We start from the raw sequence: 60948 nt of genomic DNA, 5'->3' as shown, positions 1-60948 counted from the left end.
AGGTTAAAGACAGACCTGGAAGTAAACTTATGAAGACGATGAGAGACTGGACTAATAGAGAAGACTGACTTGTGATAATTTCTTGGTAGAGAAGATTGGTAATACATATAGAGAGATTATATGATTTTATATCTATTGATTAGGCAATTTCCAGATCTCTCCCTGCCCTTTCGCTATTGGTTTCTGTTTTTAGTAAGAGTATTCTATAAATGTTGTTAATTCATCCTCATCCACAAGGATTTTATTTTTATTTTTTTGGGAAATGAAAGAAGTTTGTTTAATTGTTGTTTGGCTTTGGAATTATCAAGATTGTGTTTTTGTAATTCGCATTGAGTTTTTTTTTTTTTTTTTTAAACAATTCGTATTGAGGTGTCAAATTTAATTTAATTATTCTAGTTTAATATTTAAAATTAAAAATTAGTTCAGATCTAGACTCTAGTTACGCTAAGCCAAGGAAAAGAATAATAGGAAAAATGAGTGTACACATTTTTATTTGTTTGGTTGTGAAAAAAAATACAGAAAAAGAAAAGTGAGATTTTAGTTACGCTAAGCTAAAGAAAAGAATAATAGGAAAAATGAGTGTACACATTTTTATTTGTTTGGTTGTGAAAAAAAAAAAAAAAAGAAAAGTGAGATTTTATATTTGTTTTTCTAAAAATACGAAGTAATTTGACAAATAATTGAAGGGTTAAAATGATATTCCCAGCACTACTTTTCTTAGGGGGTGTTTCAGGAAGGAAGCTTCACCCCTCCTTTCTTCCTCTCTTCTTTTTCTTGCCACGGAAGGATGGAGGATTTTTCCATTCTCATCTTCCATCTCTTCTATATATTATTTTTCAACCAAATATGACATTAATGCTACTTTTTAACTAGAAAAAGAATAAATCAGCTAAAGAGTACAACAAGAAATAACCAACATCCGTAACGCACTAAAACACGACACTTTTAGTGTCACGACATATGCCCTGCTTACTAAAATATATATACTAAATCTATATATTTTTATATGTATATATGAATAAATTTTTATAATGTCTCCTCTAAAATTTTTATTTTCTAAAATTATCTCTTAAAATTTTTATTTCTCTCTTTGTTACTCTTTAAATTCGTTAAATTTCCCTATAAAAAATTCAAAATTCCCTTTTTAAATCAAAGTCCAATTTTTATTTTTATTTTTATTTTTCCTTTCAAAGTTCACTCCTTGATTGATATATTATTTTGAGTAATTTTCTTTCTTCCTCTTGATTTGAATAATCTATATTTATTGTCATATTTATTGATTTTTTAAATTTATTTTATACTATGCCCTAAGTCACAGAGCAAGAGCGAGGGCGTTCCATTAATGATATATGTAAGAAATAAGTTAACTTTTTTCACTAATAGATACATGATTTATTTGTAATATTCTCAGAAGTTTTTTAGTACTATATTTTCAAACATATAAAATTTAAGTAATTAATGTATATATTGAGTAATAGTATAAGTAATAAATGCATATATGGTAACATAGGTGTTCCATATCATTGAGACTCTAACAAATTTAACTATATAACATATGAAAATCGCGAATTAAGAAAACAAATTCACGAATTGCAAAAATTGAATTTGCGAATTTTGTGAAGTGCAATTTGCGTGCGAAATTTGAAAGTGAGACCTCTTTAGACGAATTGTGTGACTTAGATTGTGCCCCCTTGAATTTAATTTTTGACTCCGCCCCTCAATCGGGCTATTGGGAATTTGGGATATAATACCAAAACAATGCTAATTTGTTAAAATTTGGCCGAAAGTATTACATAACGGTAATTTTGGAGTATTAAATATTTTTTTTTTACATTTTTAGAGGGATTTAAATAATGAAGGGTTGCTGATCGGGTTCATGCCTACGCATTATTTATCTGATCAAATGACTTTTGGAATCCAAGTTCATCTGTTCCTACTTTTCCCCATAAAGTAAAGAGTGGAAACTTCGTTTGGATTGTACTTTATTTTTATTTTTACCGTACTTTCACACTTACTAAAGATGGTTCTTTGTTTCCTACCTTTATCCTATAAACAAAATGACTATTTTGGTGATACAAGCAGGACCAAAAAAAAAAAAAAAAAAATGTTGATACAAACCAAAACCAATTTGTAGCTTAGGGGGCTTAAATCCTTGATCTTGTACGGTAAAAGGCAAAGAAATGTGTAGGACTAAACAACAATCTTGGTATTAAATGTTTAGTTGGCATGAGAGAATTGAAGTGAAAATTATTATTTTCTTGATACAAAAGAAGGCACGTTTGTATATAGTTTTACTGGTCATATTGACTCATATTTCTGCATCCCTGGTAAGGTAATAATTTGATATACCCTTAAAGGGTACTCTTGGATTTCACAGTAAAAAAAACCTTTGACATAGAGATATAGAAAGAGAGAGCTACTGCTATAAGGAAAATTTGGATGTCAAATTGAGATTATATAAGTTGCAATAGATTTCAACAGACGCGAAGTCTCAAACACCAACCAATCAACGGTTTTTTTTTTAAAAATAAAAATAAAAATAAAAATTTATTTAGAGTTCACATTTGCAATTGCAAGATATTTTTGTTAAATTGGTTCTTTTAGAATTGGTTAAAAAGAAGAAACTAAAATACAACTTATTGGATTTTTGAAAACGTTTCATGATCCATGTATCATTCTTGGTATTCCCTTTAATAACTTGTGCAATCAAGATGGTTCTTTCACGAATTGGAGGGTTATCCGATTAGGGTTTTTAGGCCATTTTGGAGATTTGGTAATATGATAAAATACTATCCATCAGCTTGCATTTACATATTGTTGTTAGTGAGAGAAACTTAAAAAAAAAAAAAAAAAAAAAAAAAAAAAAACTATCAACTCCTAAAAGGTAGAATCAAAATTACCAGCAATATGGGACATCTTGAATTCGAGTGAGATCGAACGCATTGTTACCTTCTTCATGCTCGTTTCCTCTCTTAATTGAAACTAAGTTCTCCTTGTAGATAGCACTCTTAAGACCGTAGTATCCACGAATTTGATCGAAAACCTTAATTTCTTGGGTATTATAATTGTATAAAACCAAATCCGAGGTTTTATTTTGTAGGAAGATCACCTCTCCATTTTTCCATAAACCGAGGGGTCTATCCCAAACATCAAGAAGAGGTCCAATCGTTAATTCTTTGGACCAAAATCCCTTCTCTTTCATCACCCATATGTCAAAGAATTTCTCACCAGCATCCCAATGCTCCAAATGAATCAAACTGACAGAATTATTGTGCAAGAATATATCTCCACAATAATAAATGGTAATTGGAGGCCCTGCTATATCTCCAAAAACCTCTTTATCCATGTCAAACGTAAAGATCGTTATACGGTCACTGAAATAGGTCATCCAATGATAAAATCCATCCATACATGTGTTGGATAAACCATAACGCTCCTCGCTAGTTATGGGCAAATCAACCTCAAAAGTTCTCCAAGAATCAGCATATAGGTTATATACTGCAACAAGCCAATTAAGGTCAAGCTCATCGTTATGCTCCCCATATGCCCAAACCCGCACAACCTTGTAGTTGTTGGTGGTGGGATCCAATCCAAATCCTGAAAAACTTCTTTGGAGGTCAGTGAAAAATGGAATGTCGGGTTCTGGTATAGGAACGAACCTAATTTCTCTAATAGCAGGGTTCCACAGAACTATGTGATTCCAAACGCAAAGACCAATTATGCCATTTAAGATACCAAGGAAACCTGGGTCGGTGGGCATTTGAAGGTCACCAAGATTGTAATAATCGTCCCTTGAGTTGGCAAGCGTTCCATTCGGGAACAAGGCAAAAGTATATTTTTCGGTGCTTTGATCGTAATGTTGAACAAAGAGCTGACCAGTGTTGCTATGATGGTGGAAGTGCCTGGAAATGAAACTTGAGTTTCTAATCAGAGTGGACCAATATTTGCAAACACACTTCAATCGCATAAGTGATTTCCCGGACAGCCTCGAGAGAATCTCAATTATCACATCTCCTGTTATATAACCATTGTTGTTTTTACTCGCCATTGCTTAAAAATCCTTTTTCGCTCATCATTTTGACAAATGATAATTGATGAAAGAGGAGATACAAAGACTTACCATACGATCTGGAATGAATATAGACACATCCCCGAGAACAAGAGGCTTGAAATAAAATAGAAAAGTAAAGTAAAAAAAGATATATCAAGAATTGTTGAGCTTTACTTAGGCCTAAAAAAAAGGATTGTCCTTGTATTCGTTTTGAAGGCAACGTGAGGGATTTATGGTCTCGATAAATCAGTGGTTTGTAGCTTCGTTCAGAATTATGTGCATATGACTTTACACGCAAACAATAATTTTTGCCAAAATTGAGAAATTGTTGACTATGTTTCGAATTTGTGACCATATTTCTTTCATCAGTTCTACACGCCGAAAGATATGGTTCAACTAAAAAATATATATATAGTTGAACAAGCCCAAGCATGACTTTTAGTGGCAAGGTCACTTGACCTTGATGCCTCATGAAGTATAAGTTATGTGGTTCAATTTTCATTGGGTGTAAACAATTTTCTTCGAGCTACGTCTCCGCGGTTATATTCTGCGACTTACTCGACCCGGAGTGAGGAGATACTCTTCCTAAAAATAAAAATAAAAAAATATTATTATAATTAAAAATTTCAAATTGCTAAGAAGAATGTAATAATAGGATCCACGATGTAAAATCTGTTACAATTTTCCAATTTATACTAGTAGTGGAATATTAAAGATGATCCAATTTGGCATTATATCTAAAAACCACAAAAAAACAATTCAATCACTCATAAAAACTAAATAGTCGTAGATTTATCTCACATTCCTACATAGACCTCCTTTCAAGTGATGGGCCGTTAAATGGATTTACATACCTATCTAATTTACTGAAATGTCCTAAAGTTGTCATGATAAATGACTTAACTACCCATATGCTTTTATATATATATATAGTTTGATACTGCTGCTCCAGGTGTGACCAAAACCATAGAACCAAAATGGTGCTCCAACTAATGCAACCAAAACCAGCTGGAGCTCCTAGCAAACAAGAACCAACCAAACTTCATCCTCAATGAACTTCGGTGAAAGCTTGTCGATCACATGAAAACCAGATAGGAAGCTTCATCATCGTTCTCCATCACAAAGACCAACCAGCAATGACTGAATGCAAGGTTTGATTTTCAGCAAACTGTTGACGAGATACAGCAAACAGACCGGCGAAGAACTCCAGCGAGTTACAGAGGCCCAATAACTCCGCTGAGAATTGTTTCTGCAGGCTACGTGGATAGGTCTATCGAGCTATATTCAAACTCAACTGTCCCGGAGTTCTTTGGTCCACTGAGCCTCAGTTCAACCCAATGATATGGAATTTTTTGTTAGAATATATTGTAGAATATATTATTACCATGTTTAGATTTACCATAAAGGGTTTAGGATTACTTAATCTCCACACATATCTTCTCTTATATAACCCCTATATATTCTTATATTTTACACATCAATATAATATTATTCTCTTTATTTCTAATATGGTATCAGAGTTATCAATTCCTTATTTATTATTATTTTAATTTGTCGGTGGTGTTTCAATAAATTGTCAAGAACACACAATCTACCTAGCATCTGAAACAGGTCCTCTACAAGTCCTATCGCCATTCTGATCATATGAGACCGCTATTCTGATCATATGAGACGATAGTGCAGAGTTTCACCGTCCTGACACCACCAAAAAAGGACGAAAACAAGTCTGCACGCACTGGCACGTGCTTTATTTTTAATATTTTAAGATTCATAGTTGCCCCGGGGGTATGTTTTAGTTCCGGTGGCACGGTCGGTGCAACTCTGTTATAGTTTAGGAGATATTTATCCTATTTTATATCATAAGGGTCTTAATCATTTCATTGTTCAATTATTATTTAATAAAAGATTTATTCTTATTTGCACAAATTAAAAAATATAGAAGATTAAGATAAAGTAATTGCAAATTTTTGTAAATGACGGGGATTTTATGCACTTCCTATAACTAGGAGAACGAGAAAAATATGATAAAAATACTATCCGTCATTTTGCACTGACAATTTCTTCTCTTTCTTTACTACTCATTGTTGCTAGAAACAGGGAACACTAATTTCTGTTTTTTTTAAAAAAAGGAACACAGAGGAATCGTTTACCAACAACAGTACTCACTTCCTCCTTTATGGTATCAACTCCTCAAAAACTAGAATCAAAATTACCAAAAATATGGGACCTCTTGAATTTGAGTCAGATCGAACACATTGTTCTGTTCTTCATGTTCGTTTGCTCTCTTAATTGAAACTAAGTTCTCCTTGTAGATAGAAATCATAGGAAAACCGTAGCAGTATCCACGAAGTTGAAAGACCTTAATTTCTTGGGTATTACAATTGTATAAAACCAAATCTGAGGTTTTAGTTCGTAGGAATATCTCACCATTCTTCCAAAAACCAAGGGCTCTATCAAAATCTAGAAAAGGTCCAATAGTTAATTCTTTCGTCCAAAACCCCTCATCTTTCATCACCCATATATCAAAGAATGTCTCATCCCCAAAATCCGAATGAATCAAAGTGAGAGAATTATTGTGCAAGAATATATCCCCACAATAATAGATGGGAACCGGAGGGCCTGGTATATCTCCAAAAATCTCTTTATCCATGTCAAACGTAAAGATCGTTATAACGTCATTGTAATAGGTCATCCAATAATAAAATCCATTCATACATGTGTTGGTTAAAGAATAACGCTCCTCACTAGTTATGGGCAAATCAACCTCGAAAAATCTCCAAGAATCAGCACGTAGGTTATATACTGCAGCAAGCCAATCAATTTGCAGCTCATCCATATGCTCCCCATATGCCCAAATCCGTACAACCTTGTAGTTGTTGGTGATGGGATCAAATCCAAATCCTGAAAAATTTCTTTGGTGGTAAGTGAAAATTGGAAGATCGGGCTCTGGAATAGGAACGAACCTAAATTCTCTAATTGCGGGGTTCCACAGAATGATGTGATTCCAAACGCAAAGACCGATTATGCCATTTAAGATACCAAGGAAACCCGGGTTGGTGGGCATTTGAAGATCACCAAGATTGTAATATTCATTCCATGAGTTAGCAAGCGTTTTATCTGTAAACAAGGCAAAAGCATGTTTTTCGGTGCTATGATCGTAATGTTCAACAAAGAGCTGACCAATGTTGCTATGATGGTGGAAGTGCCAGGAAACGAAACTAGAGCTTTTAATCAGGGTGGACCAATATTTACAAACACACTTCAATCGCATAAGTGATTTTCCCGGCAGCCTCAAGAGAATCTCAATTATCAAATCTTCTTTCATATAATCATTACTGTTTTTACTCGCCATTGCTTAGAAATCCTTTTTTTGCTAATCATTTTGACAAATGATAGATGATGAAAGAGGAGAGAGAAAGGCTCACCATACGATCTGGAATGTATACAACACATCCCTAAGAACAAGAGGTTTCAAGTAAAATACAATACTAAAAAAAGATGAAGGAAGAATTGTAGGTCTTTACTTAAACCTAAAAAAAAGGATTGTCCTCGTATTCGTTTTGAAGGCAACATGAGGGATTTATGGTGTTGATAAACCAGTGGTTTGTAGCTTCGTTCAGGATTATGTGCATATGACTTTACAAGCAAACAATATTTTTAGCAAAAAATGAGAAATTGCTAGACTATGTTTCGAATTTGTGACCAAAAGATATGGTTCAACTAAAAAAATATATTTCCTGGCCCATAAAAAGTTTTAAGTTTGGAATATGACACTTTTTATGAGACAGAGGGAGTATATATTTATGGTCGAACATGCCCAAGCAGGGTTCTATAGCCCATGCATGCATTCAGGACCCAAATGCTTTAGATGAAATGGAAGCTAAATTGACAACTATATTATAATAATTGGAAATTTCAAATTGTTGAGAAGAATGAAATATGATCGATGATCTAAAATCTTTTACAATTTACCTATTTATACTAGTAATCGAATCTTAAAAGGGGTACAATTTGGCATTTTATATAGTAACCACGAATATATATATATATATATATATATATATATATATATATATATTATATATAATGCATTTAACTAAAACAAAGTAACTATAAAAATAAAAAAATAAAAAATCTAAGCCCCATCCAAGCACTAATAAAAATCTTGAAAGATTTGATATTCTCTTCGGCATTAAAAAAAACAAAAAAACAAAAAAACAAAATGGATACAAATATGGAACATTGCAATGGAACTGTAGTACTTGGAAAGATCACCCATAGTAACTCAGAATATTCTTGATAGAAGGGTAAATAATACGGACATTACCTATAATTTGTCATAATTACAAAAACTTCTCTTATGGTTTAAGAAATTACACGAACCTTCCCTAATAGTGAAACATTCCTATATACAACTTCTCTCCTAGTGACGGACAATTAAATAGATTAACTAACTTGTCTAATTTACTGAAATGCCCTCAAGTTGCTATGGTAAATGATTGAACTATCCATACGTTTTTTAGAGAGATGTATATATGTATATATATATAAATAGTTTGATATTGCTCCAGTTGTGACCAAAATGATAGAATCAAAATGGTGCTTCAACTACTGCGACCAAAACCAGTTGAAGCTCCGAGTAAACAAGAACCAACCAAACTTAATCCTCCATGAACTCCGATGAAAGCTTGTCATTCACATGAAGACCAAACATGAAGCTTCATTATCGTTTTTCATCACAAAAACCTACCAGCGATGACTGAAACCAAGGTTTGACTATTATCAAACTATTGATGAGCTACATTAAACAACCACCAAAGAACTCCAGCTTTTATAGGGCCAACAGCTATAGCGAGAAAAGTTCCGGCAAGCTACGTAAACAGGTGTCGCAAGCTACATTCAAACCCAACTGTTTCGTAGTCCTGCAGGCAAGGGTGTCATTGTATTTTACCTTTTTTTATTTTTAGTAATATATTCTTATAATTTGTTCATTTTCAGTAATATACTGAGGAAATATTACCTTTGCTCCCTTGAAATTACTAAAAAAAATGCATTATTACTCCCATACCTTACATCCCGGCTCCATCCCTGAATGGATGCCATAGTCGTCCGAATCCTTGGTGCCCCATAGTCGCCAATGAGGATGACAGTGGATAAGTGGATGTTTTGTTTTTGATTTTATAGCATGGGTAATGGGTTAATGGTGGTGGAGGTGTGGTGGTGAGCCGCGGCAAATTGGTTGCTCTCAGTGCAACTGTTCATTTCAGTTAAGTGGCTATGTACGATAGAGAAGGTGGAGGGGTAGGATTTTGAAATTACTTATATAGCCATATTTTTAATGATGTGGTAGGTTCTGGCGTAGATATTTTTTATCTAGAAAATATGGGGAGAAAGGCTAACATCCCCATGTAGGTGGGGATCAGATGTCAGCTTTTATACCTCATAAGGTTCCGGTGTATATATTTTACTTAGGTAATATTTGCACTTCACTTTACTATGTTTGCACTCCAATCTTAAAAAAATGGCAATTCTAACCATAACTTTAAAAGTAAATGATGATTATTTTTTAAATGACACAATTGCCCCTTTAAATTTTCTCTCTTTGTTTCTAATCTTTAATATTTTAGGTCTCTTTTGACAAGAAAAAAAAAAAAAAAAATACCTGAATACTTTTTTTTACAGGACCAAAAGAAAAAGAAGTATTCAAAATAATATTTATTTCTATTAAATAAATTGCCTCTTTTGAAAAGATAAAAAAATGATTATTTGTGTTGAATAAATTATCTCTTTTGACGGAACCATAAATAATGACAAAAAAAAATGTTACCTATTTTAACGGAAAAAAAATACCTCAAAAAAATTAACTTTGTTGAATAAATTATCTATTTTGATTGGAGAAAAATAAGTCACTATTGAATAAATTATTTTTTTGACCGCCAAATTAAGATTATCTCTAATGAATAAATTATCTTCTTTGAGAGAACGTTGAAAAAAAAGAAAAGAAAAAAGTATAGCACAGGGAAAAAAATAGTAACAAAGGTAAAAAGAAAATGAAAAGTTTTTTAAAGGGTAATTTTGACATTATAAAATAAGGGATGATGTATTAATGGGTGTAATTAGAACCTTCATGTCATTTCCTTGAGTAATGATACTCATACCAAACACTTGCAGTGAATTGTCTAACCGAATAATTTTTAATTAACTATTTATACCAAATACAATTAAGTGGAGGGCTCCACTTCTTTATTTACTGCATAATTGATCAATTAAAAGAGTAGGTCTAGCAATTTACTGCAACTATTCGGTGCAAGAATCATTTTCCTTAATAGAAATAGACAAGTGGAGTGCAATCGAGAAATCGTGGAGTGTGAATATGGACAGCCAATGGTCCTTTAGTGATTTTGTTATTCAATTTTCACTAAACAAAAATTTTGTCCTTATTTGCACAAATTTAAAAATGTAAGTTGTATGAACAACAAGGGCAACAAGGGGTAATTACACATTTTGTATACAACAGAGTTTGTTTTTATAGAGAGTTTGTTTTTGCACTTCTCTGTAGGAGAAGGATAAAATATGATAAAATACTAACCATGCATTTATAATTTACTGCTCTTCTTTACTACTCATTGTTGCTAGCATGGAAACCCATGCAGTGGATGAAATAGTGATAGAAAGAGGGAACAATAATTTCTATAAAAAATAAAGAACACAGAGCAACCTTTTACTAACAACAGTACTCACTTCCTCCTTTATGCTATCAACTCCTCTTTGAAAAGTAGAACCAAAATTACCAAAAATATGGGACATCTTGAATTTGAGTCAGATCGAACACATTGTCCCCTTCTTCATTTTCGTTTCCTCTCTTAATTGAAACTAAGCTCTCCTTGTAGATAGAAGTCATAGGACAACCGTAGTGGTATCCACGAATTTGAAAACCTTAATTTCTTGGGTATTACAATTGTATAAAACCAAATCTGAGGTTTTAGTTCCTAGGAATATCTCACCATTCTTCCAAAAACCAAGGGGTCTATCAACATCTAGAAGAGGTCCAATAGTTAATTGTTTCGTCCAAAACCCCTCCTCTTTCATCACCCATATGTCAAAGAATCTCTCATCCCCATAATCCCAATGGATCAAAGTGATAGAATTATTGTACAAGAATATATCCCCACAATAATAGACGGGAACTGGAGGACCCGGTATATCTCCAAAAATCTCTTTATGCATGTCAAACGTAAAGATCGTAATATCGTTACCGTAATACGTCATCCAATAATAAAATCCATTCATATATGTGTTAGATAAATAACTCTCCTCACTCGTTATGGGAAAATCAACCGCAAAAGCTCTCCAAGAATCAGCATAAAGGTTATATACTCCAACAAGCCAATTAAGTTGCCGCTCATCGTTATGGTCCCCATGTTCCCAAATCCGTACAACCTTGTAGTTGTTGGTGATGGGATCCAATCCAAATCCTGCAAAATTTCTTTGGACGGAAGTAAAAATTGGAATGTCGGGTTCTGGTATAGGAACGAACCTAAATTCCCTAATAGCAGGGTTCCACAGAACTATGTGATTCCAAACGCAAAGACCGATTATGCCATGTAAGATACCAAGAAACCCTGGGTCAGTGGGCATTTGAAGATCACCAAGATTGTAATATTCAACCCATGATTTAGCAAGCGTTTTATCTGGAAACAAGGCAAAAGCATATTTTTCGGTGCTATGATCGTAATGTTGAACAAAGAGCTGACCAATGTTGCTATGATGGTGGACGTGCCAGGAAATGAAACTAGAGCTTCTAATCAGGGTGGACCAATATTTGGAAACACACTTCAATCGCATAAGTGATTTCCCCGGCAGCCTTAAGAGAATCTCAATTATCACATCTTCTGTTATATAATCATTGTTGTTGTTGCTCGCCATTGCTTAAAAATAACTTTTTCTCATCATTTTGACAAATGATAACTGATAGAAAGAGGAGATAGAAAGGCTTACCATACCATCTGGAATGTATACAGACACATCCCTAAGAACAAGAGGCTTCAAATTAAATAGAAAAGTACAAAAAAGATGAATTGAGAATTGCAGGGTTTTACTCAGATCTAGATTAAAAGATTGTCCTCGTATTCGTTTTGAAGGCAACGTGAGGCATTTATGGTGTCAACAAACCAGTGGTTTGTAGCTTCATTCAGAATTACGCGCATATGAGTTTACAGGCAAACAATATTTTTAGCCAAAAATGAGAAATTGTGAGACTATATTTCTAATTTGTGACCGTATTTCATTGAACAGTTCTGCTGACCGAAACATATGGTTCAGCATGCCCACGCTGGCCTTTATGGCCCATGCATATTCACGCTGCACCCAAATGCGTTTGATTAAATGGAATCCTCAAATGAGAACTGTATTAGTGTAATGGCAAATTACAAATTGCTGAGAATAATGGAATAGGAGTTCTTCTTCATTTTTTTTTTTTTTTTTTTCAATAAAATGGAATATGTAAAATTCTTATACTAGTAATGGAATCTTAAAAGAGGGTCCGCAAAAGCAACCAGGCCTGGATTCCGATGAAGGTCCAATGAAGATTTTGGTCGACGAATCCAGATTCTGGCGAAGAATTGATGATGTTACCAATGAGACTCGTGAGATTTCCGACATCAAATCCAAATTTTGGTGAGGTACCAATGAGGCTTCGGTGAAGGTAGAAACCTTCTACCCCTGATTCGGGTGACAATTTCTACCAACTTTTAGGTAACAAAACTATGAAATTCTTAAAATTCCATGTTGGTAAAGTTTCCAACATATGCATTCGATATATACATATATATTGATATAATTGTTTAGACTATAATTTCTTAAATTATATTTTATTGGACGAATAATTAGACAGAGATGAATACATGTGTTCATCGAGTCTGCCACTCTCTGAACATACAAATTGTTGAATCTGACTTAGTTGAATCTTGAAAATCGTGCTACCATTTTGATATTTCGATTGCACTTAGAAAATGCTTCAACTATATTCAAAAAGCGATTATGTAACTTTAAACCTAAATTTAAAATTATGTTCTGTAATGATCTTGATTTTTCTTATTTTTCAATTTCTGGGATTTTTCAATTTTTTTTGGATTATTTTAATCCTCATCTCGTTTTACGTGCCGGGCACCATGGGGTGTGCCAGATGGGATCCAAGTGTTAGTTTGGGCATTTTCTCGAGTTCAAAACTCTTGAAAATGTAATAGTTGTCATTTTAATTTTTTTTCGTTTTTCAGGCTGGGAGATTCCAGGTGGGACTCGCTACTGAAGTTGTTGAGCACATGGATTATTTTTTGGGACCATTGTATTTCATGCATTATTATTTGATGCATAATTTATATAGTTATGTGTTTAATTATGTGGTTGTTAATTGTTTAATGTATATGTATATAAAGATAATGACAAAGAGATATTTTCTTGTCCTTGGGACCCACATTTGTTTTAATCATTATAATGACTTTATAGTCATTTCGCTAGTCTTTTTTCTTTACCATTTTCTTGCGTCATTTTCTATTATTCTCTATGGCTTTTTCTTTTTCTCCACCACTTCTAAGCTTGATTCACACCATTTTACTTGGACTTCAACTTTGCAACTGAAGGCAAAGTTGACGAGCTCGGCGAGGGTTTCGTTTTGATCGGAGCTAATCTCCCCTTGGCCACTCTTAGATTTTCGAGTTTTGGTTATACTTTGGGACTTCATTTCTTGAGGCAGGGGTGTTCTAATCCATATATTCTTTGATTTTAGTGAATTTTCCTTTTTAATGTGATTATAAGCATGCTTAATTTGATTATTTTGCCTATATCTTTGAGGGTTTTGTGTTTAATTGGGCTCTATGTGACTATGTGGCTGAAAATATATATTTATTGGAATAATGTGATGAAGCATGCTAAACTGGAAATTATTGTTGCATTGTATTAGTATAAATTACTGAAATTTCAATTTTTTTTTTAAAAAAAGAAATATATTTACTATGTTGGATGTGTTGGATTTGTTATATGAAAGTATGATGTAATTTATTTCTAGAAATTCTATAAAGGAAAATTATATTGTTGCAATTGATCTCAAATTATGAAAATTGTATAATGTCATGATTGCATATGGCATGAGGCATTCATGCATTTCATTGGGAAGGAAAAAGGAGAAAAGTTATTTTTAAAAGCCATGAAAATTATTTTGGAAAATTTTTTTGAAAAGTGGTTTGCGAAAACCCGGGCGCTCAGGAACTGCCTAGTAATCCGTAGTGTTAATGTGATCTATAGAGAATTAGGGAGAGACCCTAGCGTGGTTTAACTACCTAGGCCCGAAACGATGCTTTGGAGATGCCATGTGGTCGGGGATAGCTAGGCAATCCTTCTCTCATGGCGCCATAGAGCTGCTATGGGTCGAATTGCATTAATGGTTTGGAATGGTGAAATGAAAATGTTTCAGAAATGGGGAACGCGCGACATTGACATGTCATTGCATTATATTGGTATGCATTGTATTCATATAGTTGGATGACCTGCATTGTTGTTGTCATTATTGTGGTTATCGTGTTTTTTCCTATGATATGATCCCGTATATCTTTATTCTATACTTTGTGTGGATTCACGGGGTCATTAAGAGGTGTGTCTTAGACACCTCCTACTGAGCGGTTGTGTTCACCCTATTATATTATTATATTTTTCAGGTCTTGGAAAGAAAGTAGCGAATGATGTTCCACCACAGTCTTAGATGGATTTTAGATGATCATCTTGTTACCTTTTTGTACTTAAGTTTCATTTTTGTATAACCTTAGCAGAGCATGTACAACTTTGTATATTTTGTGGCCTATAATTGTAATTATAAACCTTGACAGTATTTTAATGTAATATATTCTGAGAATGGTCAATCATATAAGTAGTAACGATGTTGATACCTTTGGATTAGTTGGGATAATGATGGATTATCTTGAGGAGTTTATTGATGATGTTGATTATGGAAAGTTGTATGTTGTTTGCCTTGAATTCGGTACAGGTTATGCATTGACCTAGGAAAGGACGGTAATGCCCTTAGATGATCTCGGGTTTGGGTAAAGAACTAGTTAGCGATTCGGACCCTCGGGTTCGAGTCGCTACATGTTTAATTAATTAATTTATTATTTTTGAAAATTATAATTTAACACATATTTGTATTTATTTTATAATCTCTATAGAACAATACTTATATCCTTATTAGTGATGATTTATACCATACTAACCGCTGATGTAGACCAATAATAAATGAACATATTCTATTTTAATTACCAAATCATAGATGGTAATAAAATCACCATCTCTGATTTGGTAAGTGTGTATCTAGCCTACCATATTGAATTTGATAATTAAAGATGACATGTTCATTTATTATTGGTTCATATTAATAGTGAGGATGGTGTAGATCCTCATTAGTGAGGACCTATGTATTGTTTAATTGGATATATTGTTATTTTCGTGATCCGGTTCCAATATCCACAACGAATAAATCTAGTACAAAAGCGAAAAGGAACAATCACATTTCCTCAACCAATGAGTACAAACACAATTCAAGAGAATGATAAAATATGATAGAATGCTATCTATTAGTTTGCATTTACATTTTAGAGTTTTTGTACAATTTTTTGTTTTCACTTTTTAAACATAAAAAACTGTACTCAAAGTTACAAACCAAATAAACCCTTAATTTCTAAAAAAAAAAACCAAACAACACCACAAAGTGCCTCCTCAAACCATTTTGTGTTACCACAACACTCTCCAATTAAAGAATTCTGAATTGTTGTTTTCAAATCACCTCTTCATGACCTTCAAAGAATTCAGAATGAATAAATCGAGGAATACATAAAAGGTCATTTTTTGTTTTTTTACTCTACAACAAATAAATCTAGTTCAAAATTGAAAAGGAACAGTCACATTTCCTCAACAGATGAGAGCATAAACACAATTTAAGAGAATGATAAATTATGATAGAATACTAGCTATCAGTTTGCATTTACATTTTACTTCTTTTCTATAGTGCTCATTGTTGGTAGTAGTATGGAAACCCAAGAAGAGGATAAAATAGTGATAGAAATAGTTCTCAGAAATTCAGAAAATAGAGAACAGTTTTAAGAGAACTATAAAAGTCTGTTATTTGAAAATATGCATTTTTAGAACTTCAAAAAACAATTTTTAGAAAATTGAACCAAGCATAATTTTTTGGACAGTTTTCTATTTTTAGTTTTTCGAGAATAGAAAATTGTTTTCATAGTTACAAACCAAGCAAGACTTAATTTCTAAAAAAAAAACAAAACACAAAGGGCCCGTTTACTAACTGTCATTTCCTCCTTTATACTATCAACTCCTAAAACGTAGAATCAAAATTACCAATCAGATGAACAAAAATCTTGAATTTGAGCCAAGTCGAACGCATTGTTCCCTTCTTTATGTTCGTTTTCTTTCTTAATTGAAACTAAGCTCTCCTTGTAGATAGCAGTCCTAAACCCACCGTCGTTTCCACGAATTTGAAAAAACTTCTTCATTTCTTGGGTATCACTATCATATAAAACCAGCTCTGAGGTGTCAGTAGTTTCTAGGAATACATCACCATTCTTCCAAAACCTAGAAGAGGTCCAATGGTTAATTCTTTGGTCCAAAATCCCTTCTCTTTCATCACCCATATGCCATAGAATCTCTCATTTGCATCTTCGATATCCCAATGAATCAAAGTGATAGAATTATTGTGCAAGACTATATCCCCATAATAATAGTTGTTGGGAAGTGGAGGTCCTGGTATATCCCCCAAAATCTCTTTATCCATGTCAAACGTAATGATCAATACAAGGTCATCATTAGTGGTGGTCATCCAATAATAAATTCCATTCATATATGTGTTAGTTAAAGAATTATGCTCCTCACAAGTCACCGGAAAATCAACCTCAAAAATTCTCCAAGAATTAGCATATAGGTTATATACTTCAACAAGCCAATGAAGTTGTAATTCACAGTTATGCTCCCCATATCCCAAAATCCGTACAACCTTGTAGTTGTTGGTGATGGGATCATATCCAAATCCTGAAAGACGTCGTTGGATGGAAGAAAAAGGTGGAATGTTGGGATTTGGTATAGGAACCACCCTAAATTCTCTAATAGCAGGGTTCCACAGAACTATGCGATACCAATCCCAAAGACCAATAATGCCATGTAAGATGCCAAGAAAACCTGGTTCAGTGGGCATTTGAAGATCACCAAGATTGTGATATTCAACCCATGGGTTCGCCAGCGTTACATCTGGGAACAAGGCAAAAGTATATTTTTTGGTGCTATAATCGTAATGTTGAACAAAGAGATGACCATTGTTGCTATGGTGGTGGAAATGCCTGGAAATGAAACTAGAGTTTCTAATCAGAGTGGACCAATATTTGCAAACACACCTCAATCGCATAAGTGATTTCCCTGGCAGCCTCGAGAGAATCTCAATTATCACATCTTCTATCATATGATCATTGTTATTTTTATCCGCCATTGCTTTAATTTTTTTTTTTTTTGATAAAATTGCTTTAAAGAACCCTACTCAAATCACGTAATTTAGTCCAAAAATTTCAAATTTTTTTTCTTCTATAAAGATACCAAATCAAGAAAAATTAGCTGATTATTTTGCTCATCATTTTGACAAATAAGCTCCACTGATGAAAGAGGATATAGAAAGGCTTACCATACAGTCTGGAATGTATTTAGACACATCCCTCAGAACAATATGCATCGCATCAAATAAAATAGAAACGAAAAAAAAAAAAAAATAAAATAAAAAAGATGAATCAAGAATTGTGGGGCTCTACTTAGACCTAAAAAAAAGGATTGTCCTCGTATTAGTTTTGAAGGCAACAAGAGGGATTTATGGTGTTGATTAACGAGCAAACAATATTTTTAGCCAAAAATGAGAAATTGTAGACTATGTTTCCAATTTGTGACCGTATTTCTTTGAACAGTTCTATACACCAGAAGATATAGTTGAGCAAGCCCACGCACCCATTCATATTTGCGCGGGACCCAAATGCATTTGATTAAATATGGAAGCTAAATTGAGAATTATATTATTTTAATTGAAAATTACAAATTGCTGAGAAAAATGGAATAGGGTCGATGATGTAAAATCTTTTACAATTTACCTATTTATGCTAGTAATGGAACCTTAAACAAAGGTCCCATTTGGCATTATATATAAAACCAAAAGAAAAATAAAATTAAGAACCTAATAATTATAACAATATAAATATAATTTTTTTTAAAAATCTAGGCCCATTCAACCACTAATAAAGATATTGAAAAACTTGATCTTCTCTTTTATATGACATTAAAAACAACAAAAATATTAATGACACAAATAAGTTGTTAGGATTGTGCGCACAGAGTTGGCAAATAGAAAACATAAAACCACACACACAAACAACACGAGTTTTACGTGGTTTGGTAAATCACCTACGTCCATACGGGCGAAAAAATGACTATTTTACTTCAATACTCTGGTTACACAATGTTTTTCTCCTTACGAACTCAACTCATTTTTTCTCCCTATAATTATTTGTTTCTATCTATCTAACCTAATCTCTCATGCCCATATCTTTTTATAGAGTCTTCAAACCAATCCTCGTTGGACAAGAATTCCACCAATTTCCTACAAGGAGTTACCATATCAATGTTGCTCCAAAACTTTCCAAAGCCCAGCAACAATTAGTCTTCCCATGTTCATGCTTCTTCTTTCTTTATCCGTAGGTCCCTGTACACATTAATGAACCAAGAAGCCTGTTGCTTCCCGTCTTTCTTATTCTAGGCAAACTCTCACCTATTCCGCTTCCTTCAAATCAATCCCTCGTTGGACAAAAATTTCACCAACTGCCTACAAGGCGTTACCATATCAATGTTGTTCCAAAACTTCCAAATTGGAATAGAAAACTCATTTACATACATATATCAGATGTGATGGACCGGTCCATAATTGTTGGACAGGTACAAATAAGGCAGCTCCTAGCACATCAACTTTAGTTTCTCAATTCTGCAATTTTCAGTCGTCCAAATAAGCTGGACCGGTCTAACTTTTCTACTAGCCTTCAACAATTCTCATGTTTAGTTTCCCAAGGGTGTTAGATCCAAATACTCTAGAATGATCATTCCATGTAAATTTGAGTCACATATCCAACAATCGCAACCTTGGCTTGAATTCAGTCTTCACACGCTACCCCAAAGCTCTACCTTGATCAAAAATTCCTCCACGCACCTTGAATCTAGCATCTTTTTCGTTGTTATTGTTCTTTGCCGTTCCACCACACTCATCTATTCATAGAAAATTCCAGACAACTAATTTGGCTTTATTCTTTCTATTAATTAAATCAGGCTTCCTCTTTCCTTTTAGAATCCACTTCTAACCTAGTGATTTATTAATAGGAGAAAGATCCACCAATTCTCATGTGTGATTTTGTAGGATGGATTCAATCTCACTATTAATGTTCTCCTTCAAGAGTGGAGCTTCTAGAGTTGACATAGCTTGCTTAAAACTTTGAGACTTGTCTTCCAATAAGTGAGTTAGAAAATCAATACCATATGGCTTAGATGATTTTGGTCTCTTACTACATCTAGGTTCATCCTCATTTTCTTTTCTATAGAATCTTGTTTTATAATCTTTTGAACATTACTTGTATAAATATCATAATCTCTTTTAAGAGAGTTATTCTCGTGTATTTTACTTTAATTCCGTTATTCCATCTAAGTTTGCTAGTATATCTTATTGTACATAAAGTTGGTAAAGATGCTTGAGAAATTTGGCAATTTACGCATGAAAACATTTACAAGAAGTGTAAAATTTAGATGCTTGTCACTAGGCCAGGTTTGAGAAGTTCTAATGGAACATTTTCTCACCTTTATTTTAAACTTCTTCAGATATTTTGAGTCTTCCTCACCTAGGAAAGAAAGTCAGTGATAGGACAATCTGTAAGAAAATTTTGAAATCTTTACTAGAAAGAATTAATATAGAAGAAAATAGGGGTGTGGAAATAATAAAGGTTGAAGAGCTTGTAGGTTCAATATATATTTTTTGAACTGAAATATTATGATAATCCCCATAAATCAATGAATTTGACCTTAAAATCTATGAAGTTTGAATTTGATCATGATTGTGAATTTGATGAAGAGTTAGCTCTTCTAACAAGAGAGTTAAGAAAATTGCTAAAAAATCAAAAGGCAAATAGTTTCAAGAAAGGAAATGAATCTAAATCTTGAAACATGGAAAAGGGTATCATCTAGAGGAAAGGATATGAAAGATAAAACAAAACGACGTGGAAGAGTTTAAGGAAACTGAGATTACATGCTGGACATGTGGTGGTAAAGTCCATGCATCTACTCGGTGTCGGAATCCTAAAAATAGCTTTGTTGCTAAAAAGTATTTGAAAAATAAAAATAAGACTAAAACAATGAATACTACAACTCTAATGATGATGACCCTCATTCCAATAATAATTCATCTAGAGTTAGTTTGGTTAGCGTCAACTAGGTAGAAAGGAAAAGAAACGGAAATTTTTTAAATTATTTGGTAGTTTGGTTAGCGTGAAAAGGAAAATTTTCAAGAAAGTAATATTCTCGCAACTGGTTGATTTTCCTTAAAATGTTTCTTCTATAAAACACGCGAAAATTTCATTTTCACGTGAAAGTTGTATCATTATGTGTTAGTTTCCAATTATACCCTCTGTAGTTATTTCTCTTCCTTCTTTTTAGATTCATAAAAGGAGTGACTCTTTTTGATAAATTAGGACTCCTACTTATATTACAACTTTCTAACTTTTTAAAATTAGGACTCCTAATTAAGTTACAATTTTCTGACTTTTTAAATTAGGATTCTATATATATATATGCACGCACATATATTTTTATACATAAAACAATTATTTATATTTTTTATTATCCATGTTGTATGATGTATTTTACTTAGTATTGAATTCATGAGGGTAATTTTGGTATATAAATCATTTTCTTTTCACTTTCTTTCTAACTAAACTAATGAAATAATATTTTCCCACAAATTTTTTACAAAAAAATCATGCTAACCAAATGCATAATAGAAACATAATTTTCTTTTCTTTTACTTCACTTTCTTTTCCTTCCACTTTCCATTATCAATTTTCGGTTAACCAAACGAACCCCTAGTGGTAATGATGATTTACTTGATTTTGCTACTATTTTGAATGACGATAATGCTAAGAATTCTTCTCTGTCTCATGCAAAGGATTTTGAAAAAACAAGAAAGCAATTTATCAAAAAGCTTTAATAGTGACGTTGGATATGAAACTTCTGAGTCAGCTATATTTTTTAACATGATCTCAGTCAGCTATGACTAAGTAAAAACATGCTGTTACTAAATTTAGATAATATTAATCTAATGGAGTATTGTTTCATGCCGAAAATATAATTGCCTATAACCTATAACTGGTTTTGCGCATGTTCGTGAATGAAACAAAATGTCTTCCTCTGTAAGGCAACTCTTTTTCTTGTGTTTGCTTTTTCTTTTTAATAAAAAGAAATAGATAATAGAAAATTTGATTCTAGGTTTTCGTTTACAAATTATTTTTCTTAATGTGTCAGAAAAGAAAGATGGATCTGGACTAGAATGAAGAGAGAGGCAATGACCGGCAACAATGGTGATAATGGTATGTGGAATGATGTGATGACAGAGATCCTTTCGAGGTTGCCTGTGAAATCACTTTTAAGATTCAGGTGTGTTTGCAATTATTGGTATACTCTCATAAAAACGTCTAGCTTTATCACCAAACAGCACCACAAAAACAACACCCGTCTACTTGTTCATCATTACGATTCCAAAATTTCCAGACATGCATTTGGCATATTCCCTGATGAAAATCTTGGTAGTACGCCCCCTGTATATTACAATCTTGATGAACACAGGATAGAAATTGATCCGGATTCTGTTATCGGTCCCATTAATGGTATATATTGTTTGTATGATAGAAATGAGCATAGCATGTGTTTGTGGAATCCTGCTATAAGAGAATTCAGGACCATCTCTTTACCTCGTCCAAACCTTCCATCCTATATTTCTGACCCTACCAATAATTTTGGATTTGGGTTGGATCCGATGACTAACAATTACAAGATTATTTGGATACGACAATATTGGGATGATAACTTAGACGGCCCATATGATGTCCAAACTGTTTCAGTTTATAACTTATTTACGAATTCATGGCGACTCTTTGAAATTCCAATGGATCAATCGCGTTCCGTAAAAAATTCTTTAGGTAATAGCACCTACCTGAATGGAGTTTATTATTGGCTTGTAGAAGATTACTACAATCATTATTGCATCCTTTCATTTGACCTGACTAATGAAAATTTTCACGAATTACCAACTCCGTCACAGATTCCCAAATCGAAATGTGGGGAACTTAACTTATACTGTAACTGTATTGCTATCATCCTTTTTCATCCAAATGATATTGAGAATAATATTGAAATATGGGTGATGAAGGAGGAGGGATTTTGGACCAAACAATTGACAATGGGACCCATTCTAGATGTCCTAGTGCCGATGGGTTTTTGGGATGATGACGGCCAGCTTCTTATAACAACCATGAGTGGACACATGGTTTTGTACAATATTCACACCCTAGAAAGTAGGGACCTTGGACATTATGGACTAAAAAGTGCCATTCAAGTTTATAGGTTCAAAGAAAGTCTATTTTCACTCAAAGAAGGGGATAATTCTTTCAGCATGGTTCAAGCTTAAAACCTGTATATACTTGCATTATTCACTCACCTCTCATTTGGAGTGGGAAAGGAGTATCACAATTTCTATCCATCAGCCATGTGTTTTCAGGAGCACGAATGAGTCAAGAAGAAGAATAGGAAGCAAATGCTTAGCTAGTGGATACTGAATAATTTTCTCTTGTTATGTTGTTGTCTTCCTTTGTTGTACTATAATATATTATATTTTTGTTGTATAAACCTTGTACTCTTCGGTTAAGGTAGGGCTTGACACAATGATAAAGTTGTTCTATTGTAATTTGGTCGCGAGTTTGAAATAAAAAACAGCCTCGTCATTAGTGATGGACCCAGAAATTTTGTGAGGGGGGCCGCTTTTTAATTTGTGGGTACAAAATTATATGATGGGTTCATTTTTGTAATTTTAATAGGGTTGTTTTCATAAATTTTAAAAATTTTAAAGTATAAAATGAAAAAAAAAAAAAAAATCAGTGGGGAAAATTATAATTCTAGTGGGGGTATCTTCATAAATTATCAAAATTTGATGTATAAAATGCTAAAAAAAAAAGAATCTAGTGGGGGCGAATTGTAATTTTAGGGGGGGCATTTTCATAAAATTTTAAAAAATTAGGGTATAAAATGAAAATATTAAAAATCCCTGCCCCCCTGGTCACCTGCTGGGTCAGTGCCTGCTCGTCATAAAAAATGAAAAAAGAGTTTTACACTCTGATACGTTTTATTTTATTTTATTTTGACAAATTACACTGACACCCTCTCAATTATAGCCCAAATTATTTTTTGGGCTCAATTTTTCTGACGATTCACGTAGAAAACTCGATTTTGAGGGGGGTTTCTTCTTTGTGTTTTTCCAGAAAATGTCATCTAGGCCCTCAAATTCCATTTTTTCCGGTTCCTGAATTTAGCAAGCTCAAGCACTTGACATTGCAACTTGTAGCAGATTATTTTTCAAAACTTCTCGTTTGGACTACCTTGATAAATGCATCACCAATTTTTCACTTGATTCACGTAGAAAACTCGATTTTGAGGGGGGTTTCTTCTTTGTGTTTTTCCAGAAAATGTCATCTAGGCCCTCAAATTTCCATTTTTTCCGGCACCAGTACCTTTACCCGCTTCATAGATTCCACGGATTCAAGAACAGACATATCCGGCTTTACCAGCATCGCCATAGCCTCAGGGACAGACATCGCAGCAGTCGCATTATGGCAGGATGTTGAACCCAGGTCTATTTTTAAAAACATTTCCCGATTAGTTTGATCGATCGAACTGAGATTTTAGACCTTCTTCCATACTCGGTTTATGTTAAATTGGGCCTAGGTGAATTAAAACCGACGTCGATAGTTTTGCAACTTGCTGACCGATCTATCAAGAAGCCTAGGGGCTGCTGGGTCATGCCATATGGTGGCTTTTCCAATACAACTTTCTTTGGCCCGTAGGGCTATTCTCTTCAAAATTTTCACTTAAAGACCTCCTGTTTATAGAGAAACTCAAAAAGTGCCCCGAAAGGGCTCACCAAAGAAGAAGCTTTGCCCGGAAACGACCATGCACACAAACGTAACTTACCTAATAAGATGTGCTACAATGGTCCATGGCTCAAAAATATGGCTGATATAAAATATAACCCCCCAACGGCTACGAATTGACTCATTTATTCTTATTTTTTTAAGTACAATTTAATACAAAATTGTGAAAATAGAGTTACGCGGGGTGCGGGAATTATTAGTCGATTTCAATTGTGATTTACTCCTTTAATGACCTAGATTTGATTATTAGGTCAACTTACTCAATTTATGATTGATTAAATTGTATGATCAATTAAACATTCACAATCATAAATATAAATACTTAAAAGTAAAACAAATTAAGTTTAGAGAGATTGCACCAGGATTTTTAGTAAGGAAACCCCAATTGATAAAATAAGTCAACTGTTTGTATGGGAAAAACTTCGTGGACTATTTAGTTCAAAGTAAACCGATACACTATGTTTAAAACAAAGTACATCGAACTTTGATTCTAGCTCACACCCTATCGTTCTACCAAACACCAATTGTTGACAATTCTCTGGCTTTGCGACTCCTCGTCCAACAGCAACTTGAACTCAGGCTTAAGCTTGATATTTGTAGAAGAGTAGCAGGTACATCAGACAACACTCTTCGAATGCTCCAACCCTTTCAAAGTGTGATCGCTTTTACTTCTGTTCTTTAAGATCTGAACTCGATGTAGAAGAATTAAATTCTGTTCTTTATATGGAATATCTGAATCTTCAATATAGCTCCAATTCCGATGAGATAGAGAACAACATTACTAAATCACTCATAAATATATGTATATGCTTTCATAAATAAATTTAGAATAATCAGATTTGATTTTCTGAATTTTCTCTCTCTAAACGGTTTTCTCAAAATATAGAATTGATTTTGCCGTGAATAAACCAATGTATATGACATTGTTTATTTAGAGTATAGAATGACCTAATCCCTCTGAAAATAAGGAAAAATTCGTACATAGGATTTGGTATAATTCTAGACCAACTAGGAAATAATTCAGGATAAGGAAACTGAAAGTTGTATAGTGAACAGAACACCCTGAACTGGTTCAGAGGGGCTGAACCGGTTCAAGATTGACAGAAACTTTTTGAAGCTAATCTTGACATCTTGAACCAGTTCAAAGGGGTTGAACTGGTTCAAGTTTGGAAGACTTAAATTCCTTGGTCCATTTAGCCTAAAAACATTTTATGAAAACTTCTGAAAAATATGGAAAGTATAGAATGTGTCCTAACCTGTTTAGAATCCTTCCTAATGTGTTGTTCTTACCTTTTGCTTCAAATGATCTTCAATCATGGTAAGTTTGAACAATTTCCCAGTTCTATAGTTGTTGTCGAACTTGATAACTTGCAGAACAAGTAATTTGAATTACAACTCGACTTGGACTTGTTTTGTCTATGATAATTGCCAAAAATAAAATAATATCCCACAAAATATTTATAAATTAAAATAACATAAATGCCCCTATTTAGTTTTACAAAACCCACCAAATCACTCTCTCTTTTTCTCTCCATCTATTTACACAAATATATATATATCACTTGTGACATCATCTTTGACCACTAATCCTCTATACCCCCAAGAAGCACCTTGTAATTCAAGTTAATTACTTAGCACATTTTTTAATATATATATATATATATATATATATATATATATATATATATATATTTGATAAGTCTTAGCACATTTTTTAATATTGAAAAGAAAAATCGATCATTTCATGTGAGCATAACACTTTTATTATTTTTTTGTTAATTATGATTATAAACTATGTATATAATATATAATTATTAAATGTATAGTACACTTGCATATAAAATTCAAAAAGATTTTCATCAAGTGCTTGTATAAACTTTTAGTCTACTTTGGTGTAGTCAGCCTTTACTCGATCCGACTCCTTATTGATTCAAGTAGTATACTCTGCCTCTGTCCCACAACACCATTGATACATATTTAAGTCATCTTAGAACTCAAGCTGAGATGTCTAAGCATTAGGGGTGCACAAAAAAACCGTGGAACCAAACCAAATCGGGGCTTCAGTTTCGATTCTCAAGGTTCCGGTTCCAAAATTCTGGAACCGTTAGTGTACGATTCGGTTTCGGTTCCAAGCCCGTGGGAATTGAACCGACTCGTATATATATATAGTTGAATATATATTTAATTGTATACATACTGTCATACACCACTCCAGTAGTCACCAAACTCACCAGTCACCCCTTATTAGTAATTTACTAATTTAGTAACTTAGTGGACTTAATCAAATTTAATAGTCATCGACAAACTCATTGTAAACCACAAAAAGATAAAACCAATGTAAACCTAAACCTACCAAAGTTCCTAACCTCTTAATCTGTCATCTGATCTTTGAAGCCGTGTCCCCTCAGACCTCCTCTCATCTTCTTTATCACACTATCGATCACTGTATCACAGTATCACCTCTTCTCATCTTTTGTATCATAGTATCGCCGATTCGCCTCTGTTGAGAACTTTGATTCATGGTTCCAGTCTCCCTCTCATCTTTTTAGGTCTACACCCACACACCGTCGTGACGCTATCACTCACAATTTCTCCATCACTTTAATAAGTATTTACTTAAATTTCTTTACTTCACTTTCTTTCCCTTTTTATATTTTTCTTTCTCCATTCTCTCCCTAAATCTGTCTTAACCATCCAGCGAGTCAGCGACACGGCTTCATCATCTTTCTCACCGGCTTCATCAGTTTTCCCCATCGACAACCAATTTACAGTTCCCTATTCTGTATTTATTATTATTATTATTATTATTATTATTTTTTGTTATTGTATTTTGTTTTAGCTATGGCTTAAATTAGTTTGAAATTGCACGAAAAAAAAAGTTTTGGAACCGTGGAACCAAACCGAACCATACCGGTATTCACGGTTAGGTTCCATACCCCAACGGTTCAGTTCCAGTTCCAATTTTTAGGAACTATAGGGAACGATTTTAGTTCCGGCTCTTGACGGAACTGTACCGAACTGCATCGTATGCACCCTTATTAAACATGCTCATAGACTGACATATTCATTTGGAAAAAGAAGTCCGTCTGAAACAACTTTAGTAAAAGCACATTAATGTTTCCAATTATCGCCTTTTAATTTTCATTGCAGATAAGTCAAAAGAAATATATATATATACACACACACACATAAGTGAGAGAAGAAGATATATATAATTAGTAAGAGAAGAAGAGAGAGAGAGAGGGTTTAATCTTGGGGCATTTTGGTCACTTTAAATGAGTCATATGGGTAATTATGGGCTTGCTTGATTTGTAACTATGAAAACAGTTTTATGTTATAAGAAAACTGAATATGTACTGAAAATTTCACAAAAAACTCTGCTTAGTTTAGTTTTCTGAAACTCGATTATAAAAATATCTGTTTTTAGAGAATTATAAAAGATTGTTTGTGATATTTCCAATTTTCATCATTTTTCATTTTTTCAGAATTTTTATTGGTGCAAGGGCATTTTTGTCTTTTCACATTTTTCGTACCGGACACTGTGGAGTGTGCCGGGTGTGTCGGTGAGTTGGTTGGGACATTTCATTGAGTTTTGGACTCTTTGAAATGCAAGGGTTGTCATTTTGCATTTTTTTTCAGTTTTCGGGCCAAACGGACCCGTGTGAGACCCGTTATCGGAATTGTTGCGTACGAGGGTTTTGTTTAGGTCCATATACATCATAATCATTTTATTTAATGTATTTTATGTGATTGTAAATTAATATGTATATATATATTTGTGTGTGGTGTAAAATGAAAAGAAAAATAAAAGAAAAAGAAAATATTTTTGGTGGTGGGACCCACCACCACTTTAATTGGCCAAGAGACCATTTAGGTCTCACATTTCCTCTCTCTCCCCGTTGGTCTCTCTCACACCATTTATTTGCTTTTTCTTTTTCATTTTCTATCAAGGCTACAAACCTTGATTTCTTCCTCAATACTTGGAAATTTTGGAAGCCGTTTGCGACAATTAGAAGAGCACGGCGAGATCTTCACATCTATATGAACAATTTTAGTTTTAGTGCACCTAGGTATTCTGGTTTTGAGACCCATTTTGGAGGTTTTTCATCCTCCTTGAGGTAGGGGTCTCTAATTCTCATATTTTTGTACTTTCGTGAATTTTTCCTCTTTTAATTGTTGTCAAGTATGATTAATTTGAGTAGATTGTCCCTTGAATGACTTAATTGTGTATATAAAGCATGCAAATATGTGTCTTTGTTAAATAGTATGAGAAGCATGCCTTATTTAAATTGATTTCCTTGAAAATGATATAATTATTATATCAGAAAATCTATACTTATATGTGTTGATGGTATTATGTGAGAAACATGCCTAAATGTTAATTTCCATGCCATGGAATTTATGATATTTTCCTGGAAATTTCTAGGAAGAAGCATGTTAAATTGTGAAGCTTAAATTTCCTCAATTTTCATATTTTATGGGAAAATATGTAGCATGCACCTATAGCATTGGGCATGAAAGAAAAAGGGAAAGTGTTTTGACATAAAAATGAAAGGGATTTTTGGGGAGAAATTTTGAGAAAACCTGGTTGCCGCAGGGTCACCAAAGGGCCGGTGTGTTAATGTAACCTATAGGAAACTAGGGGAAACACCCTAGCGTGGTTGAGTTAGCTGGGCCCCAAATGATGCAGCGTGGGTACCAAGGGTCAGGGAAAGTAGCTAATTCTTCTCTCGTGCTGCTGTGGAGTCACCAAAGACGGGTTATATTAACTGTTTGTGAAGCGATAGATGTTTCTGAAAATGGGGAGTTACATACATAGCATTGCGTTCATGGCATGACATTTACTTGTTTTGAACTTGAAATTGATATTGTATTTTTTCCGGCTTACCATGACCCCGCTCCCTATTGCCTTATTCATTATTTGGATTCACGGGGTCACAAGAAGTGTGTCTTAGGCACTACCTACTGAGCTTTATGCTCACCCTATTATTTTAACATTATTTAGGACATGGGAAAGAAGTGGCGGATGACGTTCCACCACATGCTTAATTTGGATTAGAAGATCATTTTGCTATTTTTGTATCTAAGTCTCACTATTTTTGTAAAACTTAGTATATTGTATTATGTACGGAGAGTTATGGACTCTTGTTATTGTAATTATATTCATGGACTGTAAGTAGATGTAATTGGAGTAAAATTCTAGTATGTGAGCGTGAGACTATCACTACAAGAAAAACAGTTTTTTAGAATGCCCTTTTTACCACGGTTTTAAAATAACCGTGGTATAAAGTGTCTTTTACCACGATTTTTTTAAAACTGTGTTAGAAAGTAATATATTTTAGCACGATTATTGTAAAACCATGGTAGAAAAATTTTCTACCACGGTTAATGAAAAACCATGGTAGAAATTGTACTTTCTACCACGGTTATAATAGAACCGTGGTAGAAAGTAAATTAATTTTAATTAAATTTAGAGCGTATTTATTCAAACCGTTCTTTCTAACACGGTTAATGAAAAACCGTGGTAGTAAGTTATTCTACCACGGTTCAGGCACCGTGGTAGTAAGTGAATATATTTTCACACCGTGCGCGGGTCTTATTCCCGCTAGTTTCTTAAAAATATATTGCCTCGCACGTACAGCCCCCACAGGATTAAACTTTTAGGGCAAATCATTTTTGCCTCCCAAATCAATCGCCTCATCTCCTACCGTCGTTCTCCGTCTCAGCCTCCCAAATCACCTCATCTCCTACCGTCTTCTCATCATCTCAGCCTCCCAAATCGCCTCATCTCTATTGTCGTTCTCATTATCTCAGCCTTCCAAATCGCCTCATCTCTATTCTCGTTCTTATCATCTTAGCCTCCCAAATCGTCTCTATCTCTATTCTCGTTCTCAACTCTGAACTTGCCCTCTCTCTGTCTTTTCAACTGCAAAGTACAAAATCTACAAGAATTAGCACCCATATCGGCATATCATATCTGATTGTTCAAAAAATTAAAACCCATATCCTTCAGTTTCCAAATCCCGCTATTCCAGTTCGATTGGGTTCGCCGTTCGCAAGCTTCAGCCTCTGGCCCACTGTCTCTCAACTCTCAAGCCCTCTATTTGCTGGTGCGAACTTGTATGTATGGGTTTTGTTTTAATTTTTTTTTTTATTTTTATAAATCAATTAATCAAGGTCTGTATATATTTAAGTCAATTTTCAATAATTTCTTGATACCTTTAAATTTTGTTCAATTAATATAGGTTTATTCCTTGCAAGGGAGAAAGCTAAATGGCATGAGTAGTATCGGAAAAGAGTAAGTTGTTTTGGGTTAATTTATAAATTTTCAAATGATTGAGCAAAGCCAACAACTTAACTGTGCGTAATCGTTTCTGTATATGTGACATGATTCAATTTCACACCCTATATGTGATTTTAGTGTTATCATGTGCTATTTCATTCTTAGCATTCTATTCGACTGTATGACGTTATAATGTTGATTTGTGCTTGCTTCAAGGTAACATCTTGTGTTGTGTGTATAAACGATTTTGTGCATATGGATTGAGAAATTAGTTTTAGGTTTTTAACTTTGCAAAAATAATCTTGGGTTTTAGCTATTACATTGATGTTATGTATTTTTTTTTTTTTTTATTTGTTTGTGCTCCTTTAAACCCTCTGTTTGCTTCTCGGGGATGAATGAGCAAAAAAGAATGCCAACAACTAAAGAGAGCATATTGTTTGTGGTAAAAAATGCAGTGATTATTCTTCATTTTTCTTTTTTCACTTCAATGAACGAGTGTTGGTTTATTTTGACAATTGATTGCAACAAATTTTATTGGTTTATGTAAATAATAGTACTTCTGCTAGATTATTGTTCCTGGGACGACTCCTCGTGATTTGCTTTTGGGTGTATATCATTTCTTTATCTATTGATTATATGGGAATACACATCCTTCTCTAATGATGTATGAAAGAGCTCTTATATATCCTGACATCAATGCTTAAAGTACTAATATATATATATATGTGTGTGTGTGTGTGTGTGTGTGTGTGTGTACACACACACAAATTGAACTGTTAGTAGCCATCCTTTCCTTGCCATGATTGACATTTTAAAGTATTTCTATGATAATATTTCCATGGTTTTATTTATTTATTTATTTTATTTTTTATTTTTTTATTGGAACGAGTGATGGAAACTCATTTAGTGCTATCAAACACCTAAAATTCTATCTAAAAGATGGATTGTTTAAATTAGCAATATGCAGCTAGATCAAATGCCCTGTGAATGATTTCACTATTCTGTTTTGAAATTTACATAACATGCCTAGAAATAGGCCGAGCGCGTTGCAAACTTGCTATTAATATGTGCACCTTGGTGTGAGATACATGGCCTTAGTTGACGGTAAAAATCATGGAGAGTGTTTTGGTGCATTTATGGAAATATAAAATCGCTTTAGAAAGGAAACCGGCCTGTAAATGGATTTTAGGGGCATGCATGCCCTTTTATGTTGTTTTGTGTTGCTGATGATTTTTAAAATATTTATTTTGTAGAAACATGTTTTCTTTTTTTTTTTTTTTTCTTTTTTTTTTTTTTTCATGTGCACTTCATGGACGGTATTAGTGACAAACGTGTAGTAGAATAATTTTCAAGTTCATATTTTTTATGATGCTTTGCATTTTGCAGAACCGGGAAGTCCAAAGAGAAAGTGTGACTGAGAGATTAAAGATCTTGTTTGAAGAGATCCCGAAATTGTTGGAAGTGCATTTCAAGAAAAACCAAGTGATATTAATGAACTATGATTTTGCTTGCTGGAGTTGAACTAGTGGCTTTTATTTTTCTTTTCTCTAGGGTTCTTTCTTTCTATCACTAATGTTTTCTTATTGTTTCATGATATTGAACATTTTGCAGTTATTATTGATATTAAATTGGTACACAATTTATTCTATGTCTTGTGGAATGAAGTTTATATTATTTGCAACTGCTTTAAGATGATAAAAAATATGATTTGCTGATTCTGGTCATTCCAGGTATTGCAGATTTTTAAGCTTGTAAACAGGTTCTTTCATTAGCATCAATAGATTTGTGAGTTTTTTTTATTTAACTATCTCTACTTAGGGTGTGTTTTGGTTTTATATATATTTTTAATTGATTTGCATGTACTTGAAATGAAGTCGTCCAGAGGGGCTGGGAAAAGACAACAAAGGGAGTATCGATCAATTCAAGCTTCATTAGAGCATACACCCTCAGCCTTAGTCATTTCTGATGGGGGTTCAAACTCTGCTCATAGACCTACTTCTGACGATTAAGTCCCTAACCACGACGACCAAGCAACAAGTGATAAAAAAAAAAAGGCAGGGGGAAGTCAACTATAGTGGGTCTTACAAAGTCATTATTGAAGAAGGCTCGTGTGGAGTTTAATTACAGGGGACAACCAACTGGGGAAATTGGTACTAAATACAGATCTTCCCTTCCAGTACTAGCACGAGAGATGGTGCCCGTAACTATTGAAACATGGAAGAAAGTGCCAAAAAATTTGCTTCAAGAGATATAGAAGGAGAATGTACAGGTATATTTCATTTTTTTTGTTCACTAATCTTTTTCATATTCATAATTTAGTTTAAAATATTCTTGCTTAATGCTTCCTTTAAATTTATGTATTATTAGAGTCTGGTTTGAGAAGGGGGGTCACGTGCCTTAATCTTTTTAATGCTTTTTATACTCATGCTCAGGGGGGTCACGTGCCTTTAAGTGACCAATTTTGCGGTGTATTAGGGGTCACGTGTCTTAAGTGACCATTTTATTTTTATTTTTTATTATTGTCCATCAAAATCAACACTTTAGTAGTTTAGTGGGTTTGAATATTTAATAAAGTCTGATTGCAGTGTCCTTGTTTTACTGTAGCTGGTTATGATTTTTTATCCTTTCATACTATCAATTTATAGAGTGCTGCCAGAAAATGTGTTTTTTTACACAGCAATATATGAAAAGTTGGTGGAACAAATTAGATCACTTATTACTTGGTGTGTTAAAGAATAGAGAGTAGGTGAACAAAACCATGTATGATTAGAATCAATTAAGGTAGACCTAAACTTTAGTATTATTTGTATAAAAGGAGTGTCATTTCCCAACTTCTCATTTGTTCTTTATGCTTGACAGTCTCACTGCGTAAGGAGTAGTTGTTGGTCCTAAAATAGTACTCCATTGGCAAGAAGTAGTGTAATTTTTGCCCCCTAAGATTTAGAATAGTAGTTTGAAATATTATTCCCAAGACTGAATTATTTTGTGAATAGAAAGAAAAATCAATTTCTTAAAAGCTACGTATAAATGTAGACAGTGAAATAGGAAAGGGTTGTAATTATACATCAATCAAGCACATGGTAGAGATTGTGACCACTCTTTTCCTGGGACCAATAAGTTCAACTAGAACCCTTTTTCAGTTTTTGTTTTGAAAGGTAAGTGTAAGGTATAAAGGTAAGATGTACAAACCCAATTAATGGGCTAAGGAGAAAACAGAGGGCATGAAGCCTATGACCACCCATAGAGGAGAGAAGTAGAAAGCTCAGTTCATGATTCTGCTCTCAAAAAGTATAAAAATAATTATCAAAGGCATTTATTTAGACCAATGACTCTAATGATATAACCTCTCTATCTTCAAAGTCTGGAGGAAGGTTTTAGCTTAGGCGTTGTTGCATAGGATTCTTATTTTTTTGTAGCGGGTTATTGATGAGGGTGTTGGGTATCATGAGTGATGTGTGTTTTCATGTCGAGTTAGCGTTATTTTTGAATGAGCGGTTGGTTAGTAGAGGCTCGTTATTTTCAGGGGATTGGAGTTTGTGCAGTTATTCAGGAAGGAAGTAATGATTGACTACATCATTGATGGTTTTGTGTAATACTCCTAATTTTAAAAGGATAGTCTTGACATTTTTAATATTTATTGTATTGCATTTTTATTTATTTTATTGTCTTTATCGCATTTTTATGTATTTTATTGTTTTTCATTTGTTTAAATTGGTTTTATGTGCATTATTTGGTTTAATTAATTGCTTAATGGTTTATTTGTTTAATCAGTCATGTTACTTAATATGTTTTTGGTAACTGTTTATATAATTTTATTTATTTATTTAATTGTGTTTATTTAATTGTTTAATCAATTTTATTTAATGGAAATTTAAATTTAAGGGAATTTAGTTTTCTGTTCTCTACGTGAATTTAGGATTGCAATTTACATGGGTGGCCGACGTAGGTATATATCTTAGGTCGGTTTATGGGCCGAGATGGGCTCTGGCTTTAAGGTTACAAGGATTAGGGTTTAGAGTTAAGCTTATAAATATATACGTGCGGTAAGCTTAGGGTTTGGATTCATAGCAGTTAACTCGGAGACGTGAATTGAATTCTGTGAAAGACACAGAAATTGTGAGGTACAGAGGGAGAACAGAGGAAGATAGGAGGTGTCTCTGGGTTGAACCAAGTTACTGGGGAAGCAGACTTGCAGTTTAGGACACAAACATATCACCACAGAAGCTGAGAATTTAGAGTTTCAAGTCTGAAACTCAAAGGCAAGTTCTTCTCTTTCTCCTTCTCTTTGGCTTGTATTCTGTGCACCTAGATAATCTTTAGGGTTTAATCAATCAGTAACTGGAATTTATCTGTTTAACTCATGCTATATTGATGATCTATGGTGTTGAAAATAAATCTGTTGCAGTGCATACAAGTTTCGTTCCAGTTTTCTGTTCTGTAAACATGTTGTTTCTGTTGTAACTTTAGTTTCTGTATTTGATTGCAACTACTATAAACAATATATAGGAACAATACTGGGGTTATATAAAACTCATAGGGTTGTTAGTATTCTATTTTAAATATGTGTTGCAATTTGTTCTGTTTCAATTTGTCAAATAGTTTCAGATTTGTTCCTATCGCATGTTAGTTCGGTAGCAAAATTTAATCTCTGTGATTGGGTCTAATGATTGTTATCAAACCTTTGGGATGTTCTTGGGTGTTAATAAGATACTTAAGATCAGTTTAAGAAACCAAACAGAAGGGTTGCAGTTGGCCGGAGTTGGAACAGAAGTCAGAACAAAGCTGAAACGGAGAAGAAGCTCACAGGGGGAGAGAGAGCCGGCTCTGGAATGCCAAGAGCCGGCTTCCACCTGTTAGAGCCGGCTCCAAGGTGTGGTAGAGCTGGCTCTATGTCACCTTGAGCCTGCTCTATTTTCTAGAGCAGGCTCTTTCTTTGTTTTGTGCGTAAAAGTGATTTTCAGTCACTGTTTGGGCATTCTGGGTTATTAATCAGTTTTAAAATTTTAATTGGGTGTTAAATAATAATTTTAACATGTAACTAAGGTCTTAAATTGCATAAATTTACCCCTTAGTTTAAATGGAATTAATAGTACACTATTTGACAACTTTGCGTACAGTTAACGGCTGAAAGGAGATTTGTTGATTAATTTTAATCTGATGGTTTAGGGTGCTATAAAATGATTTTAAATTTATTTTAGATGCACGATGAAGTCTTTTAAAATAATATATTGGACTTGTGGCATAGTGGGGGCTCGGTGCTAAAGGATGCAACAAAATATAAGTATATGACTTAGTACTCTGTTACCGAATGGAGGGAACTAGATCGCTTAGTTTAATTTAGCGATTTATTGGACTATAATATTACTATAGAACTAATTTTAAATACATGATAGGGTCATTATTTTATTAAATTTGAACTATGCATGTGTTGGATGTTAATTGTTAGAATAGTTAATTCTTCGATGCAATTACATGGATTACTACTGGGTTTCAATTGCTAGATTGTTAAGATTCCTTCTGCAATTATTTGGATGGTGGTTTTTGGTCTGTAAATTATTGAACTGTTATATATGTTGTAATTTACATGGATGTAGAGGACTGTATGTACCAGTATGGGACGGTGACATACTAGGGACGGTTTAAATCAAAATGCATAAACCTAACCTAATGGATTAATGGAATGGATTGAAAGATATCGAATCCTAATTGTGACTAAGTCAGATCAGCTGTAACCAAGTTGGATGACTTCCTGGATTAACTGAATAAGTTGAGTGACTAACTAGTTGGTTTATTGTATGTCAGTTTAATAAATAGTTGAACTGCATACCCTGGATTTGGACGGACTTTATATATATGTTTATGGTACCATGAGTTGAGCTTGAGTCTCAGACTCGTTGGTTAGGGTGCGTATATGCAGTGAATGCGTAGCTGGTTATAATAGGTTGAGGTGTACCCTGTTAGGTCTAGGTACTCATGCCCACCTTTGGGTGCGTATTCGCATGTTGCCTTCTATTCAGGTTGAGACCCCTATTATAGACTAGTGAATGTCCCTTAGTGTGGATATATTTATACATATGGATTAGATAGATATTGTGAGGTGTCTACGGTGTATTTGCGTATCGGGTCACTGTATGGATTGCAGTTAGATTAGGACTTGCTCGTGGGTCTGACCCACTCATTCATTATTCTTTTCAGGTACAGGACGGTTCTAGCCTTAGAGCTTGATCGTGCTTGTTGAGGACAGTACCACATTAATCTGATTACATAGGACTTCTCTCGATGTTTCTAGCATTATCTATTTTCAGTTTTCAGTTTCAGTTGAACTTTTGGTTAGGGGTCCACCAGTGGATTCCTAAGTTGTAACCTTGAAGTTTTAGAGGATTGGAGTTTCATTTTTCAGTTATGCTTGGAGGGTTTTTTTTTTTAATTAATTAAATGTCCTTTTTGTTTTAATCCATCTTTATTATTTCATTTTGTCATCTGTGTTCGCTTTAAAATACTCTAATTGTTTGATATTCCCTCGGGTTTGGGCCTGGGCCTGATCAACCCGTGTCTCAGATCCGAGGGGTGTCGTAGTTGGTATCAAAGCACTCCGGGTTCAAGTGTCTCTAGGACGTTTCGTATTAAGATTTCCGCGTAGCGTTTTTTTTATTTTATATAGAGCTCATGTTTAGGATTCGTTGAATTCTTTTACGGTTCGCTTAAACTTGTACTAATGTCTGTCTTTCTATGTTAACAGCATGGTTAGCACTGGAAGAAGACAGAACATGAACAGTCGACAGAGGAGAACGGCACGTAGACAGCAGGAACGTCTACAACGTCGGCAAATGGAAGAAGAGCAGCAAATGCCAGGGTTTCAAGAGGAGCAGGAGGAAGTTCAACAAGCTCAGGGTCGGGTCAGAGATCCAGAGATTCCTCCATACCTCAATGACCTTGTTGCTCGGGCTATAGAGGCTGGGGTAACAGCTGCACTCCAGAACCAACCACAGGTTCAGCAGGCACCTGTACCAGCACCAGTGGTTCAGACGGATTCTTGGGGAAAGGCTAGGAGCTCTTTCACAAAGGGGAGTCCACTTGTGTTCTCAGGCTCAACCGATGCGAGAGCAGCTCACCAGTGGAAACAGGACATTGAGCGTCATCTTCGTTTGGTTCAGTGCACGGAGGTTCAGAAGCAGATGCTTGCTACTTTCAAGCTAGTTGGGGATGCACTACAGTGGTGGGAGTCAGTTACCACCCCAGAGGAGAAGATGACATTGTCTTATGATGAGTTCAGTGCTCGCTTTGACGAGAAATATTTTCCCTATGCAGTCAGGGCAACTATGAAGACCGAGTTTCTAAATCTGCAGCAGGGAAACATGACAGTGGCGGAGTATGAGCAGCAGTTCACATGCTTGTCTCTCTTTGCACCGGAGGAGGTGGATACAGAGGAGAAGAAGCGTAAGAGTTTCGTCAAGGGACTGATGTGGTCTATCAAGAGAGCTATTACAGGTAGTCCAGCCTATACTACCTATGCTCAGGTGGTAGACGCCGCTCTACAACAGTATCAGTTGACTGTGGACATCAGACAGGCTCGTGGTGAGAAGCGAGGTGATAAAGACTCTACTAATTAGTCAGCTGAAAAGGGGAATGGCAATGGTCACCGGCAGAATGACAAAGGCAAGTTCTAGGGACAACAGCCTTGGAAGAAGCAAAAGGGTGGTTTAGATGCTCATCGGAATGGGGCACTTATTTAGAGGCAACAGAATGGGGGACCACAGGCAGGATAGGGTCAGCCACATGCTAACCGACAGAGAAGGCCATTTGGTACTTTCCAGGGTAGTTGTTACACTTGTGGGGAGTATGGTCATACCACCAGGCAATGTCCTAAAGCAGGACAGGGACAGAGACAGTATGTGAAGCAGGGACAGAGGGCGCCAGTGCCTCTACCAGCTCCACAGGTTCCACGGATTCAGGGACAGACACATCTGGCTTTACCGGCACTGCCGCAGACTCAGGGACAGGTACCACAACAGTTGCACTATGGTAGGGTGTATCACCCCATGCCACAGGATGTTCAGGCACCTCAGACTATTGAGGGTAAGTTTCCTATTCATGATTTACATGGACGTGTTTTATTTGATACGGGAGCTACACACTCATTTATAGCTAAAACTTTTGTTACTTTATCTGGGATGAGGACGAGGGTATGCACTAGACCTCAGGGTATTTCTACACCATTGGGTGATACAGCTATTATACATGAGAGTGATGGGCCTGTGACATTAGATATTGGCAGACTCAGATTTCTAGCCAATCTACTGGTACTGGACATGCACACTTATGATGTGATACTTGGGATGGATTGGTTGTCTCACTACCATGCCCAAGTTGATTATTTTGATAGATCTATTATTTTTGCCATACCTGGTCAGGATATGTATGTAGTAGCTATGCCACGTTCTAAAGGGGGCGGTAGCACCTATTTGTTCCATGTGGAGGAGGAAAATGAGGAGGGGATTACTGTGCCATTGGATAACATACCGATTGTATAGGATTTCCTGGATGTATTTCAGGAGATTCCAGGGTTGCCACCTAGTCGCGAGATCGATTTTGTGATAAACTTAGCTCCAGGCACTGCGCCTATTGCTAGGGCACCCTATAGGATGGCACCGGAAGAGATAAGAGAGCTGAGGGATCAGATTTAGCAGTTACTCAGCCAGGGTTTTATTCGTAGGAGTACATCACCTTGGGGAGCACCGGTTCTATTTGTGAAGAAGAAGGATGGTTCGCTTCGTCTGTGTATAGATTATAGGGAGTTGAACAAGGTTACGATTCGTAACAAGTATCCTTTGCCCAGGATTGATGACTTATTTGATTAGTTAAGGGGAGCCACATACTTCTCCAAGATTGATCTGCGTTCTGGGTATCATCAACTGAGGGTTAGGGAGCAGGATGTTCTTAAGACAACATTTCTCACGAGATATGGTTCTTATGAGTTTCGTGTTATGTCGTTTGGGACGACTAATGCACCTGCAGTGTTCATAGACTTAATGAATAGAGTCTTCCGGGCTTATTTGGATCAGTTTGTTATTGTCTTTATTGATGACATCTTGATCTATTCTCGGTCGGAGGACGATCATGCTAGACATCTTCGCATAGTCTTGCAGACGTTTCGTGAGCACCAGTTATATGCCAAGTTCAAGAAGTGTGAATTTTGGCAGCGGGAGGTGAAATTTCTGGGTCACGTGGTGTCAGAAAAAGGGATAGCAGTGGATCTGGCCAAGGTTTCAGCGGTGGTTGAGTGGGGACAGCCTATATCACCTACTGAGATTTAGAGTTTTCTCGATCTGGCAGGATATTACAGGAGATTCATCCAGGGGTTCTCCAAGATAGCAGGACCACTCACTCATCTGACTAAGAAGGGTGTACAGTTCGTGTGGGATGAACACTGTCAGCGAGCTTTTGATGAGCTGAAAAGGAAGCTGACTTCTGCACCGGTTCTGGCTACTCCGCAGAGCGGGATAGAGTATCTTGTTTACACGGATACTTCGTTACAGGGTCTTGGATGTGTATTGATGCAGGAGGAGCGACCGATTTCTTATGGATCTCAGAAACTTAAGCCTCATGAGCTTAATTATCCAACACATGATTTGGAGTTGGCAGCAGTAGTTTTTGCCTTGCGTATTTGGAGGCATTATCTGTTGGGTGAGTCCTTCAGATTATTTAGTGATCACAAGAGTCTGCAGTACTTGTTCACTTAGCTGGAGCTGAATATGAGACAGCGCAGATGGTTGGAGTTTGTAAAAGACTATTATTTTTCTATACAGTACCATCCAGGGAAAGCGAATGTAGTGGCGGATGCACTCAGTCGCCGACCTGTTGGTAGTCTTTTTGCTCTTTCACTACTGAATGGAATGCTTTGAAGAATGTAGATGAGTTGTCGGACGCTTTTATGGCTTGCATGGTGGTTACACCTTCCATCATTCGCAAGATTTTACAAGCACAACTCACCGATCAGTAGTGTGTCGACAAGGTCGCAGAGATAGCTTCCGGAGAGGTTCCATTCTACTATGTTGGGGCTGATGGAGGTTTAAGGTACAAGGGACGGTTAGTGGTACCTTCTGCTGATGGTTTGAGGAAGGATGTGATGACTGAGACTCACCACATTTGCTCTTATAAGAGATCGCATGCGTATTGCCCAAAGTAGGCAGAAGAGCTATGCTGATCATCGCACTCGTGCTTTGGAGTTTTGGGTTGGGGATCAGGTTCTTCTCAAAGTATCTCCTATGAAGGGTGTTATGCGCTTTGGGAAGAAAGGGAAGTTGTCTCCGCGGTTTGTCGGTCCATTCATGATTACGGATCGAGTTGGAGCTGTTGCTTATCGGTTGGCACTGCCGGATAATTTGGACCGCGTACATAACATATTCCATGTGTCTATGTTGCGGAAATTTCTGCGAGATGAGGATCGGTATCAGCATATCGATGTTGGGTAGATTGAGTTGCAGCCGGATGCAACTTATTTGGAGCCACCATGTCGTATTGTTGACCGTCGGGATCAAATCCTTCGCAATAAGGTTATCCCTTTGGTTCGTGTGCAGTGGAGTCATCACAATGAGGCTGAGTCCACTTGGGAACGAGAGGATGTCATTCGCTCGCAGTTTTCTGAAATATTGGAAGAAGGTAAGAGCGAATTCCGAGGACGGAATTCCTTTTGTTAGGGGGGAAGAATGTAATACCTCTAATTTTAAAAGGATAGTCTCGGCATTTTTAATATTTATTGTATTGCATTTTTATATATTTTATTGTTTTTATCGCATTTTTATTTATTTTATTGTTTTTCATTTGTTTAAATTGGTTTTATGTGCATTATTTGGTTTAATTAATTGCTTAATGGTTTATTTGTTTAATCAGTCATATTACTTAATATGTTTTTGGTAACTGTTTATATAATTTTATTTATTTATTTAATTGTGTTTATTTAATTGTTTAATCAATTTTATTTAATGAAAATTTAAATTTAAGGGAATTTAGTTTTCTGTTCTCTACGTGAATTTAGGGTTGCAATTTACATGGGTGGCCGACGTAGGTATATATCTTAGGTCGGTTTATGGGCCGAGATGGGCTCTGGCTTTAAGGTTACAAGGATTAGGGTTTAGAGTTAAGCTTATAAATATATACGTGCGGTAAGCTTAGGGTTTGGATTCATAGCAGTTAACTCGGAGACGTGAATTGAATTCTGTGAAAGACACAGAAATTGTGAGGTACAGAGGGAGAACAGAGGAAGATAGGAGGTGTCTCTGGGTTAAACCAAGTTACTGGGGAAGCAGACTTGCAGTTTAGGACATAAACATATCACCACAGAAGCTAAGAATTTAGAGTTTCAAGTCTGAAACTCAAAGGCAAGTTCTTCTCTTTCTCCTTCTCTTTGGCTTGTGTTCTGTGCACCTAGATAATCTTTAGGGTTTAATTAATCAGTAACTGGAATTTATCTGTTTAACTCATGCTATATTGATGATCTGTGGTGTTGAAAATAAATCTGTTGCAGTGCATACAAGTTTCGTTCCAGTTTTCTGTTCTGCAAACATGTTGTTTCTGTTGTAACTTTAGTCTCTGTATTTGATTGCAACTACTATAAAAAATATATAGAAACAATACTAGGGTTATATAAAACTCATAGGGTTGTTAGTATTCTGTTTTAAATATGTGTTGCAATTTGTTCTGTTTCAATTTGTCAAATAGTTTCAGATTTGTTCCTATCGCATGTTAGTTCGGTAGCAAAATTTAATCTCTGTGATTGGGTCTAATGATTGTTATCAAACCTTTGGGATGTTCTTGGGTGTTAATAAGATACTTAAGATCAGTTTAATAAACCAAACAGAAAGGTTACAGTTGGCCGGAGTTGGAACAAAGGTCAGAACAAAGCTGAAACGGAGAAGAAGCTTACAGGGAGAGAGAGAGCCGGCTCTGGAATGCCAAGAGCTGGCTCCCACCTGTTAGCGGGTCGTTGTGATAGAGGTCGCATGTTTTGTATGAGCGGAGATCGAGGTACCGTCACCTGGGAAGGTAGAGAAGAAATGGGTGATCAAGTGTCGTTGTATTTTACAGAGTTTCTCATTGAGAGATTATTGGGTAGGATAGAATGCGGTGTCCAACGTATAGTGATCGATGATTCGTAGTGTTAATATGTTGAGGGTGTTGGTGCTTTTATTTGATTGGTTTCGGTTAGTATAGTGTTGTAGAGAAGTGTGTGTAAGATTTTTGTGTTGATTGTATAGGATGGTCCGTTAGTGGCGAGGTCACTTAGATTGGTGTTTGTGGTCCCGTATATGTTTCCAAGTTGATTTTAACTATGAATCATCAAACTTTTGTGAGAGTGGGGTTCGTTACCCTTTCCATTGTTTTAGTCCTAGCAAGGACGTCGTTTGTTGTGAGTCTTGTTCTCCATTTAGAAGTTGTGCGTGTCTGTGGGTAGACAGACCTATGAGTGGTTTGTGATGCTGTTGGGGTTCATCATTAGAGGTTTTGATTGAATGAGTTGACTCACTCCTTTAGAGGGAGGTGGAGTCTTTGGTTTCTGTAGAGCTCGTTTTGAGTCTAGCTTTGACCAGTGGAATATAAGGCATGAGTTGTCGAATGGGGATTGTATGTTTTTATTGTCTAGTACTGGTGGTGGTGGTAAGGAATTGTCATGAATGAAAGATTGAGGATGATTAGGTAATGTGATATGACTTATGTATTTGGATGTTTTTATAGGTAATTGATTATAACAGTATTTTGAGGACAGGTGTTGGTATTGTCGAATGTTATGCAACTAGAGAATGATTATGGGGTTCCATTGAGGAATAATGAGAATGATGGACTTTGGTTTTGAGGTTTTAGACATGAGATGGTCGTGTTGTGTGTTTTGACGAGGTAAGAATTGAATCGAGTAATGTTATAAGTTGTTTACCTGGTATGGGTGTTACGAGGAAATTAGGGATCTTTTGTGCTAATTGATGACTCTAACGTTTAGTGCCGTGTTGTTTTTTTCATGATTGAGGGATTATTGAGATTCTTAGAGCTGGTATGTGACTGTGTAGTTACTGAGGTTATGTGGAACGATGGATGGATAATGAGTGGATTTCGTGATTATTTTATAGATTGTGTGAGACTGTGTTTGAGGTTTAGACCTGAGGATAGGAACGACGTCTGTGCTGAGACCAGATCGAGGATGAGAATGGTCTTGCCAACCATTACTCATGAATCAATCCTTCTTTAGCGCGACATCGGGTCAAAGGTCGATGATGTTTTCAAGTTGTCACGAATAATGAGAGTATGATGCTGGGCATTGTGTTAGTGGGGTGGTGTGACTTTAGGGAGTTGTTTCGGGTGACGAGGTGTGTTAGGTGGGATCGAGTGTTTAATTCGTTTGATTATTAAAGGTCTTGCTTTAAGGATTTGTGTCCTGGGTACAGGATGATGCGTTCTACTAATTTGGCGATTAATGTTTATGTAGTCATTGGGGGACTCATTGTTTAATCATCTTGAAGTTGTTAAGTACAATGATTGTAATACAGTGTGATTTGTAGTTGTTGGTATGGTTATGTGGTGGTGTAACTACGTACTAGATAACAAATGTTTGGTCTGCCAGGGATGTGTAGATTAGAGTTGAGATTGATTGGGAGATAGACAGGATTTCTTGTTTGGGTTTGGTGTGTCCTTTTAAGGATGTGTTGAGGTTAGATGTTGTCTTTTTCGGTGGTCTGATAACTGCCTAATTCTCGGGTTTTGGAGCCTTTTGTGACTGTGTAGAGTAGACTGATGTCCGTTTTGAGTCAGGTGTAAGGTCTAGTTGGTTTTGTGTTATGATGAAGGGAGAGATGGGCAACCGCATTGGGTTCTGGTGGCAGTGATATGTGATTGCCTGGTGACGTCCAGTATCAAAGGCAATTATATCGGTCGGTTCATAGTCTCGATGTTTTGTGAGGTGTTCTTAGTGGAGACTGTGTGGCTGTGGGTCTTCTTCATAAAGAGGGTAGATTTTGAGGACGAAATCTCTTTAAGGAGGGTAGATTGTGATGTTTCCAATTTTTGTCATTTTTCATTTTTCCAGAATTTTTGTTGGTGCAAGGGCATTTTCGTCTTTTCACATTTTTTTGTATCGGATACCGTGGGGTGTACTGGGTGTGTCGGTGAGTTGGTTGGGGCATTTCATTGAGTTCCGAACTCTTTGAAATGTAAGGGTTGTCATTTTGCATTTTTTTCAGTTTTCGTGCCGGATGAATCCGTGTGGGACCCGCTATCAGAATTGTTGCGTACGAGATTTTTGTTTGGGTCCATATGCATTATAATCATTTTATTTAATGTATTTTATGTGGTTGTAAATTAATATGTGTATATGTGTATATATATTTGTGTGGTGTAAAATGAGAAAAAAAATAAAAAAAAAAAAGAAAATTTTTTGTGGTGGGACCCACCACCCTTTAATTGGCCAAGAGGCCATTTAGGTCTCACATTTCATCTCTTTTTTCTCTCTTTCCCCGCTAGTCTCTCTCACCCCATTTATTTGCTTTTTCTTTTTCATTTTCTATCAAGGCTACAAACCTTGATTTCTTCCTCAATACTTGGAAATTTTGGAAGCCGTTTGCGGCAATTCGAAGAGTACGGCGAGATCTTCACATTCATATAAGCAATTTCAGTTTTAGTGCACTCTAGGGATTCCGGTTTTAAGACCCATTTTGGGGATTTTTCATCCTCTTTGAGGTAAGGGTCTCTAATTCTCATATTCTTGTACTTTCGTGAATTTTCCCTCTTTTAATTGTTTTCAAGTATGATTAATTTGAGTAGATTGTCCCTTGAATGACTTAATTGTATATATAAAGCATACAAATATGTGTATTTGTTAAATAGTATGAGAAACATGCCTTATTTAAATTGATTTCCTTAAAATGATATAATTGTTGTAATAAAAAATCTATGCTTATATATGTTGATGGTATTATGTGAGAAGCATGACTAAATATTAATTTCCATGCCATGGTGATTATGATATTTTCTTAGAAATTTCTAGGAAGAAGCATGTTAAATTGTGAAGCTTAAATTTCCTCTATTTTCATAATGTTGGGAAAATATGTATCATGTATCCATAGCATTGGGCATGAAAGAAAAAGGGAAAGTATTTTGATATGAAAATGAAAAGGAATTTTGGGGAGAAATTTTGAGAAAACCTGGTCGCCGCGGAGTCACCGAAGGACCGGTGTGTTAATGTAACCTAGAGGAAATTAGGGTAAACATCATAGCGTGGTTGAGCTAGCTGAGCCCCAAATGATGCCGCAGGGGTACCAAGGGTTAGGGACAGTAGCCAATTATTCTCTCGTGTCGCTGCGGAGTCACCAAAGGACAGGTTATATTAATAGTTTGTAAAGCGATGAATGTTTATGAAAATGGGGAGTGACATACATGGCATTGCATTCATGGCATGACATTTGCTTGTTTTGAACTTGAAATTGATATTATATTTTTCTCGGCTTAGCATGACACCGCTTCTTATTGCCCTATTCATTGTTTGGATTGACGGAGTCACAAGAGGTGTGTCTTAGTCCTACTGAGCTTTATGCTCACCCTATTATTTTAACATTTTTTAGGATATGGGAAAGAAGTGGCGGATGACGTTCCACCACATGCCTAATTTGGATTAGAAGATCATTTTGCTATTTTTGTATCCAAGTCTTACTATTTTTGTAAAACTTAATATATTGTATTCTGTACGGAGATTTATGGACTCTTGTTATTGTAATTATATTCATGGACTGTAAGTAGATGTAATTGAAGTAAAATTCTAGTATGTGAGCATAGGACTATGTATAAGACAAGTACTCCTTTATTATGGATGAATGTGATGATGATGATGGGCTATTTTGAGGAGGTTGTTGATGTTGTTGTTTTGGTAATGTTTTATATTATTTGCATTGTGTGTTGGGACAGATTAGATAAAATTTGAAGGTCCAATAGAGACCATTGCATTTTTATGCATTTAAGCAGGTTGGTGTAAGACTTTTTTTAGCAGAAGTCATGCCGAATTTTTTTTTTAAATGGTATCAGATTAGGGTTGTTACATTGTTATCTGAGAACAGTTCTGTTCTCTGAATTATTGAGAATTGTTTTAGGATTATAAATCAAGCAGGTCTTGTGTTATTTCGTACCTAAAAAAACACATTTTTTTATAAGTCAACAAGAAGTCAAATAGGTAGCATAGTCATTTTACATATGTGAAAAGTACTCTAGCACCTTAAAAAGTGACATTTGGGGTGTGTGTGAAATATGAATCAACTCTTCAAAATGTTAGTGCAAATTAAAATCAAAATGTCCATTTGTGTGAAATTTGACATAATCTTAAGTGGTGTCAATATAATTAATCCTTATTTTTTTAATGTCTACTAGACTAGCTTTTTATTTAGGAAAACCAAGTAATGACTTGGCAGTTGAAATTTGAACCATTTGTAGCACAATGAAATTGTAATTGGACAAAATTGTTCTCAAATTTTCAGCATTCTCTCGCCTTCACCAACTAATCATTGGTTTCTAAAGCTTACCTTAGTTCACCATTATTCTATAGATCAATCATATGTGGTTTTCCATTACCACCAGCGTATCTGTGTTTCTGATGGCATGTGAATATCCATGAACGTATCTCTTTCTCAATGTGATTATTCATCACAGTATAGAATTGTAATGGCAAATAGGTCCATAAAATCATTTTTTCAAGAAGGAAGAAGTAAAAAAGGTCAAAGAATCCGGAAATGGCTTCAGTGTGAAATACTCAAACAAATAAAAATGCAATATTTCTCTGCTCTGTCATTACGGAATCATTCTAATCTTTTAAACCACTTAAAATCCAGTTTCATAACTTTACCTTTATTAAAACCCACAATCTTAGAAATCTTCACATTATACTGTGTCTATATATATATATATATATATAGATTTATCATCATCTCCTTAAAAGCAAAATCAATTGAAACTCAATTTCAATACGTTACGTAATTAAAATCTACTGTACAACAAATTTCGTGTCCGAAAATCTAAGGAATGAAAATGCTTCTCATTCTGCTAAATGATTCATCTAGTGATAATGATGTTGCACTTGTTTTAATTGTTACTATTTTGAATGATGATACTTCCAGAATTCTTCCTTGTCTCATGCAAAAGATTCCAAGGATCCGAATAATGAGAATCTGAAAATTTTGATGATGGAGTGATGAAAAAACAAGCAAAGCAAATTATCAAAAAGCCTTTAGATCGACTTGGGATATGAAACTTATCCTAAAGAGAAACAAATAAGGTATTGAGTTACATACAAAAAAAGCTGCTGAGTCAGCTATGACAAAGTAAAAACATGCTGTTACTAAATTTAGAGAATATTAATCTAATGGTGTATTGTTTCATGCCCAAAATATAATTGCCTGTAAACCTGTAACTGGTCTTGCGCATATTTGTGGATGAGACAAAATGCGCCAAGACGTACTACTCCTTTTCCTGTTTTTTTTTAAAGATTTTTCTTTTTCTTGAAAAAAGAAAATTTTATTTTTCGTTTTTCTTTTACAAATTAATTATTTTAATGTGAAAGACTGATCTAGACTAAAATGAAGAGAGAGACAATGATGAGCAACAATGGTGACAATGGTGCGTCGAAAGATGTGTTGACAGAGATCCTTTCGAGGTTGCCTGTGAAATCACTATTAAGATTCAGATGTGTTTGCCATTATTGGTATGCTCTTATAAAAACCTCTAGCTTTATCACCAAACACCACCACAAAAACAACATCCGTCTACTTGTTCAACATTACGAATCCGATTACAGATATGCTATTGGCATATTAACTGATGAAAATCTTGGTAGTACGGCTCCTCTATATTACAATCTTGATGAACACGGGATAGAAATTAATCCGGATTCTGTTATTGGTCCCATTAATGGTATATATTGTTTGTATGATAGAAATGAGCATAGCATGTGTCTGTGGAATCCTGCTATAAGAGAATTCAGACCAATCTCTTTACCTCGTCTAAACCTTCCATCCTATATCTCCGACCCTACTAGTAATTTTGGATTTGGGGTGGATCCCATGACTAACAATTACAAGTTGATTTGGTTACGACAATTCTGGGATGATAACTTAGACGGGCCTTATGATCTCCAAACTGTTTTAGTGTATAACTTATGTACAAATTCATGGCGACTCTTTGAAATTCCAAGGGATCAGTCGCGTATTGTAAGAAATTCTTTGGGTAATAGCACCTACATGAATGGAGTTTATTATTGGCTGGTAGAAGATTACTACAATGATTATTGCATCCTTTCGTTTGACCTGACTAACGAGAATTTTTATGACTTACCAACTCTGTCTGAGATTCCCAAATCAAAATTTGGGGAACTTGCCTTATATGATAACTCTATTGCTATCATCCTTTTTCATCCAAACGAAATTGAGAATTATATTGAAATATGGGCGATGAAGGAGGAGGGATTTTGGACCAAACAATTAACCATGGGACCTATTCTTGATGTCCTAGTGCCGATTGGTTTTTGGGACAATGACCGCCAGCTTCTTATAAGAACCAATAGTGGACGCATGATTTTGTACAACATTAACACCCTAGAGAGTAGGGACCTTGGATATTATGGACTAGAAAGTGCCCTTCAAGTTTATAGGTTCAAGGAGAGCCTATTTTCACTCAAAGAAGGGGATAATTCTTTCAGTATGGTTCAAGCTTAAAACTTATATACTTAAATTATTCATTCACCCTCTTTTGGAGTGGGAAAGGGGTACGGAACAATAGAAGAATTTTCACTTTCTGTTGCGATTTATATCCATCAGGCAAGTATTTTCAGGAGCGAGTATGAGTCAAGGAGAAAAATAGGAAAATGCTTGACTAGTGGATATTGAATAATTCTCTCGAATTTTGTTGTTTGTTTTACTATAATATATTATATTTTTGTTGTATAAACTTTTTACTCTTTGGTTGTGACATAGCGCATGGTTTGGCACAATAGTAAAGTTGTTTCATGGTTATGAGTTTAAAACAGAAAACAACTTCTTCACGTGTAGCTAAGATTGTGTACATATATCTTCAGACCCGGCAATGACGAGCCTAGTACACTGAGGTAGTTTTTTTTTATTCTTTTTATGTTTTTTTCTTTAATCTCTACCTTTTAAAGTTGTGTGACGAATGTACATTGGACTAGATTTTTTTAAGAGTAATGATATTTGGATAGAATAGGAATGGCAATGCTTAACTAGTGGATACTGAATGATTTTCTGTTGTTATGCTGTTGTCTTAATTCCTTTGGTATACTATATAATTAATATATTATATATTATATTTTTGTCTTACTCTTGAGTTTAGGTATGCCTTGACACAATGGTAAAGTTGTTCCTCTCCTAATTTTAATTTGGTCACGAGTTTGATACATAAAATAACCTCTTCATGTGGAGCTAAGACCGTGGACATTTAACCCTCTCCCCGGACAACGACAAGAGCCTTTTACACTGGGATTGTTTTTTCTTTTATTTTTATTATTATTATTTTTTATGAGTAATGATATTTGGATATAAAGTTTTGACCAAAACAGAAACCCAGTGATGACTTGGCAGTTGAAATTTGAACATTTGCACCATATTAAAATAATAAAATATTTGGACAAAATTATCCTCAAAATTTCAGCATTATGTTCCTTCACCAAGCAATCATCTGTTTCTAAAGCTTACCTTAGTTCACTATTATCCTGTAAACCCATCATATGTACATGCATGTGGTTTTCCATTACCACCAGCTTATCTCTCTTTCTGATCACATGTGAATATCCATGAACTTTATCTCTTTCTCAATGTGATTATTCATCACAGTACAGAATTCTAATGGCAAATAGGTCCATAAAATCACTTTTTCAAGAAGGAAAAAGAAAAAAGTTCAAAGATTACGGGAATGGCGTCAGGGTGAAATACTAATAGATATAAAAATGTCATTTTTCTATACTCAATCATTACTGTGATATATAAATTTGTAATTTGACAAATTTCGTTGTCAAAACAAGTCTGATCGAGTTGTAAATTTTTTGTTTGATTTTCAAGACTTAAGATAGGAAGCAGAATTGAAGCTTGACCGTGTCCATATTTCGATACACTTTGTGATGATGAGAACAACACATTAAGAAGATAAGTGAGTGTGTAAGGACCCTTGCATGATTTCGAAATTAGGCATTTAGGAAAAGTTTCTAAGTATAAATGTTTTTTTTATTTTTATTCCGCCCAACTTGAACCGATTGGGAGTCTCTGAACCGGTTCAACTTTTAAAAGTTTTCATAATAATTTCGAAGCTTTCACTTCTGGCCAACTTGAACCAGTTTAGAGTCTCTGAACTGGTTCAACTTTTGCAGACCAAAAAGGTAACTTTGAATCCTAGTCTGTTTTGGCGCTCTATTTTTGCGAACCAGTTCGACTTTTGCAAACCAGAAAGACAACTTTGAATCCTGGTGTATATTGGCTCTCTCTTTTTTGCTAGACTTTTGCCAAATTATTTATGCACAAAATTAACTTGTCTTCTTTGTACAATTATGTTTTCAAAAGTCTATAAATACATGTTTTCTCACTTAGGGTTTGGACGGCTTTTTGCATACGAAATTCTGATTAATTTGGGAGCCAACTTTGAGAGATATTTTTATTCAGAAAATCAAACTTGATTTTTCTAATTTTATTTTTGAGATCACAAATGTAAACACGAGAGATTTAGGAGTGTTATTCTCTATTTGATCGGGATTGGAGTATAATTAAAGATTAAGAGATTCCGAGAAGCAGAATTTTAATTGTTCTTCATCAAATTCAAAATTGAAGTAGGGGTGATTCGATCACACTTTGAAGGGGCCAAGTCATTCGTAGAGTGTTGTTGATCTATCAGCAACCCCTTCTACAAGGTTCAAGGAGTAAGGCTGAAGTCGTGAGCTGTTAGATGGGGGTGGTCGCAAAGCCGGTGATGTTTGACGTGTTGAGTCTTAGTAGAGTAAAGGGGTATGAACCTGAGTCAAAGTGAGATGTACTTTGCTTGAAACATAGTAGATCGTTTAATTGTTGTGGATGGCATAGTCCATGAGATTTTTCCTACAATGATTGAATGATTTCTACCAATCGGAGTTTCCTCGCTAAAAATACTGGTGTCATCTCTCAAACTTTATTTACTTTACGTTATTTGAACTTTATTTTTTATTTGTGGGTTTGATTTTAGTTTTATTTCAGGTAAAATTAAAATAACTAAAAACTAGATAAAGAAGCAAGTAAAACATATTCACCTCTCTCTAGGTTATTTTTTAATACAAACTTCCATATTCTTTTCCGTTGCACAACTCACAATTGCATGCCGAATCATTCTCATCTCGTTAAACCACTCGAAATCCAGTTCCATAACTTTACCTCAATTAAATCCCACAATCATAGAAATCTTCACTCTATACTATGTATATTTATATTTATCATCATCTCCTTAAAAGTAAAATCAATTGATACTCAATTCCAATACTTTACATTATTAAAATCTACTGCACAAAAAATTTCGTGTATGAAAATCAAGGAAAGAAAATGTTTCTCATTCTGATAATGATTCCTCTAGTGATAATGACGGTGCATTTGCTTTTGTTATTGTTTTGAATGATGGTTCAGAATTCTTCCTTGTCTCCATTTAGAAGATTCCAAGAATCCAAATGATGAAGAATCTGAAAATTTACTTACCAAAAAATATAAAAAGAATCTGAAAATTTTGACAACGAAGATTCCATGCAAAGCAAGTAATTAAAAAGACCTTACAGATATGAAACTTATCCTAAGACAGAAACAAAGAAGATATTGAGTTACAAATAAAATAAAAAATCTGCTCAGTCAGCTATCACAAAGTAAATACATTGCTGTTACCAGATTTAGATAATATTAATCTAATGGTGTATTGTTTCATGCCGAAAATATAATTTCCTGTAAACCTGTAACTGGTCTTGCGGATATTTATGGATGAGACAATATGCGCCAAGACAACTCAATTTCTTGTTCTTTTTTATTTATTTATTTTTTTTATTACAAATTAATTTTTTTTTAATGTGTCAGGAAAGACTGATCTCGACTAGAATGAAGAGAGAGACGACGACAAGCAGCAACGGTGATAATGGTATATCGAAAGATGTGATGACAGAGATCCTTTCGAGATTGCCTGTGAAATCACTATTAAAATTCAGGTGTGTTTGCCATTATTGGTATGCTCTCACAAAAACCCTTAGCTTTATCACCAAACAACACCACAAAAACAACTTCCGTCTACTTGTTCACCATTATGAATTGGAAAATGTTAGATTTGCTTTTGGCATATTCGCTGATGAAAATCTTGGTTGTACGCCTCCTCTATATTACAATCTTGATGAACACGGGATAGAAATTAATCCAGATTCTGTTATTGGTCCCATTAATGGCATATATTGTTTGTATGATAGAAATGAGCATGGCATGTGTATGTTGGCTTTTTCTTTGATACCACTTTCTGACTTTGCTCTGATACCACTTTATTGGAAATAGTAGGCTATACAAACAAATACAACTCTATATAATTTGAAAGAGAAATGGAGGAAGAAATATATTATTTCACTTATATCCAACTTATTCTTATTCTAAAATGACTAGAGTATATGATTATATAGGCCTCATATATGAATGTGTAACCATTACATTTAAATGTTCACAACTCTCATTTCTCCCACTAACATAATCTTCAATAGGCATAACTCCCACTAACCCACTAAATGACCATTACTAGTTGTAACTCTCGTGACTCTTGATTTTACAATACTTTAACTCCCACTAAGACAATTTACTACCCACTAACATATATGCTAAATTCACACATGCATCTTGGATATAAAAATACTTGAAAATACTAAATACTAAAATCAAGTTTATTTTTCAACACCCTCCTTTAAACTTGATTTATTAACTTAAAAATAAACTTGTTATTAATCTTGGGGGTTTGATCAGATAGTTGATCTTCAATCCACTTCCTTCAATAGCTTCAATCTTCTTGGCCATTTCCATTGATGTGTAGGGCTTGTGAAACTTCTTCAAATGCTTGAATAATGCTCTCTTATGATCAACATTTATTTTTTTCACATGGGTGCACCATCCTTTTTCTCTCTTCTTGAATTCTTGAAACTTCTTGAACTTCTTATGTGCTTCTTCTTTGGAATAAAAAAATAACTCCATATTCACCCAACTTGTGTCAATTACAAAATCCTCCAAACCATCTTGTAAAAAATAATTCGAAAAATTCTTCTCGCCTTTAGCTTCAATCTCATAATTAATTGGAATAATTTTCTTGAAGAGAAGTTCATCATTCTCCACAAAATAAGCATTATTTGATGAATATGAAGAAATAATAATTTCATCAAATAAGTCAAATATAACTTCTTTCAAGGTAGAATTTGTAACCATCCCAGAAAATGTTAACTCACCAACTTGAACTTTTGCCTCTTCTTTAGCAATTTCTTCTTCTAAATCTTTTATTTTCAATTCATCGTCCTCCACTTTTTCAATCTCTTCTTTAACATCTTTTCTTACCTCTTCCTCATTCACCATTTCAAATTCTCCTTCAACTTTTGAATCTCCAAAATCTTCAACTTCTTTTGCATGATACACCTTTTCATTCTCCACAACTTTGTCCTCAAAACTTTCATAATCAGCCTTCATAAACTCATCATCCTCAAAGCATTGTACCCAATACTCAATGGGTAGTGATTCACCTCTATGATTGGAAACGATGGTCTCGAGTATCTTCCAAATACAACTTGGAGTTTTGGACTCTCCAAAATACTCCTAAATTTCTTGATGTATTGCCTTTTGCAACACTATCAATGCCTTTTCTTCTTTCTTTTCACGAAGCTTGTTGGACATGCCATTCTTTGGCTCTAATCCAACAACATCCCACAATTCACATGCTTTGAGATATGAAGTCATGATGATTCTCATTCTCTTGTAATTAGAGAACATCATCTTCTCACTAAGAAAATACATTTTCTGAGCTTCATCATCATCAAGGAGAAACATGTTTTTCTCAAAAATGTTGAACCTTCTAGGATCAACTTCGTCAGGCCTTCAGGATCGTCTCAGCTCTGAACATGAAACCTTGGCTCTGATAATGACTTGGCTCTGATATGGAACCGGGCTTTGATATGGAACCTGGCTCTGATACCACTTTGTTGGAAATAGTGGGCTGTACAACTAAATACAACTCCATATAATTTGAAAGAGAAATGGAGGAAAAAATATATTATTTCACTTATATCCAACTTATTCTTATTCTAAAATGACTAGAGTACATGATTATATAGGCCTCATATATGTATGTGTAACCATTACATTTAAATGTCCATAACTCTCATTTCTCCCACTAACATAATCTTCAATAGGCATAACTCCTACTAACCCATTAAATGACCATTACTAGTTGTAACTCTCATGACTCTTGATTTTACAACACTTTAACTCCCACTAAAGACAATTTACTACCCACTAACATATATGCTAAATTCACACATGTATCATGTATATAAAAATACTTGAAAATACTAAATACTAAAATCAAGTTTATTTTTCAACACTGTCTGTGGAATCCTACTATAAGAGAATTCAGGCCAATCTCTTTACCTCGTCTAAACCTTCCATCCTATATCTCCGACCCTACTAATAATTTTGGATTTGGGTTGGATCCCATGACTAACCATTACACGATTATTTGGTTACGACAATTTTGGGATGATAACTTAGATGGCCCATATGATCTCCAAACTGTTTTAGTGTATAACTTATGTACAAATTCATGGCGACTCTTTGAAATTCCAAGGGATCAGTCGCGTACGGTAAGCAATTCTTTGGGAAATAGCACCTATATGAATGGAGTTTATTATTGGCTGGTAAAAGATTACTACCATCATTATTGCATCCTTTCTTTTGACTTGGCTAATGAGAATTTTCATGACTTACCAAGTCTGTCAGAGATTCCAAAATCGAAATTTGGGGAACTTGCCTTGTACGATAAATCTATTGCTATAATTCTTTTTCATCCAAATGAATTAGAGAATTATATTGAGATATGGGTGATGAAGGAGGAGGGATTTTGGACCAAACAATTAACAATGGGACCCCTTCTAGATGTCCTAGTGCCCATTGGTTTTTGGGATGACGGCCAGCTTCTTATAAGAGCCCGGAGTGGACACATGATTTTGTACAATATTAGCACATTAGACAGTAGGGATCTTGGATATTACAGACTAGCTAGTGCCCTTCAAGTTTATAGGTTCAAGGAGAGCATCTTTTCAATCAAAGAAAGAGAAGATTCTTTCAGCATGGTTTAAGCTTGATGCAAAATAGATTGTTAGAGCCCGTTTGGACTGTCAAAAGGTCAAGCGGGCGGGCTGACTTAGTTTTTTCAGATGATTTCGACGAATCTATTGGTTACCTAGAAAGAGTCCAATTTGACCAGAAACGGCCTAATTTGCAAAAATTAGTAGCCTCAGTCCTGAGGTAGGGGGTCTTTTTTTTGTTTTTTTTTTTGGGGGTCGGGAATTGCATTTTCCTATTTTTGAACATTTCGGAATTCTCATTAGAAGATTAAATGGATTCGAATTACTTTCCTTTTTGGTAATTAGGTTTCTTTCCATACTTTTATATAATTTTGAGAGCAAGTTTGTTTTTGAGCAGTTTCCTTGTACTGCAAAATTTCTTATATTTTTAGGTTTTTTTTTTTATATTGTTAGGGTTTCTTATTTATAAGTACATGCATTGCTGTGCACATCATTTATTAATTTTATCAATATAATATCAAATTCATCTGAGAATTCTATTTTTCTTGTGGATTCAAGGTAACCCTCACTCCTTGTGAATGTCTAATCAGTTCCACTTACATCAAAGCATAAAACTTATATGCGTACATTATTCATTCACCTCTCATTTGTAGTGGGAAAAGGGTACCAAACAATAGAAGAATTCACTTTCTATCAGGCATGTGTTTTCAGGCATGTGTCTTCAGGAGCAACAATGAGTCAAGGAGAAGAATAGGAAGGGAAATGCTTAACTAGTGGATATTGAATAATTTTTTCTTGTTATGTTGTTGTCCTCCTTTGTTTTACTATTATATATTATATTTTTGTTGTTTAAACCTTTTATTCTTTAGTTGAGGTAGGGCCTTGGCACAATAGTAGAATTGTTCTATTGTAATCGGGTCACGAGTTTGAAACATAAAACAACTTCTTCATGCGGAGCGCACTAAGGCTATGTATGTTTAAACCCTCTTCAGATTTGGCAATGACAAAAGTACATTAGACTAGCTTTTATTATTTTTTTAATTTTTTGTGAGTAATGATATTTGGACAGAAAGTGTTAACCAAAACACAAATCGAGTGATGACTTGGTTGTTGAAATTTGAAACTTTGCAGCACATAAAAATTATAAAAATATGTGGACATAACTGTCCTTAAAATTTCAGCATTATATAAGCTATTATGATGGTGAAGTCAGCTTTCCAATGGCATTGGTGTCACTCAAAATCTCCTACTATTGAATACTCTTGAGATTTGCAGAAAGAGTCTTGTAAAATATATAAAGTTAGAAACTTTGAAAGAAAATGAGAGTCGCGAACTAATGTTAAAATATGATCTAGCCTTCAAGCCCTTCACCAACCAATTATCCATTTCGAAAGCTTAGCTTAGTTCACCTTTATATGTATATCCATGTTATCCATTACCATCAGCTTATCTCTTTCTAATCACATGTGATTATCCATCAACTTATCTCTTTTTCAATGTGCTTATTCATTACATTCAGTATAGAATTCCAATGACAAATGGGTCCATAAAATCACGTTTTCAAGGAGGAAGAGAAAAAGTTCAAAGATTCCGGAAATGGCATTAGTGTGAAATACTTGTATTAATAAAAATGTCATTTTTCTTGCTCTATCTTTACCAAATCATTCGGAAATGGCGTTAGTGTGAAATACCTGTACAAATAAAAATGTCATTTTTCTATGCTTTATCTTTACCAAAGCATTCTCATCTTGTTAAACCACTTGAAATCCAATTCCATAATTTTACGTCAATTAAAACCCACCATCATAAAAACCTCCACTTTCTACTCTGTGCATATATATAGGACACCATATACTTCCGACTCACCAGTGAGTAGGAATTCCAAGTGACTGCTGATAAGTGAGTAGGTATTTCCAAGTGACTGCTGATATGGTCCAATATTTACAAATATACATATCTCATTTAATTACATAATAAAAAAATAATAAATAAGGAAAACAGAGAGAATGAGTGAATACAGAATGTGATTTACAGGAAATAAACTGTTTTCTTTATTTATTAATTTCCTATTTTTGTAATTAAAAACATTGTGCGCAGTTGTGTGCATTTATGCTTGGACCACATAACTAGTTAGTTGGGAGCATCTACTCACAGGTGATATATATATATATATATATATATATATATATATATATATATATATATATCATCATTTCCTTAAAAGTAAAATCAATTGAAACTTAATTCCAATATGTTAACTAATTAAAACCTGTTGTACACACAAATTTCGTGTTTGAAAATGTAGGAACAAAAATGTGACCAAATAACAATTTTATTAAATATTCGAAAAAATAGTACAATCTTCTGTAGGCGAATCCATTACAACACATAATTTTTCTCTTTTAAATCTCCTTGGAAAGTCGGTGCAAGAGCCACGATAGTTTGATCGTGAACCGGTGGTTGAATGATATTCAAGTATTTCAAGGTCGAAGAAGATTTAAATGCAGTCTTGAACAGGGGAAAACGAAGCTTTATACAATTATCCAAAAAAATACAACCCAAGTTGTTATGACTCCATCCATGGCCAACATCATCAAACAAATGATATTCATCCATACACAAAATCATTCATCCATCCAATGCCATATAAACAATAAATTAATCCATTAATGATTATCCTTGCGATGAAAACATGCTTTTACACATGAACATAACCAAGCTCTGATATCAGAGTCGGCCATGAGACACCCAAAATTTTGGGAGGCCCTAGGCGAACTTTAAAATATAAGGCCATTTATATAGAAGGTTTCGTAAGTACCAAAAATTTATAAAAGTGAGAAATTTTCATTAAAATGAGACGATAAATACAAAATATATTAATGTTGAAAATATACAAAACAAAACCGATCATGGTACTTTATAACTTTGGATATGGCCAGCGGTTTACTCGTTGGACTTTGAGCTTGCTCAAAGTCTAGGGTTTGAGTCCTACTGGGTGTTATTTATGGCTACCTCCGCTGCCCCACTAGTGACTTACCCAGCCCGAATGGGGAGGCACCCTTTCGGGTTTTCGGGGATTAGTCGGGTTGTTAAGGGGTCCTAAGGGTTCGTGCCATCTCGGACACCCCGAGTTAATAAATAAAGAAAAAAAGTGTATGATCTAGTTTACATAAAAAATTAAAAGACATCTAACACAACATAGTCACAAAAATAAAAATTCAACTTCATATCAAAATAAATGTGATCGTTTTGCATTTTGATATGCAAAATTGTCAATTAAAGTATTCCAATTATGTTTCTCCAACCGTAGATAAGATTTGATCAACTGTAACTTTGAAAAGCTTCCATTAGCAAATGCAATTGTGATTATGATAGTCAATAATACTATATATGCAATCCAAACATTTGAAAAACAATAACTAATTAGCCTTTTTATAACATTCAATACATCAATTACCTTTTCTGTTCCTCTTGGTAAAGCTTCTCTTAAGATTTGTAACTCCGAAAATAATTGTCACATCAATATCAGAAACCATATATTGTTTTAGGAAATCTTCAAGGTTATTTTGGAGAATGTAACAGTTGATTGCACACCCATGGGTTAAAATTTTGATTGTTTAGACTGGATTTAACCATGAATGCCCATGAGTGTAAATATAATATAATAATAATATAAACAAGTTTTTGAGTTTAAATATAAAAAATTATTTTTATTTTATTTTATTTTGATGTGAGGGGACAAACAAATTATTGTTACCATACAAATTGTTTTATTATATATATATATATATATATATATATATATATATATATATATATATAATAAGTACGATGTGTTTATTGGCATAATATATATTTTTTTGAAAGTTATTTATTGCTATAAATTTACACGATATATAATTGTGCATTGTCTTTTAATTATGGAAATTATGGTCACATATACATACTACTATATTTGCATAATGATCCTAAATTTGAGGTCCTTATAAATTGGAGGCACTAGGCAACCAGCTTGGTCGCCTTGCCCCAAGGTCGGCCTGTCTGATACCATTGTTGGGAATGGCCATTTTAAAATTGTGGCAGCATGAATTTTCTAGCACTACAAGAAATTTGGGTTCTAGTGACAGTCCTTTAGGGACAGTCTTAAAAACTGTCCCTAAAACCTTCTTTTTAGGCACAGTCTAAAGAAACTATCCCTAAAGCCTTCTTTTTTGGCACAGTCAATTAAACTGTCCTTAAAGCCTTCTTTTTTGGCACGGTCTTTACACCCTGTCCCTAAAACTTAAAAAAGTCTGTCCCCAAATCCACAAAAAATTGTGCGTCAAAACTTGGAGCTTCATTCCTTGTTTGGCACGATTAAAATTATAATATATTTAATTATTTTATTTTACAAAATACATTAAACTACGCCGTTTAATATATCATTACATCCCATATACCTAAAGTCTATCTTCAGACCACTTCATTTCTCAACCCGCCTCCAAGCCCTCACGCCTCTTCCACCTTGCAGAAAACAGAGGCTAGCTCTTCCACCCTTTTCCACCGTCGCGGAAGACATAGAATCTTTCACCTTCTTCTAGCAGCAAAGGCCGAATGACCCAATCGTTCCAACAGCCACTCTTAATCATAAGGTACAACATTTTTATTTTTTTTACAATGTTACAGATTTTGCCTCTTTCTTCGATTTTCAGAGAACCCTCATCTTCAATTTGACATTCATATAACCCACTTCAGTATAATGATCCTCACCATAGTTTGTTTTATGCAAATACATGTTGTCGGGTTTCAAAATTGCAAAAGGCCTAACAATCGAAGGGGTAAATTACAAATCTGGAGTCGGCTTGTTGTCTGAATCGCTGTGGAAAATACAGGTTTGAGATATAACGAGTTTGACTTGTTATGTGCTTGTTAAAAAACTCATTATGTGCTTTTTACACTGTGAAATCACTTTGAC

General features: G+C 34.7%; 8 protein-coding genes across 12 annotated transcripts in view; 4 read left to right on the top strand and 4 right to left on the bottom strand.

The window, feature by feature from the left end:
• Window positions 1–2672: 2672 nt before the first annotated feature.
• LOC132316175 (F-box protein At5g62510-like) lies at window positions 2673–4048 on the bottom strand. Its single transcript, XM_059814688.1, has one exon. It carries the CDS (start codon window positions 4046–4048, stop codon window positions 2897–2899), a length of 1152 nt encoding a protein of 383 aa, XP_059670671.1. The 3' UTR covers window positions 2673–2896.
• Window positions 4049–6260: 2212 nt separating this feature from the next.
• Window positions 6261–7403, bottom strand: LOC132316173 (F-box protein At5g62510-like). The gene has a single exon (XM_059814687.1). It carries the CDS (start codon window positions 7401–7403, stop codon window positions 6261–6263), a length of 1143 nt encoding a protein of 380 aa, XP_059670670.1.
• Window positions 7404–10948: 3545 nt separating this feature from the next.
• LOC132316172 (F-box protein At5g62510-like) lies at window positions 10949–11977 on the bottom strand. Its single transcript, XM_059814686.1, has one exon. It carries the CDS (start codon window positions 11975–11977, stop codon window positions 10949–10951), a length of 1029 nt encoding a protein of 342 aa, XP_059670669.1.
• A 4678-nt stretch (window positions 11978–16655) lies between these two features.
• Window positions 16656–17588, bottom strand: LOC132316171 (F-box only protein 8-like). The gene has a single exon (XM_059814685.1). It carries the CDS (start codon window positions 17586–17588, stop codon window positions 16656–16658), a length of 933 nt encoding a protein of 310 aa, XP_059670668.1.
• Window positions 17589–21731: 4143 nt separating this feature from the next.
• Window positions 21732–22853, top strand: LOC132316170 (F-box/kelch-repeat protein At3g23880-like). Its single transcript, XM_059814684.1, has one exon. It carries the CDS (start codon window positions 21732–21734, stop codon window positions 22851–22853), a length of 1122 nt encoding a protein of 373 aa, XP_059670667.1.
• Window positions 22854–48252: 25399 nt separating this feature from the next.
• Window positions 48253–49386, top strand: LOC132316169 (F-box protein At1g11270-like). The gene has a single exon (XM_059814683.1). The coding sequence runs from the start codon at window positions 48253–48255 to the stop codon at window positions 49384–49386; it is 1134 nt and encodes a 377-aa protein (XP_059670666.1).
• Window positions 49387–55580: 6194 nt separating this feature from the next.
• On the top strand, window positions 55581–56045 carry LOC132316168 (uncharacterized). The gene has a single exon (XM_059814682.1). It carries the CDS (start codon window positions 55581–55583, stop codon window positions 56043–56045), a length of 465 nt encoding a protein of 154 aa, XP_059670665.1.
• A 4415-nt stretch (window positions 56046–60460) lies between these two features.
• LOC132315877 (uncharacterized) overlaps window positions 60461–60948 on the top strand; it is an 11995-nt gene continuing 11507 nt past the window's right edge. The window contains exons 1-2 of one of the 5 annotated variants that reach the window (XM_059814295.1): window positions 60461–60625; window positions 60795–60865. The gene's annotated coding sequence lies outside the window, so the exon portion shown is untranslated. The other 4 variants (XM_059814294.1, XM_059814299.1, XM_059814296.1 and 1 more) reach the window with 4 other exon arrangements.

The sequence above is a fragment of the Cornus florida genome, unplaced genomic scaffold, assembly GCF_030987335.1.
Source record: "Cornus florida cultivar Cherokee Brave unplaced genomic scaffold, ASM3098733v1 CherokeeBrave_3.0.0_Hap2_Chr07, whole genome shotgun sequence".
Lineage (NCBI taxonomy): Eukaryota > Viridiplantae > Streptophyta > Magnoliopsida > Cornales > Cornaceae > Cornus > Cornus florida.
Note: the sequence above shows the minus strand (reverse complement) of the source record. Positions and strands in the feature narration are given on the sequence as shown.

Excerpts from the sequence above, each read along its gene's own strand:
- LOC132316173 (XM_059814687.1), bottom strand. The coding sequence starts at position 7,403 with ATGGCGAGTAAAAACAGTAATGATTATATGAAAGAAGATTTGATAATT.
- LOC132316170 (XM_059814684.1), top strand. The coding sequence starts at position 21,732 with ATGACCGGCAACAATGGTGATAATGGTATGTGGAATGATGTGATGACA.
- LOC132316168 (XM_059814682.1), top strand. The coding sequence starts at position 55,581 with ATGAATGGAGTTTATTATTGGCTGGTAAAAGATTACTACCATCATTAT.
- LOC132316175 (XM_059814688.1), bottom strand. The coding sequence starts at position 4,048 with ATGGCGAGTAAAAACAACAATGGTTATATAACAGGAGATGTGATAATT.
- LOC132316169 (XM_059814683.1), top strand. The coding sequence starts at position 48,253 with ATGAAGAGAGAGACAATGATGAGCAACAATGGTGACAATGGTGCGTCG.
- LOC132316172 (XM_059814686.1), bottom strand. The coding sequence starts at position 11,977 with ATGGCGAGCAACAACAACAATGATTATATAACAGAAGATGTGATAATT.
- LOC132316171 (XM_059814685.1), bottom strand. The coding sequence starts at position 17,588 with ATGGCGGATAAAAATAACAATGATCATATGATAGAAGATGTGATAATT.